The following is a 72089-nucleotide window of genomic DNA, read 5'->3' as shown; positions in this document are numbered from 1 at the left end:
AATGACGTGAATTGCGTCACTGGCTGCCCTCAAAGCGGGGGTTAAGAGTAAGTTGCGGGGGATGTCGGGGGGATCGCCGGCTGCCGGGAGGCTTGCCTGCCTTTCCGGGGGGGCGGGAGCTGCACCCGATTATCGGGAGGCTCCCGCCCAAATCGGGAGGGTAGGCAACCCTGCCCCGCACTGATGTGGGACTCCGGAGAGGTAAGTAATGTTATGGGTGCAGAGTGTGCAGTGCAGGGCCCCCTTGGACCCAGGGGCCCATGTTCCCGGCACAACCTGCACCCATTATAGATACACCCCTGCCTTGCTGCCATTTGCGCCTCTTCTGATCACCTACAGCATCCCTGAGAACTGTGGTCACTCATCTTTAAACGTGCAGTTCATGCTGTTCTGCATCATGGGTGCGGCCATCTTGTACAGTATCAGATAATTCACTCTGACAAACCAGTATCCAGCATGACTCATCCTATCAGGTTAGGTGTCCTATTTAAACCAGGAACCGCTGACTGCTCATTGCCAAAACAACATCTCTCTCTGAGTTTCAGCATTCTGCTCCAGTGCTATCTAGAAAACCTGCTCCAGTATTGCTTCACAGGGCTGTAACTAGGGGTGAACAAGTGCAAGGCTCTGTAGGTGGCACCATTGCTGCTCCACAATCCCTGCATCTGGCTAACAGCACCTTGCAGCCAGAATCGCTGCTGTAGGGTGGCCCGGAGTGTCCTCTGGATGCTCCAGACATGGACACCGCAGCCTATGCAGCCCTGAGGATGCTCCAGACATTGATCTTTTTAAGGAAACTAGCGTTCTCTCCCCCCTTGGCATGACATCATGTGCTCAGGGGCATGGCTGGCATAGGGCGCCATAACACCTTGTTATGGTGCTGCTGCTTCACAGCTTATTTCATTGTAGTCTGCCGCACTTGTGCTCACAGCACCCAGTTCCAGTGTATCACAGTCTGCCTCTAAATATCCTGCATTCTGCTACAACTGGGGGCTATCCTGCTAGCCTGCACCTCTCAATACAGTTTTGCAGCATCAATATTCTACTGCTGCCAGTAACCTGTATGAGCAACAGCATTATTAAGCTCAAAGGGCACGGCCCAAATCAGCAAACCCTTAGTACCATGATAGTGGGGTTGGGTTTGATAAGTAAATTTTGCCCTTTGTCTCTTGCAGTTTACAGCAGCTGAGTATTAAGATCTGGACAGGCAATGTAGAATTTGTCTGCAGCATACGTACTGTATGCTCTGTTATCTGCTCAACTTGAAATCAGTTTGGAAGATAACTGCAACTTCCATACAGGACTGTAGCTGATCTCCACAGGGGCTCACAGTCATTCCTATTGACACTAAAATAATGTTTTTAAGGACATTTTCCTTAATTACCGTTATTTTAGTATTCATGAAGACACTTAACACAGGCTATATCATTGATATCTCCTGGTTAAGTCTGCCTGCGTTAATTTCCACACTCCCCATACATTAGTATGGGGATATGGAAATTAGGCTATTCATCAAATTCCAAAAATTATGTATTTTTGGAATTTGATGGTACTATACGCCACTCTGAGGTGGCGTACAGCGGGTTACACTTACCTGCTGTCAGCTGGGCAGGTCCTCCTCGGCTCGCTCCGTCGCTCCCTGGTCCCTACCCTGGCTCCGGCTGCTGCTCTGACACTGTGTTCTCCCGGCAGAACACAGTAAAGTTTAGAAAGAAAAAAAATATTTTTTTTTCTCTAAACTTTACTGTGTTCTGCCAGGAGAACACAGTGTCAGAGCAGCAGCCGGAGCCAGAGGTACCTGCAGCGTCCAGGTAAATGGGGGAAAGGGAGGTGAGTAGAGGGGGGGGCACACAATTACCGCAGCTGTAGGCTCATGCGCTGCTTTTACAGATGTAACTACGCATGCGCAGCACTGATTACAGCTGCATTAAGTTAGAGCAGGCAGGGAAAAGTATCTATTTTCCGAAAAGCTGTCATCGCAAAAATGACAGCTTTTCAGAATAGAAACTTATGGAGAGGAGCAGTGGCAAACGCAGGATTTCTAGAGGGGGGATTCCAAATGGTGGATTTTAGAGTGAGTGTGGCCAGTCCATGAAGAGGGTAGAATTAGTACTTAACCAGCTGTAATATGCATCATACAATGTGTATTGTGTGTCCTAATGCCAGCATATACAGGACCAGAGATCACAATAAGCCAAATGCAGCAGTAGGGCCATCCTGTCTGAACTGAATGTTTTTATTTTAGATGTGGGCACCATTCCAGGGCATGGGAGAAAGTCCGGGAGTTCAGAGGAGCAGCAGAAGAACCTAGCACTACCCTGGACAGTATGTACATATTGTGCTCTATAGCAGCTCATCCCTAAAAGCGAATGTTTTCCAGATCTCCTAGTTGGTGCACAGATTATTTATTACTGACTAATACATGTTAAAAGATCCACAGGTGGTGATAATTATTTCATTTGTGATACTGAGAAGAACAGTCATGGTGTGGGCTGGGGGAGGGGGGTTTCCAGGCAGAAGGAAACCCCCCTGCGTTTGCCTATGAGGAGGAATGATGAATTCCTGCGGTAATTAGGTAGAACTCCATGCGAGTTCTAAACCTAATTACCTTCTTCAAATTTTTAGTAATGATGAATAGGCCCCAAAGTCTTGCTGGGTTTCTCCTCTTCATCAACACATCGCGGAATGGTGGGAAAAATGTTTATAGGACTGTCTCATCCACAAAGAAGTATCTTCAACTGCATATTCACAGGCTGTGCGGCTCAAATATATCTTCTCTGTCTCTTCTCCCTCTGAACATCAGCAGACCACACCACACATTGCTGTCATTATTTTTCTAGGCTCTCCCTGTAACTCCACCTCCCTGGTTTTCATGTGGTATCACCATGTCACCCATCTCCACATCTATCTAATGTTTCCTACTGTGCCCGACCTTTCATCACTACCTGGGCACTCTATGAGTGCTCATCTTGAGATGTAGTTATTGACACCACCAAGGTCCTCTGCGGAAACTTGCAGGTTGCAAGGGGGCCCCAGCCAAAGTGATACCCATGCATTTGCAAGGTAGCAAAGTGACACGTGTGTTAAAGACCCAATAGCTCCTTACTCTTATGATTCATTGAAGACATGAATGGTGTTAAATTCAGCAGTTTATAAAATTAAATAGTATTTTCCTAGGGGAGGAGGCCCACATTATTTTTTCTTCCCCTAGTGAATTCAGCCCCATACTGTGCAGGCTGAGGATGTGGCTCATAATTACAGGGGCACCCAACACTTTGCATTTCCCTTACATAGTGTGTCCTGCCCACATGTCATAGTCTGGTTCTGGGCTTTGTTTTTGCAGGGTTTTCCCCACACTGTTAGGGGTCTATTTATTAACATTATTTTGACTAAAATAAAGTGAAAAAGGGTGTTTTCACACCCTTTTCACATTATCTTAGTATCACCTATAGTTATTACAGGGCAATTTGGAGTAGAATGTCCTCCCTCCAGTCAGCTGGTCTCCCATAGTGCACTGCGGCCCGGTCATCAGGTGATCGGGTCCCAGTGCAGTATGGGATATCACCTGACCGGAGGACATCACCGGAGGCCCGGATCATGCAGGTAAGTGTAATTCAGGGAAGGGGGGGTCGCGGGGGGTCTGCGATCGTGGGGGGCAGGGCTTAGCACCAGGGGGCAGGCATTAGCGCCGGGGGTAGCTGCGGTGGCCGGTCGGCGCATGCGCGGGCACTTTGTCACGGTATTTTTTCCGAAAATACAGTGACTAGTGTGCGGAGGGGATTCGCAGGGACAGAGCTTTTTCGCAAGCTCTCTCCCTGCAAGGGATTTGTAGTAAATCCCTGTGATATTGCCTGAATTCGCAATGCGAATTCAGTCGTTAATATCACACTACAATCTGCATTCAATATGCAGATTGTAGTAAATAGAGCCCTTAGTCCCTTCACTTTAGTGATAACAAGACCAAGGGGTCTATGTACTAAGCCTTGGGGAGAGATAAAGTGGATGCAGATAAAGTACTAACCAATCAGCTTCTGCCATTTTTCAAACACAGCCTGTAACATGGCAGTTAGGAGCTGAGTGGCTGGTTGTTTCTCACTCTCCACTTTATCACTTTCCAGAGCTTAACACATCTGCCCCACAGTCTGTAAAGTGACAGGAGCTGATTGGTTGGTACTTTATCACTCTCCACTTTATCTCCCTTCATGGCTTAGTACATAGACCCCCCCCCAAGTAATAAATGCTTGTGCTAAGCTCACTTGTGTCTGACTGTGGGGGAGGGGGGGGCACAATATTTATTTATTATGTTTATTTTGACATATACATTAACATGCCTGTAGTTCTCGTAATCGTCATCATCATCATCATCATCAAGTTCTTGATGATGACTGCAGTCTCTACGATGCGACTGTATCATGATACTCATAGAGTACTGTATCTTAAGGCGCTTTAAATGTATCTTTATGTGGACACATTTAACATACTATTTTCAGTGGCACATACCAAGATGCGCTATGTGTGTGACACACATGTTACGCAACTGCATCCAAGTGACCCCTATAATGTGTAAGCATGCACAATTACTGTATATTAACCATCTGAGGATATTTAAACTATATTCTTTGTCAAGTCTAGCACCAGTCACTTGATTCCTTGCTTTCCTTAGTCTTCCATGTATAGTTATGATAATAAAATTGTAATTGTGCCATATATTATATTTGCATTGCCAGATGTAACAATCACACGTTTGTATCAATAGTAAATCCTCATGAATTAATTATGTAATTAGCTAGGAAACCTATTACACATGAAAGCTGTATTTTCTGTGGAGTTATTTCATCTGACTTCATGCCAAAATAATAATAAATGCCACTAGCATTGATCATTAAACTAGTAAATAATGTTTTATCCCCATGCTAATCATTTCAGGAAGACAGCTCCCTGGATTTTTGACTGATCAGCACTTTGAAGTGTCAGAAAAATATTTAGATATTATGTAATCTGCATTAATGCCGGAAGAACAGGTTAATGGTAGCAAGTATAGATAAGAAGCAAAATAATCCAACTGTTACGTCTTACATTTTATATTATTACAAAAATACTTAGACTATATGCACACAAAATGTAAATATCATCACTTGAGGTTTATGGGGGAGGGGGAAGTGATAGTTAAGATTGACAGTTTGGAGAAGGACTCATCATATTTGAAAAGAAACATTTCAAAGTCATATATTCTTTTTAATAAGGCATGATGTTTCAAGTGAATCTGCATATGCTAATTTACAGAGAAGTTTTGCTAGCTGAATCACCTACTGATACAAGCATATATTAATGCAATATTGCATTTCTGTTTTCAAATTAATCTTTATGCAGCTAAAATTGTGATTATATTTTTAAATTAAATAAGATGTTTACAAGTGTTTTAAAATTAATTCTTGTCTTTCTTTTAAAGTCTATATTTCATCTTTAATCAATTATAGAAGAATAAAATGGTTATTGCTTTAAAATGTGTGCGTCCACAAAAGCATGCTTCCCAACATAGGGAGATTGTCAACCGAGAAGGGGTGCATTGCTGTGCATGCTAGTGGCATGAGCACAATCTAAGTACACAGCGCCCATAGTGGGCATGCTTAGCATAAAAAAAACAACAATTGCCTTCCTTCCGCAAATCAAGAGAAATGTGTTGACGATGATGGGATAGTCTCCTCAAATCAGGACTGTCCAGAATAATGGGATGGTAGGGAGATATACAGAACTCTTCCAAAGCACCTTGGTTTTATTTGGGAGTAAGAATTATAGGGCGCTATTTACTACAATCCGCATATTGAATGCAGATTGTAGTGTGATATTAACGACTGAATTTGCATTGCAAATTCAGGCAATATCACAGGGATTTACTACTGTTTAGACCACACAGCTGATTACTGGGGCCGGCTCCGGGCTCTGCTCTCCCCGTTAGAGCAGGGCAAGAGTCCGTTAACCGGGGGAGACCCTGGATAATGCCACCTCCAGGTGGCGTTATTATCACAGGGCTTTCCCCGATATTTTTTCACTATTTATTTTTAGTAACTTTGGCCAGATCACATTTCCCATTACAATTATGGGAAATGCGATCTGCTTTACTAAAAATAAGTGATACTTAGGGGTTGGTGTAGAATTTTACGAATTCTACTCCAATTGCCCTTTAGTAACTGTAGGTGAAACTAAAATAATGTGAAAAGGGTGTGAAAACACCCTTTTTCACTTTATTTTAGTCAAAATAATGTTAACAAATAGAGCCCATAGTCACTAATGTTCATTTAGGAAAGTGCAAGAATGCAGTATTAATGCATGAATTGGTGCCAAAATGGCAGTGCCATCGGAGGTGCATATATTTCTGCCATCTGTTAGAAGGAGCTGGGTGGATCAAGGATGTTTTTGGTTGCATATAGACTATGAGCATTCATATCAGTATTTTGCAGCAACATTCAATACAGGATTTTGTTTTGCGTGTCAAATTTATTCAAATGAGTTGAAAGGGTATGGAGCAAATTTTTACTGGGTATCATCTGCTTTTCCCCATTTGTGGAAACCTCCACCCAGGTTAAATCCCAGATTGGCCCCTATGCCTCAAAACCATGCTGTCTACTGCAAGGAGGCAGGACCCAGATTGTCTGCAAACTGTAAATTACCGGTGACTGGAGGCGCTGTTTCTAGGATACTGCAGCAGTAATGAATTCAGTATTGGGGGGCAGCAGTTTCAATACAACAACCACTTGGAGGCATTCAAAGCGTTGACATCTGGACTTGACTCCCAGCAGTGCCGACCCAGTACATTATAACTTTGCAAGGCATACTCCTACATTCTGCTCTGACAGTTTACTGCCTCCATCTCCATGCCTGTGGATTGCATGCTTGATGGAAACTACTGCAGGAGGACTTCTTTCCTTACGGAACCCGTCTACCTCAGCTGCGCCTTCTAGGACACATAAACCTGACTTGGGCAGAGTCGCAATCCCCTCCTACCCTCATTGGCACATATTTTGTAGTGCTACCAGTTTATCTAAAAAAAATAATGAACATTCTTATTCTCGAAGTAGTGTGATTGTTGTAATGCTAACATTTAATTAGGGATTTAAAATGCTTACTCTTAACAACACCATCAAGCACATTTTTTTTCCAGCCACGTTGCACTCAAAGAATCTGTAATGAAACAGATAAGATACATATAAACAGTTAAAACTAGAGATGAACGGGTTCGGTTCCCTGAGAATCGGACCCCCCCGAACTTCGGGTATCCGAGGCGATCCGAAGGCGATCCGAAGGCGCCCCTCGGATCTCTCCTCCTGCTCTGCATCCCTAATCGAGGCAAAACCTTGCGATCCTCGGTTGGAACTCCAGGTTTTGCCTCCAGCGGCCATTTTTAAAAATCCCTTTGCCTTCATTGGGCAAAGCGCTGATTGGCTGTCACGGCTCTCAGTGAATCAGCATTATGCCCATTGAATGCAGGGAAAAAAGAAGATGGCACTGGTTTCCGCAGCCGGCATCCCCCATTGCCGACACACCAATTGTCCGCACCCCTGCTGCTCACCACTGGCTCCCCCATGCTGTCGACACCGCCGGCACCCTGCATTGAGAACACCCCTGCACTGCCAACAGTCAGCAAACCTGCACACCACTGGCACCCTTGCTCTGCCGACACTGCTGGTACCCTGCACTGAGGACACTGCCAGCAGCACTACCACACTATATTTAAGTTTGGTGAAGGCTTTTCTGGTGCCACATGGGCTGCCTTTGATTTATTTTGCACACTTGGATCTCTTTTGATTTTGTTGAGATATTTATTGCTTCACTAATTTGATCTAAAGTGCTGCATTAATGTTTTCCTTCAGAGAAAATAGGAGAGAACTCCTGAAAGACATGTTTGATAATAATTCTGTAGATGTGAATACCAGTGATGAAGATTTAAGTACAGTACTACATAAATTAGAAAGGGCTGTACTTAAAGAAAATCACCTATGGTGGGAGATCATTACTTTAGAGAGATACCAATCTGAAAATTTGGTCCCTAAAGGCCTTAAAATGCAAAAGGTACCCTCATTTAATTCCAATAATGTGGAATTTAAAAGAGAATGGGATTTGATCTTACACCAATGCTCGACTAAATTAATTTAATTAATATTAAGAGAACGTAGGCAAAATATGAAAGTTTTAAATGAAGAAATTAATAATCTTCATTTGATGGTAGAACCATTTAAAGATCTAGAGGATTTTAAAGAATCAGAGATTGAAATTGTAAGAAAATTGAATAAAGAAACGAGAGAACTTAAGGAAAAAAAACGTAAAAAGTATGAGAGAGATACAAAAAAAGATTTAGAACAACATGAGGAAGATAATATCAATGATAGAACTATGAATAAGAAAAAACATCTAAAAAGAGATTTATTAATAGAGAGAGAAATTGATTTGGAAAATATAGCAATAGAAACTCCATGGCAGAGGGTTTATAAAAGAAAACCTAGAACCAATTACAATATGCAAAGATGGAGAAATGAGAAGTACAGGTTTAATAGACCCAGATCTAATTATGACAATCATTTTAACAAGAGAGATTTTTCTTTAGATAACAGAAGGAAAAATCACCAATATTATGATACAAATAGATTTCAAATATTAGACGGATTAAATGATTCAAGGTCCCCTTTTTTAGAGTGGTCCCCAAAAAACAGAAGAAGACCTTAGAAGAATGCCAAGAATTAATTAAAAATAAAAAGAAAAATAAAAGAGGCAAAAGGGGTGGTAAGAAGAAAAACAATATGATTAAGAAATTTAAACAAATAAATAATAATAATCAAGAAAATCCGGATACAACAAAGATTTTCAATTTAAGTGATAGAGTATTGTCGGAGGTGGAAGAAAAAGTCCTTAAAAAGGGACTAAAATTTGCACCGACTAATCAACTTGATCCTTTTCATTTTTACATTGGTTTACAAAAATTCATACGTAAATTGACGATTAAAAAGTTTTTTATTAATAAAAATGAGGAAGGAAATAATATAAATGATGTTGGAGACCCCTCTAGATCCTCTTTTAAACCAAAGTCCTCATTTTACCCCTTATACCAAAAAGGTAGTTTTATTGATTGTTTTAGTAAAATGGTTTTAGAAGAAGTTGAAATAATTTTAAAAAAGAAAAAATGTAATGTGACAATGAAAGAATGGACAGCATTAAAATCGTTAAAAGACGATAATGAGTTGGTAATAAAACCAGCAGATAAGGGTGGAGGGGTGGTCCTTATGAAGAAATCAGATTATATCTCTGAAATAGATAAACAATTAATGGATGGTTTAACATATAAGAGATTGAAATCTGACCCTACAGTTAGGATCATGAAGGAGTTAACAACCCTTACTAATGAAGCTTTATCTAATAATGTTTTAAGTAAATCAGAATATGAATTTATAAATATACAAAATCCATCGACACCAACAATATATATCTTGCCTAAAGTGCATAAGGACCCCCTCCACCCTCCGGGGAGACCAATCATTTTGGGAACAAACAGTATAACATCTAACCTCTCAGCTGTCATTGATTACTATTTGCAACCACTTGTGAAATTAACAAGGGCCTATTTAAAAGACACAAATGATATTCTTGGAAAATTAAATAATATAAAGTGGAAGAATGGAAATTATCATGTAAGTGCAGATGTGTCAACACTGTACACTATTATAGACAAAGATAAAGGTCTTCAAGCAGTGTCATATTTTTTGAATAGGTCAGATTATTCCAGTGAATTAAAATTATTTATTTTAGATAGTATAAAATTCATTTTAACTAATAATTATTTCTTTTTTAATGGATTTTATTATATGCAACAAGTGGGAACTGCGATGGGCACCAGGTTTGCCCCGAGTTATGCAAATTTATTTATGGCATATTGGGAAGAGTCCACCATTTGGTTGGATGGTATACTTGGGGCAAACCTGGTGTCATGGCAGCGTTTTATTGATGACGTGTTTTTTATCTGGTCAGGCACTGAACAAGATCTTAACAATTTTGTGAGTCCTTGGGTAATAATAATTTTAATATAAAACTGTCTTTTAATATAAGCCAAATAGAAGTATCCTTTTTGGATTTATTGATCTACATTAAAAATGACAATATATGCACTAAAGTCTTTAGGAAAATGACCGATTCAAATGCATATATAGAGAGATCGAGCCAGCACCATCAAAACTGGCTCGACGGGATTCCATATGGCCAATTTTTAAGAGTAAAACGAAATTGTACTGAGCCTGAAGTGTATAATGAACAAGTGGAATTAATGAGCAAACGGTTTTTGAAAAAAGGTTATACAGATGAATGTATCCAAGATGCTAAGTATAAAGCAGATAAGGTAGATCGAACAGATTTGTTACAAGGAAAAAAGAAGGATACTAAAAATGATAATAAGAAGGAAAAATTACAATGGTCCTTCATCAGTGGCTTTAATTATCAGTATAAGGAGGTAGAAAATGTTTTCCGTAAACAATGGAAAATTTTAAGGAAATATCCAGTGATTGGAGATAAAATTACAGTAAAACCATCCTTTATTTATAGACGTGCACCATCAATTAAAGATAAAATTGTGAGAAGTGCCTTGGAGGACCAGAAAAGAAGTAGTATAAGAAGTCAAGGCTTTCATAGATGTGGCATGTGCAAAATTTGCCAAACTGTAAAAGGTCAAAGTAAAATAAAGGAATTTGAGGTCAATGGACAAATGTATAAGATCAAAGATTTTATAACATGTAACTCTAAGAATATTGTGTATGCTTTGAAATGTAATTGTGGACTCTTATATATAGGCAAGACTAGTAGGCCTTTAAAGATAAGATTGGCTGAACATATATATAATATTAAAAAGGGCCTAGAAACTCATACGTTTTCAACACATTTCAAGCAGATACATAATTCAAATCCTTGCAATATTAAAGCGTTTTGGGGGATAGAACAAATCAATCCAACATGGAAAGAAAGAAATACTGATATTAGGTTAGCCAAATCCGAGATGCGTTGGATATATAAGCTGAAAACCCTAGTCCCCCAAGGACTTAATAGTGACTTCGAGATTAAATGGTTTTTATGAACTAACACGTCTTTTAATGGACTATTCTCCTATTTTAATCATGAAATTCATGCTGTATTTTAAGTATTTTTATCTATGCTATATTGAAATATATGATTTTAATTATGGTATTTATGCTGTATCTCTCTATTTTTAAGAATTATATTAGAATATTAAGTGGTATTTAGAATTTTTATCTATATGGATTTTATCATGTTATTGTAAACTATGTATCCAATTAAGGTCTCTCATATATATATATTTTTTCTTTCTTATGGTACATTTGTTTTATTGAGAGGACTCCAAAAGATATGAAAGGAAAAACATACCCCGATTAACTCTACACGGAGTGTTGTATTTATATACCTAAAAGAAATATCACTTCCTGCCTTTTGGAACGCAGATGTGGAGATGGACTTCTGGTTTGCGTTCCAATTAAATATATGGAACGCGTGAGATAACTTCCAGTGATGGACTTCCGGTATAAACGAACACTGGAGGTGTTTAAAGACAAACTGCATTGTGATCATCAGGCTCTGAAACGCTGTACCTGGTAAGAGACTTCCGGTTTGCGTTCCATTCCGATCTGGAACGCATGACGCAACTTCCGGTGACGGACTTCCGGTTTAGCGATTCCCGTAGAGTCTGATTAATGCGCCCTGTAGCAGTTTAAGGTAATTGGAGGGGGTATATAAAGGGGATCTTTTGGTTGTAACACTTATTAAGCTTCTGAGGAAGAACCATAACGGTTTGAAACGCGTTAAGCTTCTATACGATAATAAGGACTTCACAGGCGGTGGTGGAATGCTGGAAACCCAGTTTTGGAACTTTACTGCAAATGTCTGAGATATACTGTGGACAACGCAGAACAACTTAAAACCATTGAGGGGTATCCTGGCTACATTCCTGGACCTGTGGATTACCAAAGAATTCACCATTGGGTGATATATGCTTGGTTTTTTATTTTAAATGTGAGTGTGATATGTACTAATAATAATATGTACTAATAAATGTGTAATGTTTTAAGACAATATTGCACTATCAGTTTTTTATTCTTTTCTTTTTGAGATACCAAGTACATGGAAAGAACTCTATTGTCTCATCTGATAAACAGAACTCTGTTGTGAACAAACTACAGGAAACATTTTGTTAAAGAATTTTTTAAAGTACATTTGATACAATCTTGGGCGCCATTGTGTGACACTATTTGTGTGCTTAAGCACTACCACACTGCCATTCCATGTACTGAGGACACCGTCAGCAACCCCCGCACTGCCAACACAGCCAGCAAACCTGCACTAAAGACACCGCTGGCACCCCCGCACTGCTGACACCACCGGCACCCTTCACTGAGGACACTGCTAGCACCACAGCACTGCTATTCCATGAACTGAGGACACTGTCAGCAACCCCAGCACTGCCAACACAGCCAGCAAACCTGCACTAAAGACACCGCTGGCACCCCGCCCTGCCGACACCGCCGGTACCCTTCACTGAGGACACAGCCAGCACCGCAACACTGCCATTCCATGTACTGAGGACACCGTCAGTGACCCCACACTGACGACACTGCTGGCACTCCCACACCGAGGACACCACCCCTGCACTGCCGACACTGTCAGCACACATGCACTGAGGACACCTCTGGTACCCCTGCTTTGCTGACACCACCGGCACCCTGCACTAAAGACAGTGCCAGCACTGTCCTTAGTACTACTGCCCCATGTATTGAGGACTCCATCAGTGACCCCACACTGCCGCTACTCTCACACCAAGGGCATCCATGCACAGCGACACTGTCAGCACTCCTGCACTGAGGACACTGATGGCACCACCACTCTGCCGACACTGCCAGCGCTATGCACTCAGGACACTGCCAGGGCCCCCACTCTGCCAACACCACCACACTGCCATCACTGACGGCACTTCTGGATTGAGGACACCACTGGCACTCTCGCATTGAGGACACCGTCAGCACCCCGCACTGCCAACACTGCTGTCACAGTTAGTGCACTATTGGTGTATCCAACTGACACTGTATAACACACTGTATCCGTGTTGGAACTTGGAAGCTGAACTGCCACATGTTAGTGCCGCCCACTGTGTCCCTTAGCTTAGTCAGTCAGCCAGCTAGCTGGATGCAACCTTTTTGCCTTAACTAGATGAAAAAAATAATATTGTGAGATGGTCAAAATTGATTGGAAATGACTGGATATAAATGTTATTGAGGTTATTAATACTATAGGAAAAAGAACAGGCCTGTTTTATGTGATTTTAGCCATTTTTATGATATTTTAAGAAAAAAATCCAGATCCAAAACCAAAACCGAAAAGAAAACACCAAGGAAAAAGATCCAAAACCAGATCCAGATCCAAAACCAGGGGAGATTTAGATTCAAAACCAAAGGGGGTCGGCTCACATCTCTAGTTAAAACCACATAAACAAAACACCAATGAAGTGTCAATATAAGTTTGGATATACTGTACAGTACATTGTGTGTTGATTTCATAATATTGTGCATATAACTTGTAAAATGTAAGAGGGTGTTGATATTCATGTCAACAGTGTTGACTGTTTTTTTGACTGTTTTTCCTGTAATTCTGTCCCTAACCCTAATGGCAGTCCTCACCCTAATGCTAACCTGAACCCTACCTCTAACCCAAGCCTAATGGAAATGGAAATGTTGTCATTTCCTATGTTGTCATTTCCTATGTCGACATTCTGTCACTGTCGACATTGTGCATGTGTTGACATTAATGATGTCCACATTTTAACCATGTCGACATCATCAATGTCAAACTTCTGTGGTCAGCATTTTAAATGTCACATTTCAAACAGTGAGTTTCTGACAGCATACCTACAGTATAATTTAATGTGTGGCTGAGAGGAGTAGAGCTATTTATACTGTATCTTGGAATCACTCTGGTCAGCTGACTGGTTATTCTTCTTAACTTCTGCCTCTCTCGCAGCTGGCCATGCCCATTCTGTAATGGAGAAGCCGCCTTTCTGTGGACCCCTACTGTTGCTTTTTCCTGTTGGGCCCTTCATGCACCATTCTGATACTACCTCCTCCCATAGAAAGAAAATTCTACCCTATTTGAGATGGTATATATTATGCATCACCCTTTGTGTTGATACTCCAAAGGTATACAGCAAGGAGAGTATGAAAATCAGGCATTATACCTGTATTTGAATTACAGTCAGGTGCATAAATATTGGGACATTGACAGAATTTTCATATTTTGGCCTCTATTCACCACCACAATGGCTTTGAAATGAAACAAACAAGATGTGCTTTAACTGCAGACTTTCAGATTTAATTTGAGGGTAATTACATCCAAATCAGGTGAACGGTGTAGGAATTACAACGGTTTCTATATGTGCCTCCCACTTTTTAAGGGGCCAAAAGTAATGGGACTATCAACTCAAAAGCTATTTCATGGACAGGTGTGGGCTATTCCCTCGTTATTTCATTATCAATTAAGCAGGTAAAAGGTCTGGAGTTGATTCTAGGTGTGACATTTGCATTTGGAATCAGTTGCTGTTGACTCTCAATATGAGATCTAAAGAGCTGTCACTATCAGTGAAGCAAGCCATCATTAGGCTGAAAAATCAAAACAAACCCATCAGAGAGATAGCAAAAACATTAGGTGTGGCCAAATCAACTGTTAGGACCATTCTTAAAAAGAAAGAACGCACCGGAGAGCTCAGCAACACCAAAAGACCCAGAAGACCACGGAAAACAACTGTGGTGGATGACAGAAGAATTATTTCCCTGGTGAAGAAAAATCCCTTCACAACAGTTAGCCAAATCAAGAACATTCTCCAGGAGGTAGGTGTATATGTGTCAAAGTCAACAATCAAGAGAAGACTTCACAAGAGTGAATATAGAGGGTTCACCACAAGATGTAAACCATTGGTGAGCCACAAAAACAGGAAGACCAGATTAGAGTTTGCCAAACAACATCTAAAAAAGCCATTACAGTTCTGGAACAACATCCTATGGACAGATGAGACAAAGATCAACTTGTACCAGAGTGATGGGAAGAGAAGAGTATGGAGAAGGAAAGGAACTGCTCATGATCCAAAACATACCACCGCGTCAGTGAAGCATGGTGGTGGTAGTGTCATGGCGTGGGCATGTATGGGTGCCAATGGAACTGGTTCCCTTGTATTTATTGATGATGTGACTGCTGACAAATATTGATGTGACTGCGGGCAATATTATATACTCATATTCAGTCAAATGCTTTAGAACTCATTGGACGGTGCTTCACAGTGCAGATGGACAATGACCCGAAGCATACTGCAAAAGCAACCAAAGAGTTTTTTTTGGCTAAAAAGTGGAATGTTATGCAATGCCCAAGTCAATCCCTTGACCTGAATCTGATTGAGCATGCATTTCACTTGATGAAGACAAAACTGAAGGGAAAATGCCCCAAGAACAAGCAGGAACTGAAGACATTTGCAGAAGAGGCCTGGCAGAGCATCACCAGGGATGAAACCCAGCGTCTGGTGATGTCTATGCGATCCAGACTTCAGGCTGTAATTGCCTGCAAAGGATTTGCAACAAAGTATTAAAAAGTGAAAGTTAGATTTAGGATTGTTTAGTTTGTCCCATTACTTTTGGCCCCTTAAAAAGTGGGAGGCACGTATAGAAACCATTGTAATTCCTACACCGTTCACCTGATTTGGATGTAATTACCCTCAAATTAAGTCTGAAAGTCTGCAGTTAAAGCACATCTTGTTTGTTTCATTTCAAAGCCATTGTGGTGGTGAATAGAGGCCAAAATATGAAAATTCTGTCAATGTCCCAATATTTATGCACCTGACTGTATTTATTACCACAGATACAAATGACAATACAAATATATAACAATATATGACTATATAAACAATAAATACAAAACTAAATAAAAAGTTGCACATCGCAGAGTCCTGTGTAATCCAAAGTAGAGAACAGTCATTTGTGGCCTTACACGAATTTACAAAGTCTTGAGGTCAAAATTCCTCTGTCCTACAAGTTATCTCAAATACAGTCCGGGAGACTTCCTGCTTTTCATGGGCCCACTTCTGACCATGTCATCTTTCACTAACCCACCTGCACTGCAATCATTGGTGCAACAGGAACTGTAATCCTTATTATGTACTTAGAGCAACTTCAAAGTCAATACATTCAATCGGGTCCACAGCCTCTCTACTCCAAACACACATATCTAGCCAGGCAGGTAGGTATGCTATCATAATGATTGTTTTTGTGGAATCTGATTCTGGGGACAATGGAACTAAAAATACAAATAATTACAGAGACACAGAACACAATTGGAAATCAAGAAGGTAATTACACTGATCCAATTTTGTATAACTTTTTTTTTGTCTTGGATTTCCCAATTTTGACTGCACTCTATTTACTTAATGTGACATCAAATATGACTACACATTTTAAATTTGATATTTTACCCATGTAGTTTTTGATTTAAAATGGTTTGAAAATGTCAATAATCCCAAAATGTTGGCATTTTGAGTATACAAAAAACTAATACTCTAAGGCCAGAATAAATAAGAAAAAAACATTGTATTCTGGACATAGCAGGTCAACATCACTAGGATTAAGGAAATCAACATTTGAAAGTGACATCCTGAAAATGTAAAAACAGATTTCCAAAATAAAAAACTTATGAGCGAAAAATAGGGCCTGTAACTAGGGTAGTGTGGGCAGGGTGTGCTGTTTGGGCCTGTCAATTATTCTGTTTTTTATAATTCTCCCTTATAGCTTCGTCTTCTTTTATCCCCAGCAACTTTTGGCCTCCCCTATCTCTTTCCTGGTCCTTCCCCATGTGGCTATGGCTATTTTTCAGGTGCACTATCTTATGTTCCTATTTAAAAAATAGGGGGGGGCACCAAAATGTCTAGGTACGGCTCTGGCGAAAAATGTCAAGAACTTAGTGTTTATTTGTTAATCTGTCAGTAGCGCATGCAGGGGGGTTTCTGAGTACCCAGAACCCCCCCCCGACAGACAGGACTGCAGACACCATGTTCTTAAGCTCCGCCCCCTCACAGCAAATTGCCACGATTTGCGGGTCAATATTAGAATCTAATCATTTGGCCCCTGCCGATTGACCCACAAATCTCACCAACTTGCAGCGGGGGGCGGGGCTTAAGAACATGGTGCCAGCCTGCTAGGTCCTGTACCAATCAGATCTGTTGCAAGGTAAGTTTGTTTGTTATGTATATGTGACATATGTGTGTATATATGTGTGTACGTGTAAGGCATGTGTGACATATGTATGTGTGTATACAGTGTGTGTGTGTAAGTATATATATGTGTATATCTATATTAGGGGTGTGCACCGGCCACTTTTCGTGTTTTGTGTTTTGGTTTTGGATCTGGATCTTTCTTCGTGTTTTGGGTCTGGATTGGTTTTGCCAAAACCACCCTTCCGTGTTTTGGGTTCTTGGTTTTGTGTTTTGGATCTGTATTTTTTTGAAAAAAAGCATAAAAACAGCTAAAATCACAGAATTTGTAGGTTTTTCTGCTCCTATGCTATTATTAACCTCAATAACCTTAATTTCCACTCATTTCCAGTCTATTCTGAACACCTCACACCTCACAATAGTGTTTTTATGTCCAAAAGGTTGCACCGAGGTAGCTGGATGACTATGCTAAGCGACACGAGTGGGCGGCACAAACACGTGACCCATCTAGGCGTGATACTGCAGTGGCAGACAGGATGGCAGTTTGAAAAACTAGGCCCCAAACTGTACATAATGCAAAGAAAAAAAAGAGGTGCAAGATGGAATTGTCCTTGGGCCCTCCCACCCACCATTATGTTGTATAAACAGGACATGCACACTTTAACAAACCAATCATTTCAGCGCCAGGGTCTGCCACACAACTGTGGCTGAAATGATTGGTTCGTTTGGGCCCCCACAAAACAAGCTGGCAATTAATGTGTCCCTGCACAAACTGGCTCTACGGAGGCAAGATGTCATCCTCATCCTCCTCATCCACCGATTCCTCACCATCTTCAGTGTGTACATCCTCATCCTCACAAAGTATTAACTCGTCCCCACTTGAATCCACCACCACAGGTCCCTCTGTACGTTCTGGAGGCTGGTCTTCCTGGAAGAGCTGATAATTCATTTTGATGAACATCATCTTCTCCACATTCTGTGGAAGCAACCTCCTACGCCTTTCGCTGACAAGGTTCCCGGCTGCACTAAACACTCTTTCGGAGTACACACTGGAGGGGGGGCAACTCAGGTAAAATAGAGCCAGTTTGTACAGGGGCCTCCAAATTGCCTCTTTTTCCTGCCAGTACAGGTATGGACTGTCTGACATGCCTACTTGGATGCTGCCACCGATGTAATCCTCCACCATTCTGTCAATGGTGACAGTATCATATGCAGTGACAGTAGACATGTCAGAAATTGTTGCCAGGTCCTTCAGTCCGGACCAGATGTCCAAACTTGGTCCTGCCTGCCCTGCATCACCGCCAGCGGGTTGCTTAGGATACTTAAGTTTTTTCCTGGCAGCCCCAGTTGCGGGAGAAAATGAAGAAGGAGCTGTTGACGTGTCACGTTCCGCTTCAGCTGACAGTGTATTCACCAGCAGGTCTTTGCACCTCTGCAGGCTTGTGTCGGCCGGAAAGAGAGACACCTCATAGGCTTTAAACCTAGGATCGAGCACGGTGGCCAAAATGTAGTGGTCTGATTTCAACAGATTGACCACCCTGGAATCCTGGCAAAGCGAATGAAGGGCTTCATCCACAAGTCCCACATGCCGAGCGGAATCGCTCCGTCTTAGCTCCTCCTTCACTTTCTCCAGCTGCTTCTGCAAAAGCCTGATGAGGGGAATGACCTGACTCAAGCTGGCAGTGTCTGAACTGACTTCACGTGTGGCAAGTTCGAAGGGCTGGAGAACCTTGCACAACACGGAAATCATTCTCCACTGCGCTTGAGTCAGGTGCATACCCCCTCCTTTGCTTATGTCATAGGTGGATGTATAGGCTTGTATGGCCTTTTGCTGCTCCTCCATCCTCTGAAGCATATAGAGGGTTGAGTTCCACAGCGTCACAACCTCTTGCTTCAGGTGATGGCGGGGCAGGTTCAAGAGTGTTTGCTGGCGCTCCAGTCTTCGGCACGCAGTCGCTGAATGGCGAAAGTGGCCAGAAATTTTTCGGGCCACCCAAAGCATCTCCTGCACGCCCCTGTCGCTTTTCAGAAAATTCTGCACCACCAAGTTTATTGTGTGAGGAAAACATGGGACGTGCTGGAATTTGCCCAGATGTAATGCCCGCACAATATTGGTGGCATTGTCAGATATCACAAATCCCCAGGAGAGTCTAAGTGGGGTAAGCCACTGGGCGATGATTTCCCTCAGTTTCTCTAAGAGGTTGTCGGCGGTGTGCCTCTTACTGAAACCGGTGATACACAGCATAGCCTGCCTTGGATCGAGCTGGCGTTTCTGAGATGCTGCGACTGGTGACGCTGCTGCTGTTGCTGCGTAAGGTGATACATCTACCCAGTGGGCTGTCACAGTCATATAGTCCTTAGTCTGCCCTGTTCCACTTGTCCACATGTCCGTGGTTAAGTGGACATTGGGTACAACCGCATTTTTCAGGACACTGAGGACACTTTTTCTGATGTTTCTGTACAGTCTCGGTATCGCCTGCCTAGTGAAGGGGAATCTAGACGGGATTTGGAACCGGGGACACACTACCTCCAGAAATTGTCTAAATCCCACTGCACTAATGGCGGATACCGGACTGACATCTAACACCAACATAGCAGTCAAGGCCTCAGTTATACGTTTTGCTTCAGGATGACTGCTGTCGTACTTCATCCTCCTCGCTAAGGACTGTTGGAGGGTCAATTGTTTAGTAAAAGTAGTGGTGTTCCTACTTCCTCTCTGGGATGATGAACGACTCCCAGCAGCAGCAACAGCAGCAGCGGCAGCAGTAGGCGTAGCAATGCAGGATCCTCCGGAGGAATCCGGGATAGGAGAGTCAGTAATGCCAGTGACATGGCCTGCAGGACTACTTCCGATCCTGACTAAGGAGGAAATTGACGAGGAGGGAGTTGACGGTGTGGTTTGCAGGTGCTTGGATACAACAGGACAACGGGATTTAGGTGTCCCTGGACTGCTTACGGTCTTAGCCAAAGTTTCTGAACTTGACAGTAACTTATTATGAACATGCTGCAGGTGCCGTATAAGGGAGGATGTTCCTAGGTGGTTAACGTCCCTACCCCTACTTATTCCACCTTTACATAAGGTACATATGGCAAGACAGTTGTTGTCCGGATTTGGATAGAAATATTGCCATACCAAAGAGGTGGAATGTTTGGTCTTCTGCCCAGTCATGAGGGTGATGGGCTTTTTCATCCCACGGACAACAACTGTCTCCCCCGGAGCCTGATTTAAACAAACCACATCACCATCAGAATCCTCCTCGCCAACTTCCTCCTCAGCGCCAGCTACACCAGTATCCTCATCCTGTTGTACTTCAACAGTGACATCTTCAATTTGCATATCAGCAAGTGGACTGTGGGTGCTCCTTTCAGCACTTGCAGGGGGCGTGCAAATGGTGGAAAGAGCCACCTCTTCCCATCCAGTGCTGGGAAGGTCAGGCATCGCAACCACCACCACACTTGGACTCTCCTTGGGGATTTGTAATATCTTCTTAGAAAGCACAGTTCTTCGCTGTGCTTTTGCCAGCTTAACTCTTGATTTTTTTAGTGGGAGGAGGGCTTCCATTGTCATGTGAAGCTGAACCACTAGTCATGAACATACTAGGGATCGACCTTAGCCGTTCCTTGCCACTCCGTGTCGTAAATGGCATATTAGCAAGTTTATGTTTCTCTTCAGCTGATTTAAATGTTTTTTTCAAGGTCATTTTCCTGAACTTTGTCATTTGGGATTGTATGTGCCCTCTATTATGACATTGGGCATCGCCCTTGGCAGACGACGTTGATGGCATGTTATCGTCTATGTCATGACTAGTGGCAGCAGCTTCAGCACTAGGAGGAAGTGGTTCTTGATCTTTCTCTATTTTATTTTTATCGGAGAAAGTTTGGTCCTCCATTTATGTTATATCGATTTGATATATACGTGCGGCTAAACACAGAAAATATTTTTTATTTTTGCTGGAGAGTAGTGCACTTTGTGGGTTACACCAGCCTTTAAGAAATGAGCCAGCCGGCTCTTTACTTATGGGACACAGGCGCACGCTTGGCACTACTTTGTTGATGCACGTGCGGCTACTGCGCACACAATTCACAAACACAGAAAATATATATTTTTTTGGTTTGGAGTGTACTTTGGGGGTTACAGCACCCTTTAACGGTCAAGCCAGCCGGCCCTTTACTTATGACACAGGCGCACGCTTGGCACTACTTTGTTGATGCACGTGCGGCTACTGCGCACACAATTCACAAACACAGAAAATAATTATTTTTTTGGTTTGGACTGGAGTGTTAACAGTCAAGCCAGCCGGCCCTTTACTTATGACACAGGCGCACGCTTGGCACTACTTTGTTGATGCACGTGCGGCTACTGCGCACACAATTCACAAGCACAGAAAATAATTTTTTTTTTGCTTTGGACTGGAGTGTACTTTGGGGGTTACAGCACCCTTTAACGGTCAAGCCAGCCGGCCCTTTACTTATGACACAGGCGCACGCTTGGCACTACTTTGTTGATGCACGTGCGGCTACTGCGCACACAATTCACAAACACAGAAAATAATTTTTTTTTGGTTTGGACTGGAGTGTACTTTGGGGGTTACAGCACCCTTTAACGGTCAAGCCAGCCGGCCCTTTACTTATGACACAGGCGCACGCTTGGCACTACTTTGTTGATGCACGTGCGGCTACTGCGCACACAATTCACAAACACAGAAAATAATTTTTTTGGGGTTTGGACTGGAGTGTACTTTGGGGGTTACAGCACCCTTTAATGGTCAAGCCAGCCGGCCCTTTACTTATGACACAGGCGCACGCTTGGCACTACTTTGTTGATGCACGTGCGGCTACTGCGCACACAATTCACAAACACAGAAAATAATTTTTTTTTGGTTTGGACTGGAGTGTACTTTGGGGGTTACAGCACCCTTTAACGGTCAAGCCAGCTGGCCCTTTACTTATGACACAGGCGCACGCTTGGCACTACTTTGTTGATGCACGTGCGGCTACTGCGCACACAATTCACAAACACAGAAAATAATTTTTTTTTTGGTTTGAACTGGAGTGTACTTTGGGGGTTACAGCACCCTTTAATGGTCAAGCCAGCCGGCCCTTTACTTATGACACAGGCGCACGCTTGGCACTACTTTGTTGATGCACGTGCGGCTACTGCGCACACAATTCACAAACACAGAAAATAATTTTTTTTTTGGTTTGGACTGGAGTGTACTTTGGGGGTTACAGCACCCTTTAACGGTCAAGCCAGCCGGCCCTTTACTTATGACACAGGCGCACGCTTGGCACTACTTTGTTGATGCACGTGCGGCTACTGCACACACAATTCACAAACACAGAAAATAATTTTTTTTTGGTTTGGACTGGAGTGTACTTTGGGGGTTACAGCACCCTTTAACGGTCAAGCCAGCCGGCCCTTTACTTATGACACAGGCGCACGCTTGGCACTACTTTGTTGATGCACGTGCGGCTACTGCGCACACAATTCACAAACACAGAAAATAATTTTTTTTGGGTTTGGACTGGAGTGTACTTTGGGGGTTACAGCACCCTTTAATGGTCAAGCCAGCCGGCCCTTTACTTATGACACAGGCGCACGCTTGGCACTACTTTGTTGATGCACGTGCGGCTACTGCGCACACAATTCACAAACACAGAAAATAATTTTTTTTTGGTTTGGACTGGAGTGTACTTTGGGGGTTACAGCACCCTTTAACGGTCAAGCCAGCTGGCCCTTTACTTATGACACAGGCGCACGCTTGGCACTACTTTGTTGATGCACGTGCGGCTACTGCGCACACAATTCACAAACACAGAAAATAATTTTTTTTTTGGTTTGAACTGGAGTGTACTTTGGGGGTTACAGCACCCTTTAACGGTCAAGCCAGCCGGCCCTTTACTTATGACACAGGCGCACGCTTGGCACTACTTTGTTGATGCACGTGCGGCTACTGCGCACACAATTCACAAACACAGAAAATTATTTTTTTTTTGGTTTGGACTGGAGTGTACTTTGGGGGTTACAGCACCCTTTAACGTTCAAGCCAGCCGGCCCTTTACTTATGACACAGGCGCACGCTTGGCACTACTTTGTTGATGCAAGTGTGGCTACTGCGCACACAATTCACAAACAGAGAAAATAATTTTTTTTTTGGTTTGGAGTGGACTGGAGTGTACTTTGGGGGTTACAGCACCCTTTAACGGTCAAGCCAGCTGGCCCTTTACTTATGACACAGGCGCACGCTTGGCACTACTTTGTTGATGCACGTGCGGCTACTGCGCACACAATTCACAAACACAGAAAATAATTTTTTTTTGGTTTGGACTGGAGTGTACTTTGGGGGTTACAGCACCCTTTAACGGTCAAGCCAGCCGGCCCTTTACTTATGACACAGGCGCACGCTTGGCACTACTTTGTTGATGCACGTGCGGCTACTGCGCACACAATTCACAAACACAGAAAATAATTTTTTTTTGGTTTGGACTGGAGTGTACTTTGGGGGTTACAGCACCCTTTAATGGTCAAGCCAGCCGGCCCTTTACTTATGACACAGGCGCACGCTTGGCACTACTTTGTTGATGCACGTGTGGCTACTGCGCACACAATTCACAAACACAGAAAATAATTTTTTTTTGGTTTGGACTGGAGTGTACTTTGGGGGTTACAGCACCCTTTAACGGTCAAGCCAGCCGGCCCTTTACTTATGACACAGGCGCACGCTTGGCACTACTTTGTTGATGCACGTGCGGCTACTGCGCACACAATTCACAAACACAGAAAATAATTTTTTTTTTGGTTTGGACTGGAGTGTACTTTGGGGGTTACAGCACCCTTTAACGGTCAAGCCAGCCGGCCCTTTACTTATGACACAGGTGCACGCTTGGCACTACTTTGTTGATGCACGTGCGGCTACTGCGCACACAATTCACAAACACAGAAAATAATTTTTTTTTTGGTTTGGAGTGGACTGGAGTGTACTTTGGGGGTTACAGCACCCTTTAACGGTCAAGCCAGCCGGCCCTTTACTTATGGCACAGGCGCACGCTTGGCACTACTTTGTTGATGCACGTGCGGCTACTGCGCACACAATTCACAAACACAGAAAATATATTATTTTTTTAGCACTTGGGGGGAGCTCCCCTGATGGACAGAGCACCCCCTGGACAACACTACAGCACCCCTTTAGGACTGGGACACTGCACAGGACTTTGGAGTGGACACAGCCCCTTTGGAGAACTGACTGCACAACACAGTCCAGCCAGCCCCTATGGACTTTGAAGTAGTGGACACAGCCCCTATTAACAACAGCAGCACAGCACAACACAGCCAGCCCCTATTGACTTTGAAGTAGTGGACAACAGCAGCACTACACTACACTACACTACACAGCCCAGCCAGCCCTAACTCCCACCCTCCCTCTTCACTGTCCACAGCCGAGTGAGAAAATGGCGCCGACGCGGGTACCTTATATAGGATCCAAAACCCGCGAGACTCGGAAGGCGGGATGAGGACGTTTTGCCTCGATTTCAGATCCGAGTCAGGGGGGAAAAGTCGAGCCTGACTCGGATTGGACTCGGATCGGGGGGGCTCGGGGGGGTTCGGATTTCAGAAATCCGAACCCGCTCACCCCTAATCTATATGCGTGTATATGTATATATGTAAGTATGTTCAGACACACTCGCTGCCAGAGGCAGCTCGCAGGTCTGATCGGCGTTTTTTTTTTTTTTTGGTCTGGCTTCCTGGCCGCTCGCTAAGCTGTGGGTGACATGTGCAGAAAAGCTAAACAGGGGAAGCAGTGCCTCACCTGCAATACACTTTTTACTTCAAAGTTTTAACTATAAAAATTATTAGAATAATACAAAGATGATATTTATAATATTTTCTTCAAATTTATCCTATAATTTTTATAGTCAAAACTCTGGAGTAGACCTAAAGGTGTATACGCACGTAACGATTTTTGGAACGATTTAACTATAACGACGTCGTTATCGTTCAACGTTGAATAAATTGTTCAGTTATAACGATTAACGATTATCATTCATGCGCATTCCAGTTTGTAGTTTGTAGTTCATTCTGACTGACCAACTGAACGATTTTCATTAAAGGAAGTTACAAAAATTGTTTGTAGTTCAAAAAATCGTTCATACACTTTCAAAAATCTGACAGATAATCTGACAGAAAATCGTTTGTAACAAAAACGTTGTGTGTGTAATGCAGCTTTAGTATGACAGGAAAGGTTCTGCCTCACCATAGTAACTGTATAAACAACAACTCGACAATATCTTACATATAGCGAAACCAATGTAACAGCATATTTACATACCATACAAAAGAAATTATTGATCATAAACCTTATCATTGATATTATATATGGTGCTCCAATTTTATATGTCCAAATTAATGCAATGTACACATAAAAAAATTATGAATAAATATCTATGCAGTTACTAAAAAAAACATTTAAACTAATTGACAGACATACAAAAGCAAAATCCATATGGAGTACATAGAGGTATAGGGAAACATATATGGTCATATATAGCTTATAACAAACAGTGTTATCCCAATGAATCATTAAGGCCCCTGGGCGCAATGTATCTAATAGGAATATCCATTTCCAATTGCAGGTTTCTTCTGCATCAATCACCTCCTTGAACCAGTGGTGCTACATTATCTATTATTTTTGCTTGGCAAAAGTGTCTTGCCATAGGCTGTTTGCTATTTCCCAATTGAATGGCTGCATGTAAGGAAGATCTATGCTGTGCCATTGTTTTTTTTTCCTTCTTTAAATTGTCTGTCTGTCTTGCCAACATAGTGTAAACCATATGGGCAAGTTAGAAGACAGACTACATACCTGCTACTACAGAGGGCTTGCCTACCCTCCCAATTTAGTCGGGAGCCTCCCGAATATTGAGTGCCACTCCTGATTTTCGTGTTTTGGTTTTGGATCTGGGTTTTTTTTTTTTTAAATGATAAAAAGTTTTTTAAAAAAGCTAAAATCATGTAATTTTTTGCAATCCAAAACACAAAATTCAGATTTTAAATCCAAATTCTGAACCGTGGGAAGATCAGAACTGCAACTTGGATCTGTCTGGATCTCTTCAGAAGAACAGAAACACTACTATGATCTTTCTGGATTCACAAAATTTGGGTGCATTCGGAGAACTGAACTGCACATCTCTAGTATCTGTATGCCATCACAAAACTTTATTCTTTTTTGACAAATTAGCTGATGATGAAAGAATAGGCCAGCAATAACCTTACAAAACCAATAATAAGAATTCCAGAACTTGATTGATATGCGTTTCATGGGCGTATCTGCCCGCTTCATCAGAAGTGTAAATACATGGATATATAAATTAGGGCAATCCCCCTTGTGTTCATCCTGCCACAATTGTGTCAGACAAATCTGCCACAGAGTATATTTTGCTATTATGGGAAGATGATGATGGCCATAGCAACAACAGCTCTTTCTAGCTTCTTCTAATTGGTTGAGTACTGATCCTTTCAGCTAATATCTATAATTAGTGTTGTAGCATGGTATGTCAAGTGGCAACTGTCTGTTTGTACTTTCCATTAGGGCTACTGCAGGAAATAAGATTCCACTGGATGTGCAAAGAAATAAACAACGGATATGGAATGTTTGTATTTCATTACGTTTTATAAGGAAAATTTAACTTTCTCATTTAGTTTAGCTGTCAAGACACTATTCTTGAAAGTTTTAGTAATATTTCTCGACTTCTCTTGTATATATGAAAGTTCCTGACATTACATTTTGTACAAATAATGTAATGTGCCCATTGCATTTATAACAAACATTGGGTCTGATTCAGAGTTGTATAGTAATTAGAGATGTGCGTCGACCCCCATGTTTTGGTTTTGGATCTGGATCTCTCCTGGTTTTGGATCTGTTTTGTTTTCATGTTTTGGTTTTGGATCTGGATTTTTTTCTTAAAAAATAAAAAAAAAGCTAAAATCACATAAAATGGGCCTTTTTTCCCTACAGTATTAATAACCTCAATAACATTTATTTCCACTCATTTCCAGTCAAATTTGACCAACTCACAGCTCACTATATTGATTTGTTCATCTTGTTTAGGCCCAAAATTTTACACAAAGATAGCTGGCTGACTAAGCTAAGCTGCAGCAGTGGGTGGCACAAACACATGGCAGTTCAACTTCAAACATGGCACATCAGGAAACACTTTTATTATTCAAGAGAGGCCTGAGGGAGTTGGAGTATGTATGTAGTTGAAGGTAGGGCAGGAACAGGAAGGGTTGATTGGTAGTAAATTTAATTTCATTATTTGATAAAAAAAAAATTATGAGGGAAGGGGAGGAGGCATTTACAAAAAAAATGTGATACAGTACATTTACATTAATGTAGAAGGACAAAAATTGGGTGGACCACACATGGCTGATTGATCAACCTTGGAAATAAAGTTATTGAGGTTATTAATACTGTAGGAACAAAAAAGACCCATTTTCTGTGATTTTAGCTGTTTTTTTATTTTTTAAGTAAAAATCCAGATCCAAAACTAAAACCAAAACATGAAAACAAAACACGGAGGTGAGGTTTAGACAAAACCAATCCAGATCCAAAACCAGGGGAGATCCAGATCCAAAACCAAAACACGAGGGTCGGCGCACATCTCTACCTTTTACTAGATAAAAAAAAACAATATTGTGAGCTGTGAGGTAACCAAAATTGACTGGAAACGAATGAAAATAAATGTTATTGAGGTTATTAATACTGTAGAAATAAAAAAGGCCCATTTTATGTGATTTTAGCTGTTTTTTTATTTTTTAAGAAAAAATCCAGATCCAAAACAAAAACACCAAGGAAAAAAATCCAAATCCAGATTCAGATCCAAAACCAGGGGAGATCCAGGTCCAAAACCAAAACCAAAACATGAGGGTTGGCGCACATCTCTAGCACCGACCCATGTGTTTTCGGTTTTGGTTTTGGATCTGGATCTCCCCTGATTTTGGATCTGGATTGGTTTTGCCAAAACCTCACCTCTGTGTTTTGTTTTCGGGTTTTGGTTTTTGATCTGGATTTTTTCTTAAAAAATAAAAAAACAGCTAAAATCACAGAAAATGGGTCTGTTTTTGTTCCTACAGTATTAATAACCTCAATAACATTTATTTCCACCCGTCTCCAGTCAATTTTGACCACCTCACAGCTCACAATATTGATTTGTTCATCTAGTTTAGCCCCACAATTTGCATCAAGATAGCTGGCTGACTAAGCTAAGCTGCAGCAGTGGGTGGCACAAACACATGGCAGTTCAACTTCAAACATGGCACATCAGGAAACACTTTTATTATTCAAGAGAGGCCTGAGGGAGTATGTATGTAGTTGAAAGTAGGGCAGGGACAGGAAGGGTTGATTGGTAGTAAATTTAATAAAAAATGTTGATTAAAAAAAAAATTTATGAGGGAGAAGGGGAGGGGAGGAGGCATTTACAAAAAAATGTGATACAGTACATTTACATCAGTCCTTGCCATAGAAGAATCATTGAGCTGCCGCTGGGAGTTGATTTTCTCATCCCAGAAGGGGACCAGGATGACTGCTTTCCAAAAAAAAATAAACAATTGACTTAAATAATTCTTTGTAAATCTCCCATAAAGGCATTTCCCAACCTGTACAGGGACATAAAAAAAACATAGTTAGTTAGTGGCCTTCAAACTGCCATTGTTCCCACTGTTCACTTAACCATATGAGATATGTGAACAAGCGGAACAGAGCAGCAAATGCATAATTTCAGACTTAAGGTTTAAGTCTTATGTTGTGTCTTTCTTGGGCATTCTTTCTTAAGTGCCATGCCTGCTTGCTGGGAGTGGATTATGTTCATCCCAGAAGGGGACCAGAAAGCGTTCTTTCCAAAAATAAATAAACAATTGACTTAAATAATCCTTTGCAAACCTTCTGTTCAGTAATGGAAATATCCAAACCTGTACAGGAACATTAAAAAAAACAGAGTTAGTTAGTGGCCTTCAAATTGCCATTGTTCCCACTGTCCACTTCTTAGATATGTGAATATGTTAGAAATTAATGTAGAAAGCCAAAAATTGGGTGGACCACACATGGCTGATTGATCAACCATGGTGACTGGATTAGTGTCATAAGGAAGAGGAGGCTGCAAACTGGGTGTCATGTTATGAGTTGGCCATATGGGGTATGTTGCTGTTAAGAGATCAGTCTGGTTATCAGTGGACACATTATTAATATAGTTGTTGTTATTTTGGGTTGCCATCTCCTAAAGGGTGTTTACCAACAGACAGAGACTATCTACCTATCAGCTCAGGCATAGACACTTCCTGAGGAACAGAGCTCTGTTCTCTGGAGGGAAGCCAAATAGGTGGGAGTCCCTGTTCCAACATCTGAAGCCCTTATCTCTCCACATCATCTATTATAGATGAAAAAAAATGTAATCGGGAAATTTATGGAAGTCCAGGATGGATGGTTTTGAAGCAGAAGGCCTAGCAACAGATGGGAATGGTCATTATCAAGACCTGGTCCCCCCAGTGGGTATAGTCTCAGAGGTATTGGTTGGCATGCAGGCAGCGGAATAACAAAGGCCTCCATGTTGTCTGTGCTTACTATTCCGTATTTCAGTTTGCGATTCAGGTAGGAATAAAGTCGGCTACAGAACACAATGACAGAATCACTGGATGTCTTAGTGCATTCAGGCCAAATACAATCCATGAATTCCCAGACAGATTCCGGATAGATGAATCCTTTACTTGTAGTAATCTTTGGTAATTCCTGGCAAAGGTGGGTGTTATAGTCAGACACTTTGAAAGCTGTAACTTTGAACGCTTTATAGAAAACATGTGAATGAAACCTTTCCACTCTACAGAACATGATGGAGAAATCAATTGAAGTTCAGCACCTAGAGCATCTTTTTTCATGTTCTCTGAGGCCTCTCCTGACTTTTGTTTACATTTTTGAATAGAACAGTTTTAGAATTTAGGATGTCTACTCTATATAGGTTTGTAAATAAATATAGGCTTTAGTTTTTAGAGCATATAATTTTATAAGCTGTTAGGATAACATTTCTGCTATGTTTAAGTTGAAAAAAAACTACTTTTTGTAACCCAATAACTTAAAAAAAAGTTTTCATTACAGTATTCATGCAGCCCCTTGACAGACAGCAGCACAACAACCCTGCGCAGCTATGCCGATGACATGTGTGGCTAACATGCACACAATAAAAATTGTTTATTTATTATTTTGGGCCACAGCCCCTCGACAGACAGGAGCACAGCACCCCTGCGCACCTATGCCGATGACAGGGACAGCCAGGTGTGGCTGACACACACACAAGAAAAATTGTTTATTTATTATTTTGGGCAGCAGCCCCTCAACAGACAGAAGCTCAGCATCCCTGCGCACCTACACTGATGACAGTGACAGCCAGGTGTGGCTGACACACACACAAAAAAAATGTTAAAAAAAAGACAATATATTTCTATTTTTTTCCAGCTCCCGAACTTGGACCCAGAGAACAAATTGATCACGACTGGAGTTGGGCAGTACTAGCTTGCGTTGCCGACTTGCTAGATCTTGTGCGGCTAAGCCTAACATGCACAGACACCCAGACAATTATTAGAAAAAAAGACAATTGATTTTTATTTTTTTTCAGCTCCAAAACTTGGGCCCAGAGCACAGGTTGACCACGACTGGAGTCGGGCAGCACTAGGTTGCATTGCCGACTTGCTATATCTTGTGCGGCTAAGCTTAACACGCACAGACACACAGACAATTATTAGATTTTTTTATTTATTAGCTACTTTTTTTTTCAGCTCCAGAACTTGGGCCCAGAGCACAGATTGATTATGACTGGAGTTGGGCAGCACCAGGTTGCAACTTGCGTTGCTGGCTGGATCTTGTGTGGTACTGCAGTTAAGCCTGACATGCACACCCACACAGAAAAATACAAAAGACATTTTTATTGATTTTTTTTTTTTTTAGCACGACTGGAGTCGGGCAGCACTAGGTTGCAACTTGCGTTGCTGGCTGGATCTTGTGTGGTACTGCAGTTAAGCCTAACATGCACGCGCGCACACACACACACAGAAAAATCTAAAAGACACTTTGATTTTTCGTTTTTTTAGGACGACTGGAGTCGGGCAGCACTAGATTGCAACTTGCGTTCCTGGCTGGATCTTGTGCTGTACTGTGGTTAAGCCAAACATGCACGCACACACACACACACAAAAATATAAAAGACACTGATTTTTTTTTTTACTATATATATTTTTCTTTTTTGAGTCCAGAACTTGGGCCCAGATGGACACAGCACCTGCCCAGATGTATCTGCAGTTCTGCACCAGCCAGATGGACACAGCAGACATGAAAAACACCAGCCCAGAATGGATCAGCAGCACCAGCCCAGGACACAGCAGACAGCACAGACAGTGCACAGTGACAGCACCAGCCCAGAATGGATCAGCAGTCACCAGCCCAGGACACAGCAGACATCACCAGCACCTCTCCCAGCCCTACACTACCCACCCTCCCTGTTCAGTCTCCACAGCCGAAGTGAAATGGTGTCCATCGCGTGGTCCCTTATATACTACATTGATCATAGAGACGAAAGCTCGCGAACCGCGAGATTTACGACTCTATGGTTTTGTATCGGTTTCGAGATCCGAGTCAGGCGGGAAACTCCGAGCCTGCTTGGACCAACTCGGTTCTGCTAAATTTGAGTGGGCTCGGATCTCTGGAATCTGAACCCGCTCATCTCTAATAGTAATGCCATCGCAGCTGTAATCCTGTTCATAGCTACTATGTGATAATATGCAAATGTCATAGACGCCAAGGGATGTATTGAGACACCTACCTGTGGCTTTGCGCTCTGAGTCAGAAGTCGCAGCATCGGTCGCAGATAATTTGATTATCGCAGAGCTACTTAGAATGGCCGCAGGAACTGAGATGCAGGAGCCTCAGCGGAAGGGATCACAGACTCAGACACTGAAACGCCTCAAAAATGATTGCGACACACCTGCGTCTTTTGCCGCCACTCCCCGTTACCTCCCACAATCGCTGCCTGACTGTCAATCACACTGCGAGTAAAAAGTTGCTGCGGACTTCCGGTTCCAGCGCTGATGGAGTGAAGAGTCTTGCTGCGGAGCTCCGTTACCCGCTTACTGCTATACCCACGCGCGGCTTACCACATTGCAGCCCTTCACCGCCTACACTCCATAATAAGCCTCCATAAGGTTTATGGAGAAGTTCTTTCCCTCTGTCATGTCGGGGAAACCGCTGCGATCTAAGTCGGAGGCAGAGCACGGCGCCACACCTAAGATGGCCACCGCTACACACACGGATTCGGAGCCTGGTGCTACCCAACAGCCATGAGACCTGAAACAACAAGGCAAGAAGCTATCCAGAGCCCCATTGCCAGCCCCTTCAGGTACAATCGCTCCTTTAACATACCAAGAGGTTATGCAGGCAGTAAAGGAGACAGTGCAGCCATTGCTAGCTGAACAGGCTAAGTCCCATTCAGCAGATCTGCAAATGGCTGTAAACGATATCAAGAGTCAGTGCAAGCAACTGGCAAAACGAGTCCTTACTGTAGAACACCAAGTGGGAGAAAATTTTCAAGAGCTCCTCACATTAAAAGAAATCACAACCAAATTGCAAAAATCAGATACCCAGGTTTGGTCAAAATTAGATGACTTAGAGAATAGGTCACGCAGAAATAACTTGCGCATTGTAGGTCTCCCAGAGCTATATAAAGGTCCGTCCCTTTATCTATTTCTGAAGCAAACGCTACCGAAATTACTTCATATAGAGGATATATGCGCAGACATGGTGATCGAGAGGGCACACAGAACAGGATCTATGAGACTATCTAACTCATCCCGCCCCCGCAGGGTTCTGTTTAAATGCCTTAATTTTCTACACAAGGAGGCGATTTGGAATGCGTCTAGAAGAATTCGTGATCTCACTTGGGAAGATTCAAAAATTCTAATATTCCAAGATTACTCTCCAGAATTAACGAGAGCTCGAAAGGCCTTCTCATCTGTGTGTTCGCAACTGGTTACATCTGGCAAAAAGTTTGCATTATTATACCCAGCTCGACTAAGTCTCTTTGAAGATTGGTCCTATAAAGATTTTACTAACGCTCCTGATGCTGAAGCCTATTTGGCCGAACAAGCCCAAGAAGCAGAAGCCCTTCCTCTGGAGTCATAATTTTGTTTTCTTCATCAAAATACCCATTTACTATTATTACATGCTCTTATCATGTGAGATTTAATGAAAGTTAATAATGTTATAGAGCAATATCTGGAGCAGATCACCGGTTTTACACATAGGTTGATTAACCTCTTATTCAAGGAGATATTTGGATCTCGTATGCAAAATAACTGCTTGATTGTAATCTTTTTGATATTTAGATTTTTCTTGTTCTAAAGGTCTGAGTGGTGGGATAGTATGGTACTGATCCGAAAATTATATCTGCCAATTGTTACTTTCTCACCAAAGCTTTGACAGCTGCAATGGTTTAAATTGTCTTTGATTATAGTGTTACAGCATTGAGTTAGGGTTAGGAGCATAACACTCCTTTGTCTCTGACTTAACTGTTAATTTCTATACTGTGAAGTACTATTTCCATTCTATAATGAGGCCGACTAGAGGTCTCTTTATCTACTCTTATGTTTACTTTGATAAATGTTGTCTTTGTCTTTTTCCCTTCCTAATGTGTGTCCCTATTCCCATTCTCATATGGTCATTACTCTACAAACGAAATGAGATTGATATGCTTACAACATTTGGATCATCCTCATATTTCTCTGTGTACATATTTTGATGACTGATAATGGAAATTAAAATAGGTTCATGGTATATAGGAGGGATCAGTCGAATCGAAGGCATATTCTGATCCCCATATTCTAATGGCCGTAGATGTCGAAAAGGCCTTCGATATGGTCGCATGGGATCATCTGTTCGAATCTCTTGCTCGCTTTGGCTTCACAAACAATTTCATAAATCTTCTACAAACAATGTATACTAGCTCACAATCACAAATTCTATGTAATGGATATCTTTCTTCCCCTATTAATATATACAGAGGTACACGACAGGGCTGTCCCTTGTCGCCACTCCTCTTTGCGATTGCCATAGAACCATTGGCAGTGGCGCTACGATCTAACACTCAATTTAAGGGAATATTGATTAATAAAGAGGAAATTAAACTTTCTCTCTTTGCAGATGCTATGCTGCTTTTTGTATCAAAACCAGCGACCTCAATCCCTTCTCTTCTTCAAACCATCTCGTCTTTCGAAGCTTTTGCGGGTTACAAGATTAATACAGACAAGTCCGAGATTTTACCTTTAAACGCTACTTCTTTGTCACAGACTCTATGTCTTCAATTTAAACAATTTAAATTGTTATCAACAACAATGAAGTATTTAGGCATACACATTCCTCCCACTCTAGCTAACTTATATAAGGTAAATTTTCTTCCTTTGTCAAATAGAATAACGAAACAGTTAGAAGACTGGGCTAAACTACCATTATCATTGCTGGGTCGAGCGGCAGTTCTAAAAAGTGTTATTTTTCCTAAGCTTTCATATTTAATCCAAATGATACCTTTGAAAGTTTCTCCCCTTGATTTAAAACATTAATCAAAGATTTTTTCAAAATTCTTATGGCTGGGGAAGAAGGCAAGAATTTCCATATCTAAATTATATTTAAAGAGGGCAGAAGGAGGTCTAGCAATCCCGCATATACAACATTTTGTGTATACAGTATTTTTCAGATATATATCTGATTGGTTATTATTGCGGTCCATTTTCACCAATCTAGATATCGAAGAAGCAATGGTCTCCCCTTTCTCCCTAGCTGCTTTATTACATACCCCATATAATTCATTGCCAACAATAGCAAGAAATAATCCTTTATTCCATGATACACATTCAGCTTGGGTAAAAATGAATAAAATTCTGTCTAGTGATCATACTTCCTCTAAATTCATCCCCATCTGTGGAAATCCTGCTTTCCCTCCAGCTCTGGAAAATATCTGGTTCAAAATTTGGAAGGTTAAAGGGATCATTGCGATCAAAGACATTTTTGACCCTGGTGGATCCATGCTTTCCTTTCAACAATTGAAAGACATATACGCATTACCGAACTCACATGTACATACAAATACGGCATTATGTGGAATCTCTAATTAAATCTGTTGGTGTGATCGATAGAGATAATGTGTTAATTAAGTTACTATCTTATATACAATTAGTTGTTTATAAGACAAAATATCTTTATTGGGACCTCATGGTAGTTAATAAAACTCAAAGGTGGACAGCTCTTACCAGTCCCTGTCGGGATTCTGCACCATCGGGATTCCAGCGTCGGGATTTGAACCGCCAGCAATTGATCCACCAACATATCATACCCATTCCCAGCTAAACAAATACTTGAATAACCACAATTTGTGCAACACGTTGCGGTCACAAAATATATCTAACTCTATGGTCATATGTATTAATTACCAGGAATGATTCCAATAATTATCATTTCTGATTGCTGCTTATTGAGGCAATAAGAAATGAAGGATCGCCAGGATTTAACATTAAACACACGCAGAAACAGGAGCTCTGGCTCCCCTGAGGAAGGCCAATCGGAGGCCGATACGCGTTGGCACACCCCCACTGACTTTCAGAGACACTGCCAGAAGCTGCTGGACATATAGGAGCAGCGTGCTCCAGCCACACATTGGAAATGCGGCAGACATACGCCAACCCGGCGAAAGAGAAGTTCGCTTTAGATTACACTGCGACTGCAGACAACGAAGGAGTACGCCGGAGCATGTGACCATACTCGGCAGGCACCAATAAAGCAGAATGGAAGCTGAGTTTGCAGACTGCTACACACTGTAGAAGAGTCTGAACCTACAGAGTGCCTATATATGGACCTTTGAACACAAAGGAGTTTCTAGTGGACATTTCTAAAAACTTTGATTATACAGAGAGTGAATTGAACTAGGCAAAACGTGCTAAGAATTGCATCTGTGACAATCAAATTACCAACAGCACCTTTCCCGAGTGGCCATGAAGTGGTGAGTAAATGTGCGGGACGCTGCCAATATAATGTAATACCCACCCCACCTCTGACCTTCACTGACGGCTGCAGAGCAGTTTCCCTGGGGAACGTATAATGGATGTCGAGAGCACAAATTATATGGAGAGCTGCCCCCCGCAGTGAATTAAGGCAGAGATGACTACACACATCTTTCTTATCTCCCCCTACCATCTATACTCACTGACGGCTGCACAGCAGTATCCCTGGGGAACGTATGGTAGTTGCCAAGAGCACAAACCATACGGAGAGTTATTCCTGAAGGAGAAACTGACCCCCCGCAGTGAATAGGGGAATAAGGAGAGTATTATATTCATCATACTTAACTGACAACAAGGGTCCAAAGGCCACCTGACCATTTTTAAGAATAAATAAAGGTGCAGATTTGTTTTACACTTAGCCTGAGAACATTATATCTGACTATACATTATAAACTTCAGTCACTTGAGCGCACTTTTATCTCCTTAATTACAGCTCTGCTTGTGCCCATAGGCTACAATGACTAGCTACCACGGTTTTCTGGCATTTTGGTAAATTCTTCATTTTAGCAGCCCCCGTAGAAACCTATAGGGCTACTTTTGTAAGGGATAATGGTGCAACGCAGCATATCTCAGAGATACTTAGTGTTTGTGGGTAGCCCCTAAAAATAGCTGTATTTGAGGCATATTCGGCACATATATTTTTTGATACATAGGCCCCTAAATGAAACTTACAGCAAGAACATTTTTCCCTTTTTTTTTGTATTGCCTAAATCATAGAATAAACACAAAATGACTTTGCCTGGTGCCACATACCCATTTATATCCTTTCAGATTCATTCAGCTAATTCCTTTTCTTTTCTTTATTTCTGATAATTTAACCACATAATGAAAAAGTTAATTTTTAGAATGAAGAGCTATACATAAATATTTGCCATTTTCACTAAATACTTCATTGATAGAATTTCTTTGCTTCACTAAACCCTCAATTCTCTGATTTATTTTTTCTATTCTTGAGTCTTATCTTTTCCCCATTAATCTTGTGGTCACATCTGACTCATGTGCTATTTAATTTATATCTTCTCTAAACAGCACTGAAATATCAGCTTTTGAAATTGTACTCATTACTCATATCTTTATGTGTTTAGGCAGCCATAAGGTGTGGAGTCTATAACAAGTAGTAGCCGACTCATCACAGATCCATACAGATGACTGAAAGTGAATTTTTACACCAGGCTCTGCCACCAAGTCCATTTCAATAAAAGCAATTTTCAGTCATTGGGATGTTATTGCCTCAATGAATAGGGAGGCTGGGAACCTGTAATGATAGAAAATTGCAGGCTTTTTTTTTTACACTAAATGTAGAAAACATAGCAACAAACCTGCAGGTGTGTAAGAGTGGGGTGGGCATATGCTGCAATCAGAGTTTTAAAAATAAAATAATTCTTTAAAGGGATCTCTTGTCTTCCCAAGACGCCTGTGACTGAGATACTTCATCATTTCAGGCCTCTCCTATCCAAGTCTAATTTGTAGGAAGTCTAATGGTGGGTGCCCTTGTTACATTGTGGAAGGCTGTGCTGGGATCACGAGTTTGATCCCAGCATCAGCCGACGTGCAGGGGCAGGCAGGAGGGATGTGTCCTCTGCGGGACACATCCGTTGCCGGCGCTGGGACAGTAATGTCCCTAGCGTCAGTGCAGATACCGCGGGCACCTGGTGAAGGGACCGCCTGGTCCCTTTCACCAGTGCCGGCGGTACTGCGGCGCCGGGAGAAGCTTGGCTCCGGGCGCAAGCTCAGCGGAGCTTGGCGCCCGGCAGCCACGAGGCGGCGGGTAGCCGGCGCTGGGAGAGAGTACTTGCTCCCAGCGCCGGTCAGGCGTTGGGCGCGGCGGGCGTTTGGCTCTGGCCGCGAGCCAAATCTGGCTCGCGGGCCAGCAGCCAATCAGAGGCGGACGCGACGAGCCAATCGCGGCTCGCCGCATCATAGCCCCGCCCACTCGCGCCGTCTTGTATTAGACGGCGCAGAGCGGGAAAAGTTAGTTCAGCGGCGGAGAGGGAGGAGAGAAGACCTCCCGAAGAGTGGAAGATCGGCGCGGCAACAGGGGCGGCGGCCGCGGAAGAGGCCAGAAGACGCCGCTGTCAAGAGAGAAGACAGGCGGCACCGGCTGGAGGAAGAGAAGAAGAGGCGGCGCCGCTGGCCAGGACGGGCCAGCGGCAGAAGAATGCGGCTGAGGACCGGAGAGGACTGCGGGGGTGGGAAGTGAAAGAGCGTCACGAAGCTCCTCCCCGCAGCCTCTTCCAACGTAGCAGGTAGGCCCTCCGTGAGGCCCACCATATACCCCCTCCCTAGACCGCCAGGATTGTCGGGCGTTAGGCCCGTGGAGCGTTGTCGGGCACTAGGCCTGTGGGTAATTAGGCGGGCACAAGGCCCGGGGCACTATAGTGGGCATTAGGCCCTATAAAAGGATTGGCCCGTAATAAGGTGTGAGTGGCCTGGGTACTAGGCCCAGGCCACTAAATGATCGAGTAGGCGGGCACTAGGCCCGTGGCCATAAACCAGGCGTAGGCCTGTACCCAGCTGCAAAATAGAGCGGGACTCTGGGCAGTAGGCCCAAGTTCCTTGAGTACCCCACAGTAGGCAGGCATAAGCCCTGAGCCGCTGGTAAGACCCTGGGCGTTAGGTCCAGGGCCCTGAGCCCATTAGGTAGCCCCCGCATAGATGATTAGAGGTGTGAGCAGTGGTGGAGAGCTGTGCGGCTTCCACCCATGAGGTAGTGGTTTCCCCAGTCACCGAGAAGAGGAGCTGGCCAGCTCTGGATAGGTAGCAGACATTTAAAGGGACAGCACTGTGTTTTGCTCTTGTGTATTTAGTCTGTGCTTGGTGTTCCGTGCAGGGCAAATGTTTAGTTTTGTTATATCTGTCGCACTACACACACTGTAGGTTGAGGGTGATGCCGTTTTAGTATGTGTAGTTGCTTGACATAGGTTTAGGCCCTGCACGGCTGTGTTGTGTATCTCCTTACAGGGACCTGTAGGCGAGTGAGCGGACGAAGAGCAAGAGTGGACACGGTGAGAAATATCTGTGTGTACTGTCTCTCCCTGTTTGTTTGTCACTACCTATCTCCTTCCTTCTGGGCGGACGGTGAACCTTGCAACCCGGTGCAAGGACGGATCTTCACCTGGTGCGTGAGTACCGATAGGTGAAAATTCGGGATCTGAGGCCAAAAGTGCCAATGATGATCTTCACTTAAAACCTGAATTTATCCCCCGGTTCAGTAGGGCGCGTCGGTCGACGTGAGGAAGGACGGTACTCACCTCGTCTCCTTCCCCTTAGGTCATCGTGTCCGTGTTCTATTCGGAGGTTCCAGGACCGTCTGCTCAACACACGGCCTGAAGGTGAGAGGGTGCGACGCAAGGTAAGTAACAGACGTACACCTGCACGGCAGCAGGCATTGCACCGCACCCGCCCCTCACATTTGGCGTAGCTGGCAGGATCACGGACACGATGTGGACCACTGGCAAGAGGACCCCCTACGGACAGCTCCGGAGTGGAACCATCCCCGGGCGTATGAGGACAAGAGTGACTGGATTACGGTGTCGGGAGAAGACATCATGAAGATGGTGCAGCGGTCGGTACAGCGCGGCAAGGAAGAGCGCCGGGAGAAGGGGCGCAAGAAATCAGCTGTGACCCCCTGCAAGACGTGTCAGCGGCTGGGACATGTTGCCAGCGAATGTCCCTGGAGAGAGTTTAGGGCGACAGAAGAGGAAATGTCCCCGTTGGAGATCACACAGATGGCCCAGCAAGCGGTCCAGAGATGTGGTCAGAAGAACTCTGTGAAGAAGAGACTCTGGTGTATGCTCTGCGGAACCTATGGGCATGAGCATAATAGCTGTCCACGTGATGAAGAGTGACACCAGGAGAATGAAGAATTCCGGTGTGAAGGATGTGGAGATCCAGAGCATGAGCTTCGAGATTGTCCGTGGGACGAAAACCGGATGATCTTGGATGGCCGAGCCCAGAAGTGGATAGAAGAAGCCAGGGAAATGGAGCAGGAGAGCCTGCTGGAAGTACGTTCGCAGGTGCCCATTGTTCCTGAGCAGGAGCCGAAGGGTAGAGACCCCTTTGTGATGAAGATGGCAACAGCACCCCCGTGCTGGAAGTGTCGGCGGCAGGGACACTTGGCCCATGAGTGTCCCTGGGAAGATGCAGTGGCACTGTTATGCCCCGAAGAGGTCCCAGTGAAGAAGGATCCTTGCCCGCAGAGGACAGATGTGGATGACTGGGAGGTGAAGATGCCACACTATAAGGAAGAGCGTGAAGACCCAGTGGCAAAGAAGTCTAGGATCTCCCCATGCTGGAAGAGTCCGAGACCTGGATACCCGGAGATGTCAGCGGAAGAGATGGAGTACGCTGAAGAAGGAAAGTGTCACTTGCTGCAGGAGTCTGTGGAGAAGAGTCCCGACTCATGGAAAATGTCGGCGGAGACCCGGGAGGAAGAGGATGCCCCGGAGGAATCGACTATTGGGTGGTGGTTAGTGCCACACGCTGAATTCAGTGAAGATGCCCCAGACAAGTTGGAAGAAGAGTGGGTGACTGCGGCACCCTTAGAAGAAAATTCCCCATGGTGGCCCATCGTGAGTGGCACTTCCGAGTTGCCACTCCCACAAAGGATCCGCAGAGAGAAGTCAGGAGGTACGAAGATGGAGAGCCCGGAGCCAGTGGAGAAGGAATGTGGGGTCATAGTCGGTCCCGGCTGGGCCCTTGAACAGATCCTCGCTGGAGGGACCATAGAATACCCTGACCCGCGGACGTTGGAGATGGAGGAAGACTTTGTAGGGACTACAAAGGAAAAAGGGGGCGGAAATGTGGAAGGCTGTGCTGGGATCACGAGTTTGATCCCAGCATCAGCCGACGTGCAGGGGCAGGCAGGAGGGATGTGTCCTCTGCGGGACACATCCGTTGCCGGCGCTGGGACAGTAATGTCCCTAGCGTCTGTGCAGATACCGCGGGCACCTGGTGAAGGGACCGCCTGGTCCCTTTCACCAGTGCCGGCGGTACTGCGGCGCCGGGAGAAGCTTGGCTCCGGGCGCAAGCTCAGCGGAGCTTGGCGCCCGGCAGCCAAGAGGCGGCGGGTAGCCGGCGCTGGGAGAGAGTACTTGCTCCCAGCGCCGGTCAGGCGTTGGGCGCGGCGGGCGTTTGGCTCTGGCCGCGAGCCAAATCTGGCTCGCGGGCCAGCAGCCAATCAGAGGTGGACGCGACGAGCCAATCGTGGCTCGCCGCGTCATAGCCCCGCCCACTCGCGCCGTCTTGTATTAGACGGCGCAGAGTGGGAAAAGTTAGTTCGGCGGCGGAGAGGGAGGAGAGAAGACCTCCCGAAGAGTGGAAGATCGGCGCGGCAACAGGGGCGGCGGCCGCGGAAGAGGCCAGAAGACGCCGCTGTCAAGAGAGAAGACAGGCGGCGCCGGCTGGAGGAAGAGAAGAAGAGGCGGCGCCGCTGGCCAGGACGGGCCAGCTGCAGAAGAATGCGGCTGAGGACCGGAGAGGACTGCGGGGGTGGGAAGTGAAAGAGCGTCACGAAGCTCCCCCCCGCAGCCTCTTCCAACGTAGCAGGTAGGCCCTCCGTGAGGCCCACCATATACCCCCTCCCTAGACCGCCAGGATTGTCGGGCGTTAGGCCCGTGGAGCGTTGTCGGGCACTAGGCCCGTGGGTAATTAGGCGGGCACAAGGCCCGGGGCACTATAGTGGGCATTAGGCCCTATAAAAGGATTGGCCCGTAATAAGGTGTGAGTGGCCTGGGTACTAGGCCCAGGCCACTAAATAATCGAGTAGGCGGGCACTAGGCCAGTGGCCATAAACCAGGCGTAGGCCTGTACCCAGCTGCAAAATAGAGCGGGACTCTGGGCAGTAGGCCCAAGTCCCTTGAGTACCCCACAGTAGGCAGGCATAAGCCCTGAGCCGCTGGTAAGACCCTGGGCGTTAGGTCCAGGGCCCTGAGCCCATTAGGTAGCCCCCGCATAGATGATTAGAGGTGTGAGCAGTGGTGGAGAGCTGTGCGGCTTCCACCCATGAGGTAGTGGTTTCCCCAGTCACCGAGAAGAGGAGCTGGCCAGCTCTGGATAGGTAGCAGACATTTAAAGGGACAGCACTGTGTTTTGCTCTTGTGTATTTAGTCTGTGCTTGGTGTTCCGTGCAGGGCAAATGTTTAGTTTTGTTATATCTGTCGCACTACACACACTGTAGGTTGAGGGTGATGCCGTTTTAGTATGTGTAGTTGCTTGACATAGGTTTAGGCCCTGCACGGCTGTGTTGTGTATCTCCTTACAGGGACCTGTAGGCGAGTGAGCGGACGAAGAGCAAGAGTGGACACGGTGAGAAATATCTGTGTGTACTGTCTCTCCCTGTTTGTTTGTCACTACCTATCTCCTTCCTTCTGGGCGGACGGTGAACCTTGCAACCCGGTGCAAGGACGGATCTTCACCTGGTGCGTGAGTACCGATAGGTGAAAATTCGGGATCTGAGGCCAAAAGTGCCAATGATGATCTTCACTTAAAACCTGAATTTATCCCCCGGTTCAGTAGGGCGCGTCGGTCGACGTGAGGAAGGACGGTACTCACCTCATCTCCTTCCCCCTAGGTCATCATGTCCGTGTTCTATTCGGAGGTTCCAGGACCGTCTGCTCAACACACGGCCTGAAGGTGAGAGGGTGCGACGCAAGGTAAGTAACAGACGTACACCTGCACGGCAGCAGGCATTGCACCGCACCCGCCCCTCACAACATTACACTGTCACAAACAAAATATTTGTGGCTTAACCTGTACCCTGCTCTTCTTCACATCCGACATGTCACAAGCTAGCCCGGCCTCAATACATTCACATCTAAAGAGCATCTTACATCACGTTGCCACTACTTACCAGTTTATCTAGCACAAATTGTTACCAGGCTATCTCCCTATACAAGGGATCCCCCTGTCTCCAATTTCAGTCTAATCTCCATCTTATTCATTCACTTCTGTGACAAGTATATTGTACTGTACATTCCTCTCCAATACTCTATAGTCTATACTCTTATATCTGATATTTAACATGTTTCCCCTGCTCTTCACTCTCTCAGTGCTGTCTGTCCAGACCCTGCAGTGGCAATACATTCTCCCAGTGGCAATATATACTGTACTTAGTGGTTATAGATCCCCAGTGGCATTACCCCCACCCATATATTTCATACTTACCTACTTTTGAAAAAGCATTTCAGGGAGATTGTGAAAGCAACACCTATAAGCACGGTGGTAAAGTGGGCATGTACTGCTACATCTGAGAGACGTGTCATAAAAGTGGCTTGCATCCAAATGTAAACGGACCCCAAAGCAGTTAGTAAGATCTATTTTTTGATGAAATCACACTGATACTTTTCAGAAAATGCATATAGTTATAGGGATCATATAGTCTTATAACCACTGAAAGGAAATTATACTAATGATCCCATTTGAATTTAAATATATATGTTTATTTTTATATATGACGTCTTCATAATGAGGGTTTGGTGCAATCAGGGAGATTGCTAGACTCTTCAGGGAGACAGGGAGATTGCTGCTATTTCAGGGAGTCTCCCTGATAATCAGGGAGAGTTGGCAAGTATGATATATTTACCCTCTTTTAACTTTTGCTATTGGCATATGTGCTCCAGAATGGCGTTCACATGGCATTCTGTGGTGCAAATCTGGTGTGTAATATTGGCAGTCAGGTACCGCTACATCACTGCTGGAGGCCAGATTTCCTTTTTAATAGCTGTAGGACGAAGGAGGGTGGCACGATCACATGGGATCTGACTGTATCACATAAGGTCCATCTGGTGGCGGTAGCATCATATGTGACCATGTCAGGTAAGCGGTTAAAGAGCCTGGCTCATCTGCACAATGTTGCTAAACACAGTACTCCACATAATCGGAAGTTGAATTCTTTTTTACAATAGAGACTTCCCTCTTTGTATTCCGGTCAGGTCCATTAAGGCCTAGATCTTTACTTGTCCTCCTCTATAAAGATAAACACTATACAGCATTCAGTCATCCAAATAGGTTGTTTAAATACAACAAACAAAATAAAAACAATCTTATGAATCTTTGTATGCAACAAATACTATAAAATTCAATGCTTATAAGCATTTTATTGTCATTGCTGGAGAAGGCGGCAAGGCATTTCTCTGTCTGTTTCAGCAAGGGGTGAGCGGGTTCGGATTTCTGAAATCCGAACCCCCCCGAGCCCCCCCGATCCGAGGCAGATCCGAGTCAGGCTCGACTTTTCCCGCCTGACTCGGATCTGAAATCGAGGCAAAACGTCATCATCCCGCCTTCCGGGTCTCGCGGGTTTTGGATCCTATATAAGGTACCCGCGTCAGCGCCATTTTCTCACTCGGCTGTGGACAGTGAAGAGGGAGGGTGGGAGATAGGGCTGGCTGGGCTGTGTAGTGTAGTGTAGTGTAGTGCAGAGTAGTGTTGTGCTGTGCTGTGCTGCGCTGTGCTGCTGTAGTCCATAGGGGCTGTGTCCACTACTTCAAAGTCCATAGGGGCTGGCTGTGTTGTGCTGTGCTGCTGTTGTTAATAGGGGCTGCGTCCGCTACTTCAAAGTCCATAGGGGCTGGCTGGACTGTGTTGTGCAGTCAGTTCTCCATAGGGGCTGTGTCCACTCCAAAGTCCTGTGCAGTGTCCCAGTCCTAAAGGGGTGCTGTAGTGTTGTCCAGGGGGCGCTCTGTCCATCAGGGGTGCTTCCCCCAAGTGCTAAAAAAATAATATTTTTTCTGTGTTTGTGAATTGTGTGCGCAGTAGCCGCACGTGCATCAACAAATGAGTGCCAAGCGTGCGCCTGTGTCATAAGTAAAGGGCCGGCTGGCTTGACCGTTAAAGGGTGCTGTAACCCCCAAAGTACACTCCAGTCCAAACCAAAAAAAAAAATATTTTCTGTGTTTGTGAATCGTGTGCGCAGTAGCCGCACGTGCATCAACAAAGTAGTGCCAAGCGTGCGCCTGTGTCATAAGTAAAGGGCCGGCTGGCTTGACCGTTAAAGGGTGCTGTAACCCACAAAGTATACTCCAGTCCAAACCAAAAAAAAAAATATTTTCTGTGTTTGTGAATTGTGTGCACAGTAGCCGCACGTGCATCAACAAAGTAGTGCCAAGCGTGCGCCTGTGTCATAAGTAAAGGCCCGGCTGGCTTGACCGTTAAAGGGTGCTGTAACCGCCAAAGTTCACTCCGGTCCAAACCAAAAAAATAAATATTTTCTGTGTTTGTGAATTGTGTGCGCAGTAGCCGCACGTGCATCAACAAAGTGGTGCCAAGCGTGCGCCTGTGTCATAAGTAAAGGGCCGGCTGGCTTGACCGTTAAAGGGTGCTGTAACCCCCAAAGTACACTCCAGTCCAAACCAAAAAAAAAAATATTTTCTGTGTTTGTGAATCGTGTGCGCAGTAGCCGCACGTGCATCAACAAAGTAGTGCCAAGCGTGCGCCTGTGTCATAAGTAAAGGGCCGGCTGGCTTGACTGTTAAAGGGTGCAGTAACCCCCAAAGTACACTCCAGTCCAAACCAAAAAAAAAAATATTTTCTGTGTTTGTGAATTGTGTGCGCAGTAGCCGCACGTGCATCAACAAAGTAGTGCCAAGCGTGCGCCTGTGTCATAAGTAAAGGGCCGGCTGGCTTGACTGTTAAAGGGTGCTGTAACCCCCAAAGTACACTCCATTCCAAATAACAAAATATTTTTTCTGTGTTTGTGAATTGTGTGCGCAGTAGCCGCACGTGCATCAACAAAGTAGTGCCAAGCGTGCGCCTGTGTCATAAGTAAAGGGCCGGCTGGCTTGACCGTTAAAGGGTGCTGTAACCCCCAAAGTACACTCCAGTCCAAACCAAAAAAAAAAATATTTTCTGTGTTTGTGAATTGTGTGTGCAGTAGCCGCACGTGCATCAACAAAGTAGTGCCAAGCGTGCGCCTGTGTCATAAGTAAAGGGCCAGCTGGCTTGACCGTTAAAGGGTGCTGTAATCCCCAAAGTACACTCCAAACCAAATAACAAAATATTTTTTCTGTGTTTGTGAATTGTGTGCGCAGTAGCCGCACATGCATCAACAAAGTAGTGCCAAGCGTGCGCCTGTGTCATAAGTAAAGGGCCAGCTGGCTTAACTGTTAAAGGGTGCTGTAACCCCCAAAGTACACTCCAGTCCAAACCAAAAAAAAAAATATTTTCTGTGTTTAGCCGCACGTATATATCAAATCGATATAACATAAATGGAGGACCAAACTTTCTCCGATAAACATAAAATAGAGAAAGATCAAGAACCACTTCCTCCTAGTGCTGAAGCTGCTGCCACTAGTCATGACATAGACGATAACATGCCATCAACGTAGTCTGCCAAGGCCGATGCCCAATATCATAGTAGAGGGCACATACAATCCCAAATGACAAAGTTCAGGAAAATGACCTTGAAAAAAACATTTAAATCATCTGAAGAGAAACGTAAACTTGCCAATATGCCATTTACGACACGGAGTGGCAAAGAACGGCTAAGGTCGATCCCTAGTATGTTCATGACTAGTTGTTTGGCTTCACATGACGATGGAAGCCCTCCTCCCACTAAAAAAATCAGAAGAGTTAAGCTGGCAAAAGCACAGCGAAGAACTGTGCTTTCTAAGAAGATATCACAAATCCCCAAGGAGAGTCCAAGTGTGGTGGTGGTTGCGATGCCAGGCCTTCCCAGAACTGGACGGGAAGAGGTGGCTCTTTCCACCATTTGCACACCCCCTGCAAGTGCTGAAAGGAGCACCCACAGTCCACTTGCTGATATACAAATTGAAGATGTCACTGTTGAAGTACAACAGGATGAGGATACTGGTGTAGCTGGCGCTGAGGAGGAAGTTGGTGAGGAGGATTCTGATGGTGATGTGGTTTGTTTAAATCAGGCTCCGGGGGAGACAGTTGTTGTCCGTGGGATGAAAAAGCCCATCACGGTCATGCCTGGGCAGAAGACCAAACATTCCACCTCTTTAGTCTGGCAATATTTCTATCCATATCCGGACAATAACTGTCTTACCATATGTACCATATGTAAAGGTGGAATAAGTAGGGGTAGGGACGTTAACCACCTAGGAACATCCTCCCTTATACGGCACCTGCAGCATGTTCATAATAAGTTACTGTCAAGTTCATAAACTTTGGCTAAGACCGTAAGCAGTCCAGGGACACCTAAATCCCGTTGTCCTGTTGTATCCAAGCGCCTGCAAACCACACCGTCAACTCCCTCCTCGTCAATTTCCTCCTTAGTCAGGATCGGAAGTAGTCCTGCAGGCCATGTCACTGGCATGACTGACTCTCCTATCCGGGATTCCTCCGGAGGATCCTGCATTGCTACGCCTCCTGCTGCCACTGCTGCTGTTGCTGCTGCTGGGAGTCGTTCATCATCCCAGAGAGGAAGTAGGGACACCAATACTTTTACTAAACAATTGACCCTCCAACAGTCCTTAGCGAGGAGGATGAAGTACGACAGCAGTCATCCTGAAGCAAAACATATAACTGAGGCCTTGACTGCTATGTTGGTGTTAGACGTGCGTCCGGTATCCGCCATTAGTGCAGTGGGATTTAGACAATTGATGGAGGTAGTGTGTCCCCGGTTCCAAATCCCATCTAGATTCCACTTCACTAGGCAGGCGATACCGAGACTGTTCAGAAACGTCAGAAAAAGTGTCCTCAGTGTCCTGAAAAATGCTGTTGTACCCAATGTCCACTTAACCATGGACATGTGGACAAGTGGAACAGGGCAGACTAAGGACTATATGACTGTGACAGCCCACTGGGTAGATGTATCACCTTACGCAGCAACAGCAGCAGCGTCACCAGTAGCAGCATCTCAGAAACGCCAGCTCGTTCCAAGGCAGGCTACGCTGTGTATCACCGGTTTCAGTAAGAGGCACACCGCCGACAACCTCTTAGAGAAACTGAGGGAAATCATCGCCCAGTGGCTTACATCACTTAGACTCTCCTGGGGATTTGTGATATCTGACAACGCCACCAATATTGTGCGGGCATTACATCTGGGCAAATTCCAGCACGTCCCATGTTTTCCTCACACAATAAACTTGGTGGTGCAGAATTTTCTGAAAAGCGACAGGGGCGTGCAGGAGACGCTTTGGGTGGCCCGAAAAATTTCTGGCCACTTTTGCCATTCAGCGACTGCGTGCCAAAGACTGGAGCGCCAGCAAACACTCTTGAACCTGCCCTGCCATCACCTGAAGCAAGAGGTTGTGACGCTGTGGAACTCAACCATCTATATGCTTCAGAGGATGGAGGAGCAGCAAAAGGCCATACAAGCCTATACATCCACCTATGACATAGGCAAAGGAGGGGGTATGCACCTGACTCAAGCGCAGTGGAGAATGATTTCCGTGTTGTGCAAGGTTCTCCAGCCCTTCGAACTTGCCACACGTGAAGTCAGTTCAGACACTGCCAGCTTGAGTCAGGTCATTCCCCTCATCAGGCTTTTGCAGAAGCAGCTGGAGAAAGTGAAGGAGGAGCTAAGACGGAGCGATTCCGCTCGGCATGTGGGACTTGTGGATGAAGCCCTTCATTCGCTTTGCCAGGATTCCAGGGTGGTCAATCTGTTGAAATCAGACCACTACATTTTGGCCACGGTGCTCGATCCTAGGTTTAAAGCCTATGTGGTGTCTCTCTTTCCAGCCGACACAAGCCTGCAGAGGTGCAAAGACCTGCTGGTGAAAACACTGTCAGCTGAAGCAGAACTTGACACTTCAACAGCTCCTTCTTCATTTTCTCCCGCAACTGGGGCTGCCAGGAAAAAACTTAGGTATCCTAAGCAACCCACTGGCGGTGATGCAGGGCAGGCAGGACCAAGTTTGGACATCTGGTCCGGACTGAAGGACCTGGCAACAATTTCTGACATGTCTACTGTCACTGCATATGATACTGTCACCATTGACAGAATGGTGGAGGATTACATCGGTGACATCATCCAAGTAGGCATGTCAGACAGTCCATACCTGTGCTGGCAGGAAAAAGAGGCAATTTGGAGGCCCCTGTACAAACTGGCTCTATTTTACCTGAGTTGCCCCCCCTCCAGTGTGTACTCCGAAAGAGTGTTTAGTGCAGCCGGGAACCTTGTCAGCGAAAGGCGTAGGAGGTTGCTTCCACAGAATGTGGAGAAGATGATGTTCATCAAAATGAATTATCAGCTCTTCCAGGGAGACCAGCCTCCAGAACGTACAGAGGGACCTGTGGTGGTGGATTCCAGTGGGGATGAGTTAAAACTCTGTAAGGATGAGGATGTACACACTGAAGAGGGTGAGGAATTGGTGGATGAGGAGGATGAGGATAACATCTTGCCTCCGTAGAGCCAGTTTGTGCAGGGACAGATTAATTGCCAGCTTGTTTTGTGGGGGCCCAAACGAACCAATCATTTCAGCCACAGTTGTGTGGCAGACCCTTGCGCTGAATTGATTGGTTTGTTAAAGTGTGCATGTCCTGTTTATACAACATAAGGGTGGGTGGGAGGGCCCAAGGACAATTCCATCTTGCACCTCTTTTTTTTCTTTGCATTATGTACAGTTTGGGGCCTAGTTTTTCAAACTGCCATCCTGTATGCCACTGCAGTATCACGCCTAGATGGGTCACGTGTTTGTGTCGCCCACTCGTGTCGCTTAGCATAGTCATCCAGCTACCTCGGTGCAACCTTTTGGACATAAAAACACTATTGTGAGGTGTGAGGTGTTCAGAATAGACTGGAAATGAGTGGAAATTAAGGTTATTGAGGTTAATAATAGCATAGGAGCAGAAAAACCTACAAATTCTGTGATTTTAGCTGTTTTTATGCTTTTTTTCAAAAATATACAGATCCAAAACACAAAACCCAGAACCCAAAACACGGAAGGGTGGTTTTGGCAAAACCAATCCAGATCCAAAACACGAAGAAAGATCCAGATCCAAAACCAAAACACAAAACACGAAAAGTGGCCGGTGCACACCCCTAGTTTCAGCAGGTAATGATCCTCATGTGTCCAGGACTATGAGTTATTTACCAGTTATTCAATTGCCCCAACCCAACAATCCACCATTGATGCTCGGCACACCACACCCCATTAAATAAGCCCCAAAACCGAGTGCCCCCGGTACAGTAAGCAAACAACTGTATCCGCATGTGCGGACACCTTCTCACTGTAAATACAGTGGGAAGTGTGCGAAGGGGATTCACAGGGACAGAGCTTTATCGCAAGCTCTGTCCCTGCAAGGGATTTTTGATAAATTCCTGTGACATTTCCTAAATTGCATTTGAAATGCAGACTGTAGTAAATAGGGGCCTATGTAAAATAGCTGTGGGAATTTTAGAAGAGGTCCAAAGCTAACAAATAGTCTTCCATATGTCAAATATCCTGATTGTGAGGGCAGCGGCAACAAGACTTGTGAGAGACCCCTATTCAGTATACTTCACTTATAGCTTACAAACAAGCTTTTGTGAAGCTGAAAGAAAATATAATAACAGCAGTGTGCTATAAAGTTCTCGTTAAATCACAGAATATAATTCAGCCACATCCATTATATTAGAGCAGCCTAATTTACTCCTCCGACAGCTGTCATTGAAATAAAAGTGAAAACATTGGCATACTGCAATCAATATCATCTAATTATCATGTTTAAAATTCTGTTCTATTTCACAAATAAAAGGAGAAGAGTGAATTGGAAAACATGTTAGCGTGGTACTGCATGCAGCCGCAAGATTTCTCATTTATTTGCTGAAATATTACCAGTGTGACCAAGTTGTTTGGCTGCTCTTATTAAACATGCCAATCTACACTGCCTACATACTTTCAATATAATTGCTATTTCTCCAATTCTTAAAAAAATATATATTTTTCTTTATTCAAAGTTATCTGTAAACTTTAAGTTGTATATCTATAGACCAGATGGTGCTGAAAGGTGGGCAGGGAGATAAGCCTGTGTCTTTTGAAAATAGTTGTTTGCATGCAGGAGTTCAATGATGAATAACTTTCAAAGCATAATTTTAATGGTCACCCTTTCATCGAGCTTTGTTTTGCTAAAGATATATACACATATATACAAGGGTGCCAGGAGGAGTAACGAGCTAAAGCCTCCAAGATAGTGTGGTCAGGCCCTCTTGAACTAGTTGCCTCTACCTAGAGAACCCAAAAGGGCGTGGTGATGCAGAGGTGTAGTTAGTTGTTGCAAAATGTGTATGGTGGCTATCTTGGTGCTATTGGGTTATAATATCTATACAATGCTACTAAGGGAGGTTTAAGAGAGGATGAGGCCCATGTGCAGCCTCTGTATGATTACCCTTCTCTCAGGCAGAGCAGTAGATTCTGACTTTGTGTCTGCATGCGCAGGTCTCCGAGTACATGGCACTCGCGCTATGTTCCTGGAGACCTTTTTACTGCACAAATCTCCGGGAAAATATCCACCACCCTGGTTTGCATCACTGTGGGGGCAAACAGGTATGCTGGGTAGCCCACAGGATCCCCCTCCACTGTGAATAGATACTGTGCGCAAGCGCACAACATCTATTCTCCCCATGCTCTGCTCTATAAAGTAGTGGTGTGTGCTCCCCCCAGCGTCCCCCCTACTGTGAGACACTGCACCCCGTGGGTGGGACAGTCCCAGAAAAACAGAACTGTCCCTCTAAATACATCTCTTGAGAAAGACAGACATTACGTGGGACTAGGATCTAGGATCAAGCAAGGTTGCCAAAATGTAGTGATCCAATTGCAAGATGTTGCAAACCCTTTGGTCCAGGTGAAGGGAATAAAGAACTTGATCAACAAGTCAAACATACTTAGTGGAATCGCTTTGTTTCATCTCCTCCTTTAGTTCCTCTTGCTGCTTTTCCAGTAGTTTATTGGAATCACATGACTCAGGCTGGCAGTGTCTGAACCCACTTCATTAGTTACTATTTCAATGGTTTCAGTATCTTGCACAAAACTGCGGGTATTCTCCACTGTGCTGGAGTAAGGTACATTCCCCTCCTTTGATCTAATAAAAGTTATATTTTATCAATTTCCTTTAGTGTGCCAAACAAAGAGACAATTATTTTTTCTTCTTGTATTTAAGTCTACTTATTGCCTCTGGCAGCACCCCCATGTCTAAATGAAAGGTACCACAAGCCATGATTGTCCAGCTCTCATCTTAACTTGCTGCTACATATTCCTTCCTCCCTGCCTACCCCATCTGTGTCATCCCTGTTTGTCTGTCCCTCCCCCTTAGAATGTAAGCTCCTATGAGCAGGGCCCTCTACCCTCTTGTGCATCTCCTTACTATACCTTCATCTACTTCTTACTCTCTACCAGGGCCCCTAACACTTGATTGCTTTGCATTGTTGCTTATCTGGGTGTTATGGTCGTGAATATAGCAATGTATATTATCCATGTCCTGTAATGTATTGCATTGTACTGTACTGTAAGTCACTGTAAATCAATCTATTTGTTTATGTACTTTGTAAGGCGCTGCGGAAAACTTGTGGCGCCATATAAATAAACAATAATAATAATAATAATAATAATAATAATAATGATTACAAAATTGGGTTTATACAGTTATAAACATTACCTACTGGTATAGAAGTTTTCCTTTTGTCCCCAACCGCTTACATGAGTACATTCCCCCTCCTCTCTGTATATCATGGCTTGTAGTGTACTGTAGGTTTGGATGTTTTTTTGCTGTTCCTCCAGTTGCTGAAGTATATAAAGGATGGAGTTCCACCTGGTTACCACCTCTTGCTTCAGTTGATGGAATGGCAAATTGAACTGTTCTTGCAGCTGCTGCTATCTTTTATATGTGGTCAGGGCTGGATTAAGGCTTGTGGGGGCCCAGGGCAAGTATGTTGTGGGGACCGGCTTCAAGCCACACAGAGCTGAGCTGAGCCTTCCCCATCCCCCTGAAAGCCCCACATGGAGGCTACCCCAGGCCACATGAAGACAGGGGCAAACACTCACACATACACATAAACAGCATACCCACACTAACACATATACACACATTGACACATACATACACAGTATACACACTAACACATATACACAATAATACATTCATATATACACACACTAAAGCAGTACACATACATACTTACACTTGATGCAGCAGTTGCTGCTGGTACAGGCTGAAAAAGGACCCGGGCATCTCCTCGATTCATAAGGCCCCCATGACGTATGCCTTGATTTATGGGAATATGGGGGCGGGACATGCTGTATTGGCTCCTCCCCCAATGTGGCAGTGTAAGGGGGGGAATAAGTGTTTCGGGTGACATGCACTAGTGTGAAGCTAGTGGCCCCCTCTCCCCCTTAGAAAGCTTTTGCAGCAGTACTAGCTGTGCTGCTGCATGCAGTAGAATAACCATGACTGCAGAACCTCCTCCCGGGAACAGGTGCTACTGGTATATGCTCTCGGCAGGGTCACATCGACCCTGTGTCGTGGCCCCCTCTGTGTGTGGGGGCCCCATGACAACCACCACCCCCCCTTAATCCAGCCCATGTGGTTGCTGTATGCCATAAATTCCTGGAAATGTTATAGGCCTCAGACAGCATCTCCTGCATGCGTGTGTCATTTTAAAAAAAAAATATGAACCACTAAGCTTATTGTGTGCGCAAAACATGGTACTTGTTCAAATTCAGCCAGTTGTAATGCTTTTATAATGTTACTTGCATAATCGGAAATTACAAACCAAAAAGTCTTAGCGGGATACACCATTTGGCTATCACATCTGAATAACAGATTGACACTGGAATGCCTCTTAGTGTAGTCCGTGATACAGACAGTAGCCTGACTGTGAATAAGCTGGCATTGCATATTAGATCAGGGGCATATCTATAATGGGTACAGAGTGTGCGGGGCACACAGGCCCCCGGGTCTAGGGGGGACCCACACCGTTACCCTGCACCCATACTTTGTCATACTTACCTCTCCGAAGTCGCACATCGGGTCTCCCAGCGCTGTTCAAATGTCAGAAAATGGCCGCCGTGGCCATTCTTCTGGCGTTTTGTGCATGCGCTGTGAGAAGATAGCTGGGAAAATGGTGGCCACGCCATTTCTAGTGCCCAGAGTCTATTGATTCTGTGGTGTCCGGCCAGCTGCGTCAGTCGGCTGCTGGGCACTGGAGTGAGTGGAGGGGACCCATGACAGGGGATGCACATGGGCCTCCTCTCTAAAGACGCCCCTGTATTAGATTCTGCTGTTACTGCTGCTGAAGGCAATACACCCACCCCGTAGGCTGTCACAGTCATGTAATCTTTCATTTGACCAGTACCACTTGTCCACATCTTTTAACATCTCGAACCAAGCGAGGAATTGCCATTCTGATAAAATGGAATCAAGATTTTGGTAGCGGTGACACAGGACATCAACTTTCTAAAACCAGATGCATTGACGGCGGATATTGGATGCAGATCGAATGCTGGCAACGTATCATGGCTTCAGTGATCCACTGATAAAAAATAAAATAAAATAAATAAAAATCTTAAAACAATGAGGAAACTTGATCCTCCTGGAGTTGAGATGCAAATTAACTTAATAGAACTCTAAGGTTTTCCTATGCTTCAGCAAATCAGGTGCCAGTTGCTCTGTACTGACTTCATTTATTCGTGTCACGGCTTATGACACTGATCAATGTGAGGGGATTAATTTATTTTAGAAATTAAGTAGGTATTACCATTAGATGAGACAAGCTATTGGTTGTACAAATAAAAATATTTATGAAGGAAAATGCTGTTGCCAGATAAATGGTTCTCTGTGAATGGTGTAACTCAGTGTTCGGTGTGATATGATTCTGATTACTCCCCTGCATTCAGAAGTATGAACAATCAATTGTAAAAAAAAAATGGCAGATTAAAAGATAGGCCCTATAATACTTATTGTATTTCTAATTAGACTGACTAAGGTAAGATTTATGAGCTATCAAGTACTTTATGATCTGTCATGCATCCAGAGGAATGTCTTTCTGTAACAGGAATACATTGCTTTTGCCATGTTGGATGGTTAAAATGATGCTTTCTGAAATCTTATAATGGAATAGAAGATTACATATTTCTTATAAAATCACATTCAGATATCTAGTCTTTCAGAGACAGAATTAGAATTGATTATAATTGTTATGACCTGCTTTTAGCTTATGTGTATTGTGGACTTGATGCAAAGTGAGTACTATGCCAAATGGTGTGGCATATTCTGTGTGTTTCAATCGCAGAGTCAAAGCCATTTTTCACGCATTGACGGTTATGGGTTTGGTATATTTGCATGTTATTCATTATATCGACACTGTCATGCATTGACACTGAACATGTCGTCATGTTCAGAAAGTCGACATTAACCATGTCAACATTCAGCATGTCGACACTTATGTTATGTTGACATTCTTGGAATGTCAACATACTGATTTTTATTATTCTGTCCCAAACCATAACCCTAATGATAATTCCAACACTAGCCCTAATGGCTGGGGCAGATTGGCTGTCTAATTAACCCGGGAAGATTCCCGCTGGGCCGAGGAGACTGTGGGGCCAGTCTGCCTGTTGCATGGACCTACCCCCAATAGCGCGTCACCTGTATGACAGGCAGTCTGCTGGTGCCTGTCAGCGGCCCGGTCACTCCTGGCCCACTCTTCTCTGTGGCACTTCTTGTGTGAGTGGCACAAACAGGGATGGCTGGATCTGTGCATCAGCAGATGGAACCTGTGAGAAGGGTTCCGGTGGACTCCCAAATCCCAGCAGCAGCTAGATCTGTAGCAAAGAGATGGAGGCCAAGGAGCTGATAAGGAGGCTGCTGTGGGTGTGCTGGGCCAGGCATGCTGTCAGTGCTCCTATCCCCACAAGCTCAGTGATCCCCTCTCCCCCTAGTGCACCCTCATCCCAGTGTATCCCCCTCCTCTAGCTCAGTGTCCCTCACCATCTCACTGACCCCCCATCCCAGTGTCTACCACACAGCCAGCATAGTTTATGCCCACTTTCCTCCCTAACCAGCCCACTGCCCCCCACCTAGGACCTCCCAGTCAGCCTAGTCACAGAGCCCCCCTGATTTAAGGCCTTACGTTGTGTCCTTCTTTGGAATTCTTGAGCGCCATGCCTGCTGCTGGGAGTGGATTTTCATCCCAGAAGGGATGAAGAAATAGTTTTTTCTTCCCAAAGGACACAGATCTGAAGAGAAAGAGATACATGTAAATAACTACTGGCAGAAATAGAGGCAATTGTAGGCCCTTAAACAAAACTGCCTTTGCTTTACTTGAGTAGCCCACCTTTCAGTGTGTACTCAGAAAGAGCTTTCAGCACAGCTGGGAACCAGTGTTTGCCTGAGACTACTTCCCCAAAATGTGGAAAAGATGATGTCCATCAAAAAGAACAACAAATTATACGAGAAAGACCTTTACCGTCAATTACATGCAAAAATTACAGAGGCACCTGTAATGGTGGATTCCAACGGGGACAAATTAATATTGTGTGAAGGCGAATATTATATACATCACCCCAGATTATACCATCACCCAAGCCTATATCATCACCCCATCCTGTGTTGTGTATTACAGCTGTGCTCCCTGTTAGATAGGGGATTCATTGTCCACTTTAGTGGATGTGAGCTCCATTTTAGTCCATATCATCACACCACAACCCCTACATATCTTCTGACCTGGGCTACAGGAGAAGCAGCTGCACTCTGGAATACGGTTGCATGGAGTTACCCCTCTGCCTCACTGAAATTCAGGTAGAGGGGCTGTGGGTAGGGACTGAGAGTAGGGATTCTATAATCAGAGAATGCAGTTTTAGCTGCTTTATTCCATTTTTTAAACCATATCCTCTAATTTCACATTTGAAATGGTTATGCAAATCTCAGCAAAGGTCGATTTGTGATGCCATGGCTAATGCGCACACACACATACACACAAAGCAGATTGATTGATTTAATTAATTTTTGGGGGCACTTGGGAGGGAGAGAGCACCCCTGATGGACAGAGCACCCCCTGGACAACATAGCAGAACAGCCATGCCAGCCCCTATGGACTACAGCCAGCCAGCCCCTATGGACAGGACAACAGCCAGCCCCTATATGGTATGGTTTATGGACAACAGCCAGCCCTATGGACAGCAGCCAGCCAGCCCATATGGACAGGACAACCTCACAATTATGCACAACAGCAGCGCAGTACAGCACCCAGCACAACCTCAAGTCACAATTATGCACAACAGCAGCGCAGCACAGCTCCCAGCTCCCTCCCTCTTCACTCTCCACAGCCATAATGAAAAATGGCGGCGATCACGGGACCTTTATACAATCCAAAACATGCGAGAATCTGACAGCGGGATGATGACATTTTGCCTTGTTTTGAGATCCGTGAGGCGGGAAAACCCAAGCCGACTCGGATCTGCCTCGTATCTGCTAAGTTCGGGTGGGATCGGTTCTCATGGAACCGAACCTGCTCATCTCTAGTGAAAATACATCACTGTTCTAGATGCAAATCGTTGTGTGTACCTACTTGCACATGTAAAAACTAGGGGTGTGCACTGGCCACTTTTCGTGTTTTGTGTTTTGGTTTTGGATCTGGATCTTTCTTCGTATTTTGGATCTGGATTGGTTTTGCCAAAACCACCCTTCCGTGTTTTGGGTTCTGGGTTTTGGGTTCTGGATCTGTATTTTTTTTTAAAAAAGCATAAAAACAGCTAAAATCACAGAATTTGTGGGTTTTCATGCTCCTACTCAATTATTAACCTCAATAACCTTCATTTCCAGACTATTCTGAACACCTCACACCTCACAATATTGTTTTTATGGCCAAAAGGTTGCACCGAGGTAGCTGGATGACTATGCTAAGCGACACGAGTGGGCGGCACAAACACGTGACCCATCTAGGAGTGACACTGCAGTGGCAGACAGGATGGCAGTTTGAAAAACTAGGCCCCAAACAGTACATACTGCAAAGAAAAAAAAGAGGTGCAAGATGGAATTGTCCTTGGGCCCTCCCACCCACCCTTATGGTTGTATAAATAAGACATGCACACTTTAACAAACCAATCATTTCAGCGCCAGGGTCTGCCACATGACTGTGGCTGAAATGATTGGTTCGTTTGGGCCTCCACAAAACAAGCTGGCAATTAATGTGTCCCTGCACAAACTGGCTCTACGGAGGCAAGATGTCGTCCTCATCCTCCTCATCCACCGATTCCTTGGATAAAACAGGAAAAGGGGATTTAGTTGTCCCTGGACTGCTTACGGTCTTAGCCAAAGTTTCTGAACTTGACAGTAACTTTTTATGAACGCGCTGCAGGTGCCGTATAAGGGAGGATGTTCCTAGGTGGTTAACGTCCCTACCCCTACTTATTTCACCTTTACATATGGTACATATGGTAAGACAGTTGTCCGGATTTGGATAGAAATATTGCCAGACCAAAGAGGTGGAATGTTTGGTCTTCTGCCCAGACCGTGATGGGCTTTTTCATCCCACAGACAACAACTGTCTCCCCCGGAGCCTGATTTAAACAAACCACATCACCATCAGAATCCTCCTCGCCAACTTCCTCCTCAGCGCCAGCTACACCAGTATCCTCATCCTGTTGTACTTCAACAGTGACATCTTCAATTTGCATATCAGCAAGTGGACTGTGGGTGCTCTTTTCAGCACTTGCAAGGGGCGTGCAAATGGTGGAAAGAGCCACCTCTTCCCGTCCAGTGCTGGGAAGGTCAGGCATAGCAACCGCCACCACACTTGGACTCTCCTTGGGGATTTGTGATATCTCCTTAGAACGCACAGTTCTTCGATGTGCTTTTGCCAGCTTAACTCATTTGATTTTTTTAGTGGGAGGAGGGCTTCCATCGTCATGTGAAGCTGAACCACTAGTCATGAACATAGGGAAAGACTTTAGCCATTCCTTGCCACTCCGTGTCGTAAATGGCATATTGGCAAGTTTACGTTTCTCTTCAGATGATTTAAATGTTTTTTTCAAGGTCATTTTCCTGAACTTTGTCATTTGGGATTGTATGTGCCCTCTACTATGACATTGGGCATCGGCCTTGGCAGACGGCGTTAATGGCATGTTATCGTCTATGTCATGACTAGTGGCAGCAGCTTCAGCACTAGGAGGAAGTGGTTCTTGATCTTTCCCTATTTTATTTTTATCAGAGAAAGTTTGGTCCTCCATTTAAGTTATATTGATTTGATATATACGTGCGGATAAGGCGCACACAAACACAGAAAATATTTTTTTATTTTTGTTGGAGACTAGTGCAATTTGTGGGTTACACCACGCATTAAGAAATGAGCCAGCCGGCCCTTTACTTATGGGACACAGGCGCACGCTTGGTGCTGCCCCTTTGTTGATGCACGTGCAGCCACAGTGCACACAGTTCACAAACACAGAAAAAAAATTTTTATTTTGTTTGGAGTGTACTTTGGGAGTTACAGCACCCTTTAACGGTCAAGCCAGCCGGCCCTTTACTTATGACACAGGCGCACGCTTGGCACTACTTTGTTGATGCACGTGCGGCTACTGCGCACACAATTCACAAACACAGAAAATATTTTTTTATTTTGCTTGGAGTGTACTTTGGGGGTTACAGCACCCTTTAACGGTCAAGCCAGCTGGCCCTTTACTTATGACACAGGCGCACGCTTGGCACTACTTTGTTGATGCACGTGCGGCTACTGCGCACACAAATCACAAACACAGAAAATATTTTTTTATTTTGTTTGGAGTGTACTTTGGGGGTTACAGCACCCTTTAATGGACAAGCCAGCTGGCCCTTTACTTAAGGGACACAGGTGCACGCTTGGCGCTGCTCCTTTGTTGATGCACGTGCAGCCACAGTGCACACAATTCACAAACACAAAAAATATTTTTTTATTTTGTTTGGAGTGTACTTTGGGGGTTACAGCACCCTTTAATGGAAAAGCCAGCTGGCCCTTTACTTATGGGACACAGGCGCACGCTTGGCGCTGCTCCTTTGTTGATGCACGTGCAGCCACAGTGCATACAAATCACAAACACAGAAAATATTTTTTTATTTTGCTTGGAGTGTACTTTGGGGGTTACAGCACCTTTTAATGGTCAAGCCAGCCGGCCCTTTACTTATGACACAGGCGCACGCTTGGCACTACTTTGTTGATGCACGTGCGGCTACTGCGCACACAATTCACAAACACAGAAAATAATTTTTTATTTTGTTTGTAGTGTACTTTGGGGGTTACAGCACCCTTTAACGGACAAGCCAGCTGGCCCTTTACTTATGGGACACAGGCGCACGCTTGGCGCTGCTCCTTTGTTGATGCACGTGCAGCCACAGTGCACACAATTCACAAACACAGAAAATATTTTTTTATTTTGTTTGGAGTGTACTTTGGGGGTTACAGCACCCTTTAACGGACAAGCCAGCCAGCCCTTTACTAATGGGACATAGGCGCATGCTTGGTGCTGCTCCTTTGTTGATGCACGTGCAGCCACAGTGCCCACAATTAACAAACACAGAAAAAATATATATTTTTTTTGCACTTGGGGGGAGCACCCCAGATGGACAGAGCACCCCCTGGACAACACTACAGCACCCCTTTAGGACTGGGACACTGCACAGGACTTTGGAGTGGACACAGCCCCTGTGGACAACTGACTGCACAACACTGTCCAGCCAGTCCCTATGGACTTTTAAGGAGTGGACACAGCCCCTATGGACAACAGCAGCACAGCGCAGCACAGCACAGCACAACACTACACTGCACTACACTACACTACACTACACAGCCCAGCCAGCCCTAACTCCCACCCTCCCTCTTCACTGTCCACAGCCGAGTGAGAAAATGACGCCGACGCGGGTACCTTATATAGGATCCAAAACCCGCGAGACCAGGAAAGCGGGATGATGACGTTTTGCCACGATTTCAGATCCGAGTCAAGCGGGAAAAGTCGAGCCTGACTCGGATCGGCCTCGGATTGGGGGGGCTCGGGGGGGTTCGGATTTCAGAAATCCCAACCCGCTCACCCCTAGTAAAAACCAGCTTAAACGTGAACAAATTGTGATTCAGCTTTCCTAAAATTAGCTATTTTTTCAAATTCAGGAATGTCATGCAGATTTACATATTTGAGGGAACAATATAAATGATATGATTTTATTCAGACCATATGTTCAGAAATCTGCTATTTGATTTGTCGCTCTGACTGTCCACCTAGATGTCTCCACTTTCTTTGTTTGTCTATTCTGTTTCTTTGGTTTCCCTTTCACATTATGGGGCATATTCAATTGTGTGCGAGAATAGCAAAAAACCTGTACCTGCGTGGTTTTTCCTGCAGCTGCGGGTTTTTTGCTGTTCTATTAGGTGCATGTTTTTTTTAAAAAACACGCACCGGGAGGTTTCTTTTCACGCACCTCCTGAGCAAGCGTGATTTTTCCTAAAATCGATGATTTTAGGAAAAATCACCGGGATTTGCTCTGACACCCCTGTGGCACCCCCCCTGAAGACTAATTAAGCAATTGGAAGCATCCAATTAGCTTAATTAGTTCTTAATTACTCACCTTCCGAAGCGCTGTCTTCTTCATCTTCTTCTGCATCCAGCGTCAGGAGCCGGCTCTGCAGCAGCGATGAGTATGTCTGTCAGTGTGTGTGGTGTATGTAAGTGTGTATGAGTGAGTGTGTGTGTGTGCATGAGTGTGTGTGGCCCCCCTGGAATAGGCGCTGGGAGAACTACATCTCCCAGCAGCCCTTGCTCCTCCCATCAGCCCCCGGGATTCCCAGCAGCCCCCGCTCCACTAAGAAGAGAGAGGGGAAGCCACTGGGAGCTGCGGAGACCCCCTGCCAGGTAGGTGTTTTTTTTTATTTTTAATATTTTACTCGGCACTGGGTTTTCAGAGCTGAAAACCCCGCGACCACTATTTTATTAATTGAATACCGCGGGTAGCGGGAGCACGCATACCTGCGGTATTCCATAATTGGGCGCGAGTTGCGAGAGAATTTTAACTCGCTAAACCACGCGCCCAATTGTATATGCCCTTATGAGCGATGGGGGGATGTAGTTATGATCCCGGCGGTCCGGGTGCTGGCACTCATAATGCCGGCACCGGAATCCTGACAATCAGTCAGAATCCTAGCGCCAGCATCCCAACCGCTGACATCCCAAAGGTAAGTATTGGGGTTATAGGATGGGTTAGGGTTTGGCACCAGGGGGAGGGTTAGGTTTAGGGGTATGGTTAGGGATAGCCTACTTACCAGTAGGTGTCGGCATTGTAACCCAGTCAGCATCGGGATTCTGAGCACCTGGATCCTGAACGCCGGCATCCCGGATCCCAACCCATGATGGGCACAAATGCACACTGCCACTATTTCAGGATGTTACTTCAGCTGCAGGGTTGCTTATGCAAACTACAAGCAGTTGGGCATTAATAGCAGTGCAATCATGTGATAGGACTGCAGGTAATTATTGTTGAGGCTGTTTTGCTCAGCAGGGAGCCCAGTCTCTATATATCAGTGTTTGTTGTAGCCATGTTATGTGTTAATAGCCTTCAAACTTATCTGTCTGCTTCCTGGATTCTAATCCTGCTGGATACTGACTTCTGCTTGCACTGGACAATTGGCTGGATTCATAGATTTATGTTAGCCCAATGGTTAGTGTACATCTCCGATGGTGAGTGGTCTGCGCATGCACAGGACCTGTTCTGTACATGTACAGAATGGGTCCTGCGATCTCACCTGCAGACCCTCCCAAGCAGCAACATGATTGACATGCTGTAGCATTTTGGGGAGTGGGGGCTTGGCAGTTACCGTTCCTGGAAACCGGGGCTTGTCACCCCCATTTTCTGGGAGGGACGAGGCCAGGGTCTGCATTGGTGGATGCAGATTTCCTGGCCTCATAGCAGCCAGGACCAGCCTGGCCAAATGGTGAACCCAGGCTGTGACCTCGGCCACAGCTCTGGGATCGCAGATGCAGCAAGGAGGTGTCTGTTTCCTACAGACATCTCCTTCTGCATTAACATTTCAGATGGACAGAAGTGTACAGCCACTTGTGTGCAACTCTGCATTTCTGTCCATCTCTGAATCAGGCACTATGTCTGGATATTTCCCCTTCCTAGATTACAACCTGTTTTGTACAGACTGCTGCCTGCCCATTGATCTTTTTTGTATACTGATTGTTGCCAGTATATTGGTCTCTGCCTAATAATAACCTCTGGCTATATGTACAGCTACCTGAACTTTGACATTTGCCTGCATACTTCCTGTTTGCTAACTGCCTGCCCTCACCTTGGCCTGGAATCTGTTCCCTGAACTGCCTGTCCTGCCATATGGTTACTTGCTCATTTCTGGTGGAACGGGATGGTATGCAGTCATTATGTCAACATACAGAATGTCAACACCAAAATGTCAACATGGTCTGAATGTCGACGTTCAAAATGCTCATATGGTAAAATGTCAAAATTCACAATGTTGATATGGACATAATGTCAACATTCTGATTGTCAAAAGGCAGAATGTCAGTAGCCGATTATAGAGTTATAATTAGGCTGCATTTAGGTTCAGGGTTAGGCTGCAGTTAGTGTACAATCACCTTAAAATGCTCATTGTGCCAACTTTCGTCATTCACAATGTCATGTTGACATAATGTTTAAGTGAACATTCTGAATGTCCACATTCAGACCATAGCAACATTTTAGCAATGACATTCTGAATGTCAACATTACTGAATGTTGATATTTTGTATCACATCCAACTGGACACCCATTGTTGACCATTTGTATATGTTAGCGAGTCCTGTCTTGCTGCCTGTCTACAGTGTCTCTTTGTAAGTACGTATTCTTCTTGTACTAACATCAGAACTAGTATAAGCTCATAACACCACATTTTAAGTAGTTGGGACAACTGAGTAGCAGTGAGAATAATATGTTCTATATGAAAGAGGCCTATTAAAGGTGGATATTTTGCATATAAGTATAAAATATTACCTATTTACATAATCTTTAGTGATATATTCTAAGTATCATTTTACCAGCTCTGTCTCTTTTTATGTGTACATTGCATTGTATCCCATAAGCTAGATAAATATAGTTGGAGTGGTCTTTCTTATAAACATCAATACTATTTAATATTTAACATTTAATATTTATTTTATATATATTATTTTGAGTGGTATATTGTTTATTAGTTCTGTCTCCTTTTCTGTTTGCATCACAATGTATTCCAAAAGGCTGTGTCAATTTGTATATGGATTGTAAAATGTTTATTTTTCTGTGTGCATGACATTGTATTCTAAAGGCTGTGTTAATCTGCATGCTGATTGAAACACTGGCAGCTACACAGATACCTTTTAATTAATTAATGAGTTGCAGGATAAATAGGCTGCCCTCACAGTGGAATGTTACTTCATTGCCTTTTGAAAAAAATCCTGTAAAGCTGGCCACACACACTAGACCAATTTACATCCAACCAGCCAACTAGTTGATTGGTTGGAATGAGAATCTGGTAAGGTATGAAAGCAAATGACAATCAGCAATTTGCTCCCAAACGCCGGAAAATGGACAAAAACTGTTGTTTGAACAAATTGTTTAGATCAAACATTTAACAAACTTGTCTGACCGACCATTTTCATCTGTTTTCTGGCATTTAGGAGCAAATTGCTGTTCACCATTTACTCTCCCATACATTACCAGATTTTCATTCCAACCAATGAGCAAAATTTCCATGCTTTTATTTGCTAGATACACACAGATTTGCAGTATGCTATTGTTAGTGTTGATAGTAAAAGTCTTTCTGTTTTGTATGCATATATGGCATTAATATTACCGCGCAGTTAGTATAACCTGAGTGCGAGCATATTTCTATTCTGTTCTGTGCAAGTAAATAACAACTGCCAGGAAACGGCGCTCTGCTTCTGGCTATCATTTGCCCAGATCACACCCAAAATGCCAAGGACAAAGATAGTCAAAATAATCCAAGACATTTCTGATACCGTAAGTACCACAGATCATCTGTAGGGAGTCTGCCATGGCTTTCTGATACCGCTTTCACATTGCAATTGCCGGGTCACACCCAGAATTTTGTTCAGGCCCCATCCTCGGTGCGACCTGGCTGAGACTCCTTTCAGACTGGCAGCCTGACCTGGCATATTGCCGGGTCGATGATGTCGCCACCTTCCCGTACCTTCCTATGCTTGTGAGTGGTTACCCATTCAGACTGCATTACGAGCCAGGTTGAACCAATGTTATACCCTTCTCGTGACCAGGATTGAAATTCCGGGTTGCTCAACCCGGCTTATTTCAACCCTGACCTTTCATGCTGCACAGTAACCCGGGTTGCTGCGCGTTACGTGCAACAACCTGGGTTATTGCAGCAAGTGTGAAAGGGGTATGAGTCAAACTATAGTAGTCATTCGATAACCATGACCATAAAACTGACCTCCTTTCTAGGTGCACAGAGGTACCTGCTTGTGCAGGTTCTACATGCACTTACAGATATGTAATCAAGTTATACAAATAATAATTGTAATTGCAAAGTTCCTTTGAATAGCAACTTTTCGACTACCATAATTTCTCAAGTTGCCCTTTCATGAACTGAATTGAAATTTAAATCAAAGTAAATTGATTCGCTTCACATATCTACTAGTGAGAATCTGCAATCATCATATTAAAATGAACCTATTTTGTTAAGTATATCAGGTGATTTTAGTATTACTTGTTTCACGGGTAATTTAACATAAAATAATGAAATGTGGAATTGCTTAATAAGCCAGTATATGCTGGGGAAAGTGATGTATAACCAATCAGTCTATTGGCAGCTTTCAAAATAATGAATCAAATAAGCAAGTCCTAATATTCTCACATTCTAGTTTACTGCACTCCTGTTATTAGAAATGGTATCAGTTTCCCTGACAATATTTAGCCCTGTCATTTTTCTGCATCCTAACATTTTTTTAAAATGGCAATTGTTACTGGAAGTTTATTTTTTTCAGCTACCTTGTGTAGTTTGTATTATTTATTTCCGTGCAATACCCAATTTGGTTTCTGTTTTGATTTTCAGCTATTTAAATATAACATCCCCAGTGTACCTATGTATGTAAAGCGACTGTGAAAGAGAACCATAAGGAAAGCTCCATTTCCCCCACATGTTGTCTTGCTGGGCAGCTCCAAAGGACTATTTCTTAAAATGTCAGTAATAAGACTTTTTACACTGTAATATTAATGTATATCCTGCACAGCATCAAAAATCAAAGCAAAAATGAGGGGGAAATTTACTAAAGGTCAGTGTTGAATGATTTTAAATCCATCTAATGATTTTAAATCGATCTAAATTGATGTGTTTCAGGGGCTAAATCGCACATTTACTAACAGACAATTTTTTGTATATTGATTATTAAATAATAGTAAATGTGCAGTTTAGCCCTTGAAACACAACATTCAAATTGACCTTTAGTAAATTTACACCGAAATGTCTTACTTGAATGAGACCATTCCCCAGGAATGTCTGTAAGACAAACACAATTAATTAAATAACCTTTTTATTCAAGAGATCTTTTTTAGTGATAATAAACTAGGGATGTGCGCCAACCTCTGTGTTTTGGTTTTTGGTTTTGGATCTGTATCTTCCCTGGTTTGGGATCTGGAATGGTTTTGCCAAAACCTCCCTTCCATGTTTTGTTTTTTGGTTTTGGATCTGGATTGTTTCTTAATAAATCATAAAAACAGCTAAAATCACATAAAATTGGCCTGTTTTTTTTCCCACAGTATATTTAACCTCAAATCCATTTATTTCCACTAGTTTCCAGACAATATAGACCACCTCACAGCTCACTATATTGTTTTTATCCAGTTTAGGCCCAAAATTTGCACCAAGCTAGCTGGCTGACTAAGCTAAGCAGCAGCAGTGGGTGGCATAAACACGTGGCAGTTCAACTTCCAAAATGGCACATCAGGAAACAAATGTTTTTATTATTCAAGAGAGGCCTGAAGGATTTGGAGTATGTATGTAGTTGAAGGCAGGGACAGGAAGGGTTGATTGGTAGTAAATTTAACTTCATTTTTTGATTCCAAAGTAAATTTGTGAGTGAGGAGGGGAGGCATTTACAAAAAAATATTTGACTCAATCACATCAGTCCTTGCCCCAGAAGAATCCTTGAGCGCCATGCCTGCTGCTGCTGCGTGTAGATTTTCTCATCCCAGAAGGGGACCAGGAAGACTTCTAGTAATGCTCTCCAAAACAATTGACTGTTAAATAATCTGTTGCAAAGCTTCCACATGAACAAGCATTTCCCAACCTGTACAGGGACATTAAAAAAAACATAGTTAGTTAGTGGCCTCCAAACTGCCACATAACCAGCACAGATATGTGGACAAGTGCAAGATTTAAGATTAAGCCAGGGTAAATTTAATTTTCTAAAGTGATAGTTTTTACAAGTAAGTTTTTGAAGTGATGTTGCCCATAGCAACCAATCAGATTCTACTTAACATTTACCTAGCACTTTCTAGAACACAGGTTCACAAACTCGGTCCTCAGGACCCCAAACAGTGCATGTTTCCTATGTCTCCTCACAGAATCATAAGTGAAATAATTAGCTCCACCTGTGGATCTTTTAAAATGTATCAGTGAATAATGAATACACCTGTGCACCTGCTTGGTGACCTGGATAAAGTGTTCTGTGTGGGGTCCTGAGGACCGAATTTGAGAACCTCTATTCTAGAAGATAATTGCTAGAATCTGATTGGTTGCTTTGGGAAAGCAACATCACTTCTAAAACTCACTGCTAAAAACTCTCAGTTTAGTAAATAAAATTTACCCCTTAAGGTATTACGTTGTGTCTTTCTTGAGAATCCTGCACCTGCTTCTGCTGCTAGGAGTGGATTTTCTTCCCAGAGAAGGACCAGGAAGAGTGCTACTGCTTTCCAAAACAATTGACTGTTAAATAATCCATTGCAAAGCTTCCACATGAAAAGCATTTCCCAACCTGTGCAGGGACATTAAAAAAAACATAGTTATTTACTTATTATTTATTACCAGTTATTTATAAAGTGCACAAATATTCTGCAGCGCTTTATTTATCCATTCACATCACTCCTTGCCCCAATGGAGCTTCCAATCTATATTCCCTATCACATGCTAACATTTAGTGGCCTTCAAACTGCCGTTGTACCCACTGTCCACTTAACCAGAGCAGATATGTGGACAAGTGGAACAGAGCAGCAAATGCAATATTTCAGATGTAAGGTTTAAGTCTTACGTTGTGTCTTTCTTGAGAATTCTTGAGCACCATGCCTGCTGCTGGGAGTGGATTTTCATCCCAGAAAATGAAGACATTGGGCCTGATTCAGACCCACTCGCGAGCGGCTGTCTGCTCGCAAGTGGGTCGATGTTATGCACTGAGCATGCGCACGACAGAGGGAGCTCCGTCGTGCGCATGCGCCAGACGCGACGAGCGAAGGAAAGTCCTTCGCTCGTTGTGTCCGATCAAAGGGGGCGTGCTGTCAATGTTGATTGACAGCACGCCCCCTTTGGTGGGCGTGCCGGGGGCGTGCCTACCTGACGGGGGCGTTCCCACGGGAACGCCTCCCATCAGAAGCCGGCCCACTGACATCACTAGTGATGTCAGTGGGAGTGATTTTGGCTCTGATAGAGCCAAAATCACTCCGGAGCTTGCGGTTGAAAACCTCAACCGCAGGCTCCGGCTCGCAATTTCGATGGTCGCAATGGTCTCGACCATCGCGGCCATCACAAAGCACGCTCGTATAGCCTGTGGGTGGTGACCCACAGCTATACGAGCGTCCAGGAGGACGCTCCATGAAAATGGAGCCCGGCCCTCATTCAGAGCGTGCGCTCTGCTCAGAGCGTACGGCTCTGAATGAGGGCCATTGTTTCGTCTTCCCAACGGACACAGATCTGAAGAGATGTAAAGAACTACTGGTAGGAAAAAGAGGAAATTTGTAGACTTACACAAACTACCTTCCAGTGTGCACTCAGAAAGAGTGTTCAGCATAGCCGGGAATCTTGTCAGTGATAGGCCTGAGACTACTTCCCCAAAATGTGGAAAAGATGATGTCCATCAAAATGAACTACAAATTCTACCAACAATTACGTACAAAAATTACAGAGGCACCTGTATTGGTGGATTCCAGTGTGGATAAATTAATTTTGTTTGAAGAAAATGATGTACAGTATACATCACCCCAGATTATACCATCACCCAAGTCTACAGTATATCATCATCCCATCCTGTGTTGTGTATAAATTACAGCTGCGTTCCCTGTTAGATTGGGGATTCATTGTCCACTTTAGTGGATGTGAGCTTCATTTTAGTCCATATCACCACACCCCCCTACACATCTTCTGACCTGGGCTACAGGAGAAGCAGCTGCACTCTGGAATATGGTTGCATTGAGTTGCCTCTCTAACTCGCTGAAGTTGAGGTAGCAGGGCCATGGGTAGGGAGTAGGGACACTATAATCAGAGAACGCAGTTTTAGCTGCTTTGTTCAATTTTTTAAACCATATCCTCTATTTTCACCTTTTGCAAATGTTTATGCTAATCTAAGCTGAGGTGTTTGTGATGTCATGGCTAATGCGCACATACACACTTGGGAGGGAGAGAACCCGAACGAGGCAGCAGCCTCTTGATAAATTACACAGGCAGTGCTGTCTCCTGCGCACCTACTTTGCTGATAAGTGTGGCTAATGCACACACAGAAAAAAAACAACACTTTTTTTTTTTGCACTTGGGGGGAGAGCACCCCTGAATGATGCAGCAGCCCCTTCATAAACAACACAGGCAGCACTGTCTCTTGCGCAGCTACTTTGATAAGTGTGGCTCATGCACACACAGAAAAAAGAAACACTTTTATTTATTTTTTTTGCGCCGGGGGGGGGGGAGAGCACCCCTGAATGAGGCAGCAGCCCCTTGATAAACACAGGTAGCACCCCTGCGCAGCTCACACACAGAAAAAAAAATCTTAATTTTTTTTCACACTGGGGGTGAAGAGCACCCCTGATGGACAGAGCACCCCCTGGACAACACAGCAGTAGCCCTTATGGACTGCAGTGACACAGGAGCCACTGAAGCCCCCCTCTTCTGTCTGCAGCACAGATAGATAGATAGAGTAAAGCTGGCCACACACTAGACCAATTTACATCCAACCTTCCAACTAGTTGATTGGTTGGAATGAAAATGTGGTAAGGTAGGAAAGCAAATGACAATCAGTAATTTGCTCCCAAACGACAGAAAATGGACAAAAACTATTGTTTGAACAAATTGTCTAGATCAAACATTTAACAAACTTGTCTGACGACCAGTTTCATCAGTTTTCTGGCATTTAGGAGCAAATTGCTGATCATCAGTTACTCATATACCTTACCAGATTTTCATGCCAACCAATCAACTAGTTGGATGTAAGTTGGTCTAGTGTGTGGCCAGCTTAACACAGACACAGCCCAGCACAGCAGGCAGCCCCAGGCCCGCCAAGAGCCACGCCTTGATAAAAAAGGGGATGTGGCCTAATGGTGGGAGGTGTAGCCATGCCCGTTTAGGTTTTCCAAGAAACATTTTGTAGCACCACAAAGTGGCGCTGCTCGCTGGAGAGGGGGGGCACAGAAAGCCCTCTCAGCATGGCGCATAACCAGTGGGGGGTGTGATCAGCTTGATTGCTCCCCCAACAGGTATTGGAGACTGCTGTGGCTGCTTCTTAGTGCAGCCCAGCACATAGCGTGTGCTGGGCTGCTGTGATGTAAAAGGGGGGGAGCAGTGCCAGGCCCAGGCCCCGGCCGGGCACCACCAGCAAGCCTGGGCCTGGGTAATTAGTATCCACCCCCCTCGGCGCCCCTTGCCAGTCCTTGTATGGAGTGGACAGCAGCCAGCTGGACAGCCCCTATAACAAGTGTGACAACAGCCAGCCAGCCAGCCCCTATGCAGCAGCCAAACCCTGACAAGTGACAACAGTAGCCAGCCCCTTAAACACAGCAATAGCACAGCCCCCTCCTTCTTCTTCACTCTCCACAGCCAGAATGAAAATGGCGGCGATCGCGGGACCTTTTATACAATTCAAAACCCACGAGAATCCGACAGCTGGATGATGACATTTTGCCTCGTTTTGAGTCAGGCGGGAAAACCCGAGCCAATTCGGATCTGCTTCATATCTCCTAAGTTCGGGTGGGTCCAGATCTCTGAAATCCGAACCCGCTCATCTCTATAATAAACACTCTGATCTAGATGGAATCGGTATGACATAAGTCCGGCAGATGTAATACCGACGCCAGAAGGCAGAAAACTAAAAATCCCCACTAAGGTAAGTTCCAACCCCAACCCTCTCCCCCCTAACCCTAACCCTACTTTACTGGTGCCTTACCCTAACCTCCACCTTAGTGCCTAACCCTAACTCTCCCCCCAGGGGTGCCTAAACCTAACCTCACTGCAACCTAAACCTAACCTTCCTGGTGGGGGTGCCTGTCCCGAACCTCCCTCTGGGGGTGCCTAACCCTAATCCCCCCTTCCCCTAGCCTAACCCTAACCCTCCCAGGGGGGTGTCTAACCCTAAGTCCCCCCAGGAGTCCCTAAACCTAATCCCCCCTCCTGCACCTAAGAGGTTCTGACGCCCAGCTTACCTTTGTTCGGTATGCCGGGCGTCGGGATTTCAGCGTCTGGATAATGATAGGCGTTGGTATTTCCATGCCTATCATTAGTCCCATGCCAGGATTTCACAGTCGGGAAGCCAGCGGTCAGCATTTCGACCGCCGGCTTCCTGACTACATTCC

The sequence above is a fragment of the Taudactylus pleione genome, unplaced genomic scaffold, assembly GCF_031769625.1.
Source record: "Taudactylus pleione unplaced genomic scaffold, aTauple2 ptg000398l, whole genome shotgun sequence".
Taxonomy (NCBI): Eukaryota; Metazoa; Chordata; class Amphibia; order Anura; family Myobatrachidae; genus Taudactylus; species Taudactylus pleione.
The sequence above is the reverse complement of the archived record's forward strand: the minus strand, read 5'-3'. Positions refer to the sequence as shown.